The following is a 72,089-nucleotide window of genomic DNA, read 5'->3' on the forward strand; positions in this document are numbered from 1 at the left end:
TCTACTCTATATACTCTATATATTGAGTTGCAGGCAGTCACATGATTCGCTGTTCGAATGTAACCTTCCTTGATGGGCTAAATCAGGTATGTAGAGCTAATGGCATGACCTATGTCATTGTGTGGGATAATGTCAGGTTCCACCATGCTCAAATGGTGCAAGCATGGTTTCAGACCCATCCACAATTTACCACTCTGTAAGTACAGGGAAAGGAGTAGTTACCACCCCATACTCTCCTTTCCTAAAACCTGATTGAGGAATTCTTTTCCACATGGAGGTGGCAGGTATATGATAGGCGCCCTCACGAACAAGCCACTCTTCTCCAGGCCATGAATGACGCATGCAATGACATCACGGGAGACCAGTGTCAGGCCTGGATTCGCAATGCGCGAAGATTCTTCCCAAGATGTTTGGCTAATGAAATCATCCATTGAAATGTGGATGAGAACCTATGGCCAAATCAGTAATCAATCCTTTGTTTTGCTTTTTACAGTAAACCAAGTGAGGAACACTGCAGTTGATGTTTTACTGTAGTTATTTTCTTTTTTTGTAGCTAATTATTTTTGCTTTGATTCAAAGAAACCTATGAGTGATTTTATTGTATTTCATCAATAAATTTCAGATTTTGTTCAATGATTCCACTGTGTCTGCAGTATTCTCTTTACTAGTCCTTTAACATTGATGTATTTACGTGTAGTAGTATAATGAAACATGTATCACATATTTTGTACTACAATATTTAATGATTGAACGAACAACTACACAGTGAAACGATTGGTATCTTGTGTGTGGGTGATCTAAATGAATGTTCCTATGGTATTTCATGATAAATTAGTTATTTGAACCAATGATTCTACAAGTGCAAGGTTTCTTTAAAGATATGAATGCACAATGCAATGTTCTGAACATTGGACAGCCTGTGTTACAGGTGATGACCGTTTTGAGTTTTGTGTCTAGAGTTTTGAAAAATGACTACAAGGTTCTGAAATTAGTGCCAAAGGGATTGTAAAAAACGGTCTATCTTTTTTTAAATCACATTGTTCACATGATTTTTTCATGTTTTTGTTGTTGTTGTAAGGTTTGATATTCTGATGACAGTCCAGGTATCTTCCTGTAAGACAGTTGAAGTGTAATACATGTCTCTCTATGTGCTGTTGGAAATCCTGCTACTAATACCAGTATTTGGGATAACAGCACATTTTGTTCTTTCGTTTGTTGTGAGCATGTTTGAGGGTATGTGTTTGTGAGGCAGGAGGGATTCTCTGTGTGTGTATGTGTGTGTGTGTGTGCGCGTGTCTGGGTGTGTATGTATTTGTGTGTGTGTGTGTGTGTGTGTGTGTGTGTGTGTGTGTGTGTGTGTGTGTGTGTGTGTGTGTGTGTGTGTGTGTGTGTGTGTGTGTGTGTGTGTGTGTGTGTGTGTGTGTGTGTGTGTGTGTGTGTGTTTGGTTTCACTATCCTTGTGGGGACCTAAAGACAATTTGCCGGTCCCCACAAGGGAAAAGGCTATTTTTGGCTTAGGGGTTATGTTTAGGGCAGTGGGGGCTCTTCAGAGAAGGAAGGGGAGGACCCTTCTCCTCATTGAATTTCAGAAAAATTATTTCTCTCCACCTCTGGGTACATTGACTTCAAAACCAAATCTAGGAGGCTCGTGGGTCTCATCCGCTTCTATAGACCTATGCAGTAATTATGACAACTTGAATGGGAATTGTTTGGTCCCGCAAGGATAGTAAAACAAAAGTGTGTGTGTGTGTGATTGGTTTTACTATCCTTGCTGGGACCAAACAATTCTCATTCAAGTTGTCAAGGAAAATGTTGCTGTTTCCCACAAGAAAAAACGTCATTTTAGGCTTAGGCGTTAGGTTTAGGGTTGGGAAGACAATTAGGGTTAGGGTTAGGGTTAGAAGTAGTTAGGTTTGGGGTTAGGGTTAGGTTTAGGGTTAGGTTTGGGGTTAGGTTAAGGGTTATAGTCAGGCTTAGGGTTAGAGGTTAGGGAAAATAGGATTTTGAATGGGAATCAATTGTTTGGTCCCCACAAGGATAGTAAAACAAACGTGTGTGTGTGTGTGAGGCAGGAAGGATTGTGTGCATGAGTGTCTGTCAAGTCATCTCTGTTCTATCCCTGGCGTTGTTTTCCTTTTTCTTAACACATCCCTAGTCAGCCAGCTGTCCAGGTGGACATTTTGAGTGGTGCTACCTGCAGGCTTGTTGAATTTCCAGTCATTTCATTGGAGTCGGTCCACTCCATTGGTCGAGGATGCTCTGCAGGATGTGATGTACCGCAGAAAAAGTCAAATATGTCCAGAGATCTCTCCAGTAGATAACAGGTATAAAGCTGCCGTGTTTTGAGACAGTAGTTTTATTGGTCTGTGTGATTTTGAGACTGATTTGTAGCATATTGGGACTAGAGGTCAATTTGATGTAAAAAGTATTTTGAAGCTGCCATATCTTTTTATGGCAACTGTTTGTCTCAAGTACCTTGAGGGCATTATTCAAATGTAACATTTATCTTGCTGGGAGTGTGTTGTGATGTGTTTATGTGTTGTGTTTATCTGTGCATGTGTGTGTGTGTGTGTGTGTGTGTGTGTGTGTGTGTGTGTGTGTGTGTGTGTGCGTGCGTGCGTGCGTGCGTGCGTGCGTGCGTGCGTGCGTGCGTGCGTGCGTGCGTGTGTGTGTGTGATAAACAAAGACAGTGTGCCCTGCAATCGATGTGAGGTGATCTGAGACCATGGTCAGCTCTACCTCACTCACATAAAAATTCTGCCAGAATCACATACATCCCTCCTCCTCCATAACCCTGAGGTGCCTGCAGACCCCTGCAGAGTGGAGAGGGATTACCCTTCTCCGGTGGTGTTTCGTACCAGTCAGGGTTTGAGGTGCGTCAGTAAGACAGGTATTGATTGGCCAGTTCGATCTGTGATTTGGTTATGCTGAGTGGATCTGTACATCCCCAGAGACCTGTGTGATACACACAGATTGCATCCCAAATGCACCCTATTCCCTATATAATGCATCTACTTTTGACCAAGTATGTCAGCCTGGACTCAGGAGTAGACGTAATATAGTACAAATCCAGGACACTCAAATTAGGGGTATGTGTCATGTTTGGTATCGTATGTATTGTATAATTTGTGGATGTCCATCATCCATTTCGTATGATATATTAGGAATTACGATCTGTTGTGGCTAACGTTGGCTAGGTGGCAAACACTAACGTTAGCTAAGTGGCTAAAATTAGCTAGGCTAGGGGTTAAGGTTTGGGTTAGGGTTAGAAGCTAGGTTAAAGGGTTAAGGGGTTAAGGTAAGGGTTAGGGTTAGGGGAAGGGTTAGCTAACATGCTAAGTAGTTGCAAAGTAGCTAAAAGTGAATAAGTAGTGTGGTTGCAAATTTGCTAATTAGCTAAAATGCTAAAGTTAAGACTCGGACACCCAACCTTTGGGTTTCTAGACGTTAGCGTTATACAACTACTCCTCCACATCGATCAACCACACTAATTTCATTTTTGCCTTAAGTAACGTTCTGTCTCATGTACCAAACGTACCAGTCTCCCAGATTTTCATTGACTATGTTACGTTTAATCAGAGACCAGTAATGCACTACTAGTTTCTCTGTAAGAGTAGATTTGCATTGATCTGGTTTATGTGGGTTTTTTGTAATCATTTCTTGGCTGTTTCCATTAGGTTTTACATCTAGCCCTTATCAGAGCTGAAGTGTGGGAGGTTCAGCCAAGTTCAAGCTGCAATTTAGAGGAGCAATAGAAATAAATCTTTACAACCATTGAATCAATATGTTTTGACAATGACAGTTTACAATCTAAGGTAATACCAAGTAATTGAGTCACTTCAACTTGCTCAACAGCCGCACCATTCGTTACCAGATTCAGCTGAGGTCTAGAACTTAGGGAATGATTTGTACCAAATACAATGCTCTTAGATTTTGAGATGTTCAGGACCAGTTAATTACTGGCCACCCATTCGAAAACTGACTGAAAAATTAGGGATAACCTCCATCACTGCAGGGCAGACAGGCTCCCAGATTGCCATGGTGACTGGAGGGAAGCTGTCGTTTCGTTTGTTTCCGCTTGAGGAATGTTGCAGCTAGAATTGTTGTCGTGAAGGTTGACATAATTGGCCCTCTGTGTGCCTGCATGTGTGCGTGTGTGTGTGTGTGTGTGTGTGTGTGTGTGTGTGTGTGTGTGTGTGTGTGTGTGTGTGTGTGTGTGTGTGTGTGTGTGTGTGTGTGTGTGTGTGTGTGTGTGTGTGTGTGTGTGTGTGTGTGTGTGTGTGTGTGTGTGTGTGTGTGTGTGTGAGAGAGTGTGTGTGAGAGAGCAGAATGCTGTGGTAGCCATGCTGGTCAAGTGTGCTTTGAATTCTAAATAAACCACTGACAGTGTCACCAGCAAAGCACCCCAACACCATCACACCTCCTCCTCCATGCTTCACGGTGGGAACCACACATGCGGAGATCATCCGTTCACCTACAGTACTCTGCGTCTCACTAAAGACACGGCGGTTGGAACCGAACATCTCAAATTTGGACTCATCAGACCAAAGGACAGATTTCCACCGGTCTAATGTCCATTGCTCGTCTTTCTTGGCCCATGCAAGTCTCTTCTTCTTATTGGTGTCCTTTGGTAAGGGTTTCTTTGCAGCAATTTGACCATGAAGGACTGATTCACGCAGTCTCCCCTGAAAAATTGATGTTGAGATGTGTCTGTTACTTGAACTCTGTAACATTTATTTGGGCTGCAATCTGAAGCTGGTAACTCTAATGAACTTATCCTCTGCAGCAGAGGTAACTCTCGGTCTTCCTTTCCAGTTTCATCATAGCGCTTGATGATTTTTGAGACCGCATTTGAAGAAACGTTCAATGTTCTTGAAATTTTCCAGATTGACTGACCTTCATGTCTTTAAAGTAATGATGTACTGTCATTTCTCTTTGCTCATTTGAGCTGTTCTTGCCATAATATGGACTTGGTCTTTTACCAAATAGGGCTATCTTCTGTATACCACCCCTACCTGTTTGGCTCAAACACATGAAGGAAAGAAATTCCACAACTTAACTTTTAACAATGCACACCTGTTAATTGAAATGCATTCCAGGTGACTACCTCATGAAGCTGGTTGAGAGAATGCCAAGAGTGTGCAAAGCTGTCATCAAGGCAAATGGTGGCTAATTTGAAGAATATTGTTTAGCACTTTTTTGGTTACTACATGATTCCATATGTGTTATTTAATAGTTTTGATGTCTTCACTATCATTCTACAATGTAGAAAATAGTACAAATAAAGAAAAACCCTTGAATGAGTAGGTGTCCAAACTTTTGCCTGGTATTGTACATGGGACAATATTCTTACATTTAAAAGTTCCAAATTTCAATGGCTTAAAAACCTCAAACCAATTGTAAAAATGTTTATATAAAAAATATTGAAAGCATTTAATGAGAAAACTAAAAGGTGTGCAACATGCAAATATTGTCCCGTGTACGTTCTATAATTTATTGATGGTTCCTAAATAGAGATATCTAACATCGAACTAACCACAGTCGCATACTGGCTAAAGCTAATTCGCTAAATCTTGCTAGCTTGCTAGTTACAAATGAGAGAACGTCTCACTCTGACCATTTTGCTTGCCAATAGCAGAGCTGGTTAGACTGTTTACAAGTTATCTCAACCTGGTCTCAGAGAATTTAAAATTATTCTGTACGTAAATCCGGGACACTCTATTTAGTATGATATGTTACGTTTCGTATGGTATGTATTAATTTGTGAATATCCATCACCCATTTAGTATGATATGTTACGAATTAAAATTCATATTATATGTTACAAATTTGCAAAACGTAGAGGTTTTGTGGATGTGGTTGCTCGGCCAAGCACACATCCCTTTGTAGACAAACTAATGTGATGGCCGTTCAATCTCCCTCTCAACACGTCAATCTACGGGAGAAGTGGAATAACTCAAATCCCTCCCACCTGGTGACATTAAAGCACAATTTGTAAGTGTGTGTGTGTGTGTGTGTGTGTGTGTGTGTGTGTGTGTGTGTGTGTGTGTGTGTGTGTGTGTGTGTGTGTGTGTGTGTGTGTGTGTGTGTGTGTACGTGTGCGTGTGCGTGTGCGTGTGTGTGTGTGTGTACGTGTGCGTGTGTGGGTGTGTGTGTGTATTCAGTGTATCGATGTGTTCAGAAGTTGCCTAATTAACTATAATTCCAATGCAGCTATGTTTAAAAAATTGTTTTATTGTGATTAAAGTACATACAGTGCCTAGCGAAAGTCTACACATCCCTTCGACAGTCTTCTCATTTTGCTGCCTTAAAATGCTGTGCCAGGTTGGTAGGAATCTTATTCAAAATGATTCACAGCTGTAATGGCTGCCAATTGTGCTTCCACCAACTATTAACTCTGGGGTATGAAGATATACATCCTAATTTTATATTTCTTAGTGAATTGGAACATTTTCTATCATTTTTCTTTCACTGAAATTGTGGAGTAGGTTGTGTAGATCAGTAGGAAATGCAATCTCTTTTTAGATGACATTTTAAGGCAGCAATATGTGAAGACTGTGCAAGGGGTGTGTAGACTTTCACTAGGCACTGTATTCTCTCCATTATCAAAGCCAAGGACTGAAGCTGTGGGAGGAAAGCAGTGATATTGACAGTGAGCCAGACAAACAGACTCGGGGGCAGAACAGACAAGACAATCTAAAGGGAGACTGTTCTTTAATCTCACTGTGCTGTACTTCACCATGCCAAACATGCTTCCCAAATGGCACCCTATTCCCTATGGACCCTGGTCAAAAGTAGTGTACTGAATAGGGAATAGGGTGCCATTTTTGACGCGAACAAATGATTCATGCTCCGGGTGTTTTTACCCAGTGGAGGTGATATCTCTGGGACAGATCTTTACCTAAATAACCTCTGACACTCCTGAATAAGACATCAAAATAAGGAGCAGGAAATGATGGAGCACAGGAAAGGTCTTCAGTATCCTTATTACAGTTTTTTACAATCCCTTTGGCACTAATTTCAGAACCTTGTGGTCATTTTTCAAAACTCTAGACACAAAACTCAAAACGGTCATCACTTGTAACACAGGCTGTCCAATGTTCAAAACATTGCATTGTGCATTCATATCTTTAAAGAAACCTTGCACTTGCAGAATCAAATAACTCATTTATCATGAAATACCATAGGAACATTCATTTAGATCACCCACACACAAGATACCGATAGTTTCACTGTGTAGTTGTTCGTACAATCATTAAATATTGTAGTACAAAATATGTGATACATGTTTCATTATGCTACTACACGTAAATACATCACTGTAAAAGGACTAGTAGAGAGAATACTACAGACACAGTGGAATCATTGAACAAAATATGAAATGTATTGATGAAATACAATAAAATCACTCATAGGTTTCTTTGAATCATGCTTTCACCATTTGAGCATGGTAGAACCTGACATTATCCCACACAATGACATAGGTCATGCCATCAGCTCTACAAACCTGATTTAGCCCATCAAGGAAGGTTACATTCGAACAGCGAATCATGTGACTGCCTGCAACTCAATATATAGAGTATATAGAGTAGAGAGCTTTAGTTGTTGTTCGACCTAACATTAGAATGGGCAAGATACGTAATCTAAGCAACTTTGACCGTGGTATGATTGTTGATGCCACACATGGTGATTCTAGCATCTCAGAAACAGCTGCCTTCCTGGGATTGTTATGTACTACAGTCTCTAGAGTTTACAGAGAATGGTGCGATAAACAAAACACATTCAGTGAGCGGCAGTTCTGTGGGCAAAAACACCTTGTTAATGAGAGAGATCAGAGGAGAATGTCCAGACTCATTCAAGCTAACAGAAAGGCCACAAATGCTCAAATAACATTTGTTTAAAACAGTGGTGTGCAGAATGGCATCTCTTAACGTACAACACCGTGAATAATTCAGGCTGTTGTGGAGGCAAAAGGCGGTCCTACCCACTACTAGAAAGGTGTACCTAATAAAGTGGCCGGTGAGTGTACAGTAATGTTAAATCTGAAAACATGGTCTGGAAAAGTGGTACATGGGACCATAGAAACAGTGTCTGATAAAGAATGATGTTGAAATATTACATCCATAGATAATGTAGTCCAATTGGTTCATGTTCCACGGTAATTGGTGTCAATGGATCTCGTTATCTTGAAACTTTCATGATCTAAACATGGAATATTGTTCGTCAGTTTCCATAAAACTATGCATTAAGAATAATGCAACGGTTACTTATCATTTTGAGCAGTTGTATCAATTAATAGTTAGATCATTGTAATGAAATGAATAGACAGTCATCTCAGATGTAATGTGTGAATTGCATTTTGAAATGGTAACACTTTGATGTTAAGTTGTGTCATTTTGAACAGGTGATTTTAGTTCAATGAACAAATTATCTTAGCTTTATGTGTATTGTATCCAAGCAATTGGAAAAAGTGTTAGAGTTTTGAAAAATGTGCATTTTGATCATTGGTTGTGAGTTTTGTGTCTAGAGTTTTGAAAAATGACATCAAGGTTCTGAAATTAGTGCTAAAGTGATTGTAAAAAACTGTATTAGCATGTAGCGAGTTTTTTGAATCGGTCTTTTGAGGACTGATAAGAATGTGTAATGTGCATAGGTCCAGAGTATCTTCTAGCCTGATTTTTAAATCTCAAATACACTACAAGTGCAGGAAAGTTCTCCTGGAACAGGGTGATCAAATGAAGAGCCTACATCTGTATATGAGAGTAATGCGCTCTTGTGTGGTGCATCGATCCGTTCATACAGTATGTCATCTTTGTTAAGTGCGTAGGGTCTGTGACCATAATATTAGAGTGTATTGTAATCATCTTCTGAAGAGGTGTCGATTGAGCTCAGTCCCGGTCACTCGTCCCTTTCCTCTTATTGTAATGAGGCTATTCATTGTTGTAGTATGATTGGGTGACTTGTCCTCTGCTGAGCCAGTGGAAGAAGTGTAGTGGTTAAGAGTGTGAGCGAATAGATACTCTTTATGCTGCTAAATGAAAAGGTTGGATCGTGTGGATCAGGTCAGGCTTTAGCCTCAACTCTGAGTGGGCGAACGCAGTGAGGAATTCATTACCAGAGGCTAGAGATCCCTTCACGCAGGTCGCTTCAGGCATGCACCTCAAGTAGGGAAAATCGAATTCCCCTGGTCGAATCTCCTCCCTTTGTGGCGTTGGTGGAGAAATTAGTGCTTGGTGGGTGGGTGCCTCTAACTATCATACATCCGTTTGTCTGAACCCTCTACTCATAAGAGTGCTAAATTCCACTGAGGCCTGTGTTGGCTGCATGCCAAATAGCACCACATTCCCCTTCATAGTGCAACATTTTTAAACAGAGCCCTATGGGCCATTTGGGATGCAGACATGGACTAATCCTCCCGAAGCCTACGCTGCACTCTGTCCCTGAGCTCAGGTGACCCTCTCCACTCTTTCTTTTCTCTCTGTCCTCCTCCCTTGCTCTCTCCCTCTCCACTGTTTCCTCTCCATTCGTTCGGATGAGTAAAAGGTTGTGGCCATTTCAAAGCTTCTGTCCTTAAAGTCTGCCGTTGGACTTTATAATGAAGACTGTCACGGATCCCTCCGGAACTTTCATCACGCACACCTGTCCCCTATTCCCACTGATTAGTATTTGTATATGTGTGCCCTTTGGTTTCCATTGGGGGTTGATTATTGTTACAATGTCCATTGGTGCGTGTGAGTACCTGTGCTGTGTGTTTTGGGCTTTCATGCCCTTATGGATTGCGCAGATGATTACCGGGTCTCGTCCCGTGCGTTAATCATTGTGCGCGTGTGTATTTATTCGAGGTACTCCTCGCTCTTTTGTTTGGGTTTCAACCCTGTGTTTTTGTTACGTGTTTGTTTGGTCTTCGTCCCCGTGCCTTTACACGGCTCGCCATAATTTGGGTACAGTAGAAAACGCTATTACGCATTCCTACCGAATCATTTATACCAGCGTGACAAAGACTTCATTGTGAGAGAAGTCTTATGACTAATGTATATCCTACTCTATATAAAAATCATAATTATTTTCAGCTACAACGGGCTACAAGTCAATTGAAAGAGTGTGTGTGTGTCTGTATGTCTGTTTGTCTGTTTAGCCATGCTGCTTGTCTCTGCCCGTCTGAAGGGGGTGGACACTTCCTCCACTGTTTCACTCCCTATCCTCCCCATCCTCCACTCCCAAACACCAGCCAATCAGCACCAAGGACAAGCCTCTGTAGGGTGCCATTTGGACGAAGACTGTTTTCTCTCTGGTATCAGCAAAGTCCATTATCCACTGTGTCGGACTCACTCTGTTCAAAGGAGTTATGGAACTGTTATAGAAAGTGTTTCGTGCCAGCAGCTAAGACTAGGCCATGAACAACCTTTTGAATGTAAAAACAAAGGTGTTATGTAAACTAATGAGTAGCAGATTACTATAACAATTATGAATAATAACAAAAAATGTAGATTGCATTTTGACTGTATTTCTTAGCTAAGTAGATGTTCCCTTTGATGGAAACTAGAATATAGACAAAGGAAGTTGCAGGTACACCACATATTATCATCTTAAATATATTTTATTTGTTTAAAACTAAGAGAGGGGGTATGTAGTGCATTCAGATGGATTGATTGTATACATGCACAATTCTTCAGAGTGTGTATGTGTGTGTGATGATGGAAAGATTAACGTGTGTGTGTGTGTGTGTGTGTGTGTGTGTGTGTGTGTGTGTGTGTGTGTGTGTGTGTGTGTGTGTGTGTGTGTGTGTGTGTGTGTGTGTGTGTGTGTGTGTGTGTGTGTGTGTGTGTGTGTGTGTGTGTGTGTGTGTGTGTGTGTGTGTGTGTGTGTGTGTTTGACCAGTACGAACACTGTTGCTATAAAACACCCAAAAATCACAGTAATTCCAGTAAAGATTGTGTTTGAAAAAACAGAAATAGTGACACACCGTCCATCATAGTTTTTTTCCCCTTCCATATCATTGTCTTTCAGTATATTCCGTCACATTCCATTTTCCCTCTCTCCATAGTTTGATGTGTGGTCAAAGAGAAGTTAGACTCTGGGGATGTGTCCCAAATAACACCCTATCCCCTACATAGTGCATTACTTTTGACCAGAGCCCCCTATGGGCCCTGTTCTAAAGTAGTGCACTAAATAGGGAATAGGGTTCCATTTGGGATGCATGCAAAGTCTGGTCATGATGACCTCAGCGGTCAGCATTCATCCTGCGTAATTTTGCCGGCAGGTTGTCCTCTGGTCGGCCCCCTCCTGAGGGCAGAGGGGTGTGGATGCGGGCGGGGACGGGGGCTGGGGTGAGGGGCAGCTGCAGGTCTCCAGTGGACTGGGTCATGGGTTCAAAGCCCAGTTTCAAGGCCTTGAGCTGCAGCCGAGCTGCAGCCTCTGGGCCGGGGGAGGAGCTGAGACGCTGCAACTTGAGAGGCAGGTCTCCAGTACTGCAGGCCTTCTCAGAGTGCTGGGAGCCCAGCATCAGAACCTTCCTCTGTAGGTCCTCCTTCCCAGACGAGCTCATCCTCTGAAGCTTACTGGGCAGCCTGGACTGCCCCGCCCGCTCCTCCCGGTCCGTAGTGTTGATGCAGTCCACAGAGAAGACTCGGGCACGTCGGGCGTGCCCGTGGCTCTCGCCCAGCGTGGGGGTGGGGAGGGGCGAAGGCAGGGAGGACTTCTCGTCGTGATCCTTGACGCTGTAGGGTGGGGTGTTGACCTCGAAAGTGCTGTGGAACTGGGAGTAGTCCACCCTGAAGAATCCCTCCTCCAGAGACATGACGGGCAGGAAGCGGTGGCCCCACAACACCTCATCCTCCGTGTACGATGTCCGCGCCTGACACGTCATACCTGAGAGAGAGGGAGGAAGAGAGAGAATTAAAAAGTGAAACTCAGTCTCTAGCATTGACTAGGCAGCACAAACACAGGTGTTAAATAACCTTGTCATTTTTTATAAATATGATGAAAGTATTGTAGAGTTCAGTTAACATCAAACAATAAGGCATGAAAGAAAGGGGGAAATTATGCAGCAACCAACCCCCTCCTGCTTATCTCATCCTCTCCATCCATCCCCCTTCTCTTTCTTTCTCTTCTACTCTCAGCATGTGTGGAAACAATTCAGTCTTTGAATTGTTGTCTTACAGCATGAGAAAAAAGCAATTTCCCTGACACAGACCTGCTTTGGCACAGACCTCCCTCACTCTTGCCATAGAGGGGAGATTTAAATACTGATACGCCCGTAAATCTAGCTGGAAGACATTTGCCGTTCCTCTGATGGCTCATAAAAATGGCCACGGCACTGTTACTCATCGAACCGTTTCCACTAATAGGTATGGCTGAGGCTGACCCTGAGACAAACAGATATTGCACTCACTGTTTAACTCCCTCTGCCTCTGCAGAGTGTGGGGCCATTGGCTCAAATGAGCTTGATGGAGACAGCTGACTAAAGGGCATATTGGCTACAAGTCGTTCTAGGCTGAGAGTCATAGCTAGATACTTTTATTTTCTATATCTAGCTCTGTCTCAATGAAACCACATCCAACCTGATTCTACAGCTGTTCTTTTGTATCCATGGCAATCACTACATTTACATTTACATTTAAGTCATTTAGCAGACGCTCTTATCCAGAGCGACTTACAAATAGCCACTAGAGGCCAAAGGTGACTCATCCCTTTGATCAGTGTTGTAATGCATTTAGTCATAATTACCAGTTGTTTATTTCTGCTCAGGCTATTAAGGAATCTCCTAACACCACCTTTACCAGATCCATACCTTAATGCTGCAGGAGCCTTGGGTCCTCGCCTCACATCACTCCTATCAATAGTACTAATAGCCTTACTCATATAAATAAGTTGAATCTAGTCTACCATAAACAAAACATGATATTCCTAAATAAAGAGAAGTAACATTGTAGCAGAAATTGCAGCATCCATGCATCAATAAAAAGAAAACATGTAGCACCTGTAGCCAAGGAAAGGGTAGTCTGGTATTGCTGTTTGCATGATGTTCTATAGTCCTATATGAAAAGGTGGTTGATTACATTACATCCTGGTCCTATTCAAAAAGGTCTCTAAGAGTCAGTCAGATAATGACCGAAGCATCATCCTGAGCACAGCCTTCTCTGGGTGCCTCATTAATAAATGCATTGGCGACGTCGTCCCAACAGCGACAGTACATATATATCCCAACAAGAAGCCATGGATTAGATGCAACATACACACTGAGCTAAAGGCTAGAGCTTCCACTTTCAAGGAGCGAGACATTAAGTTAAACCGGACTCTTATAAGAAATCCCATTATGCCCTTCGACGAACCATCCAACAGGCAAATCATTGAAGCCTACTATATCAGCCACTATATCAGCTCTGACCCTCATCGGATGTGACAGGGCTTGCAAACTATCACAGATTACAAACGGAAACTCAGCCACGAGCTGCCCAGTGACACGAGCCGACCAGACGAGTTAAATGCCTCTATGCTCACTTCGAGGCCAGCAACACTGAACCATGCGTGAGAGAACCAGCTGTTCCGGAGTACTGTGTGATCAAACTCTCCTTAGCTGATGTGAGTAAGACCTTTAAAGAGGTTAACATTCACAAGGCCACAGGGCCAGATGGATTACCAGGATGCATACTCCGAGCATGCGTTGATTTTCAACCTCTCCCTCACCCAGTCTGTAATACCTACATGTTTCAAGCAGATAACCATAGTTCCTGTGCCCAAGAACGCTAAGGTAAACTTTATGAATGACTATCGCCCTGTAGCACTCAAATCAAATCAATTTTTATTGGTCACATACACATGGTTAGCAGATGTTATTGCGAGTGCAGCGAAATGCTTGTGCTACTAGTTCCAGTGCAGCAATATCTAACAGGTAATATCTAACAATTCCACAACAAATACCTAATACACACAAATATAAGTAAAGAATGGAATAAGAATCTGTGCCTCTTTTCTTGAACTCATGGGAAAATCAAAAGAAATCAGCCAAGACCTCAGAAAAAAATTGTAGACCTCCACAAGTCTGGTTCATCCTTGGGAGCAATTTCCAAATGCCTGAAGGTACCACGTTCATCTGTACAAACAATAATACGCAAGTATAAACACCATGGGACCACGCAGCCGTCATACCACTCAGGAAGGAGATGTGTTCTCCTAGAGATGAGCGTACTTTGGTGCGAAAAGTGCAAATCAATGCCAGAACAACAGCAAAGGACCTTGTGAAGATGCTGGAGGAAACAGGTACAAAAGTATCTGTATTCACAGTAAAACGAGTCCTATATCGACATAACCTGAAAGGAAGCTCAGCAAGGAAGAAGCCACTGCTCCAAAACCACCATAAAAAAGCCAGACTACGGTTTGCAACTGCACATGAGGAAAAATAATGTATTTTTTGGAGAAATGTCCTCTGGTCTGATGAAACAAAAATAGAACTGTTTGGGCATAATGACCATCGTTATGTTTGGAGGAAAAACGGGGAGGATTGCAAGCCGAAGAACACCATCCCAACCATGACGCACGGGGGTGGCAGCATCATGTTGTGGGGGTGCTTGCTGCAGGAGGGACTGGTGCACTTCACAAAATAGATGGCATCATGAGGGAGGAAAATGATATGGATATATTGAAGCAACATCTCAAGACATCAGTCAGGAAGTTAAAGCTTGGTCACAAATGGGTCTTACAAATGGACAATGACCCCAAGCATACTTCCAAAGTTGTGGCAAAATGGCTTAAGGACAACAAAGTCAAGGTATTGGAGTGGCCATCACAAAGCCCTGACCTCAATCCCATAGACAATTTGTGGGCATAACTGAAAAGGCGTGTGTGAGCAAGGAGGCCTACAAACCTGATTCAGTTACACCAGCTCTGTCAGGAGGAATGGGCCAAAATTCACCCAACTTATTGTGGGAAGCCTGTGGAAGGCTACCCGAAACGTTTGACACAAGTTAAACAATTTAAAGGCAATGCAGTATTTTTAAAAATACTGCAAAGTTTCCTAAGGACTAGAAGTGAGGCAGCCCTCTCTGTCTGCGCCATTTTAACACTCACATCTGTAGCCATGAAATGCTTTGAAAGGCTGGTCATGGCTCACGTTAACATCCTCATTCCAGACACCCTGGACCCACTCCAATTCGCATACCGTCCCAACAGATCCACAGATGACGCAATCTCTGTTGCACTCCACACTGCCATTTCCCACTTGGCCAAAAGGAACACCTATGTGAGAATGCTGTTCATTGACTACAGCTAAGCATTCAACACCATAGTGCCCTCGAAGCACATCACTATGCTAAGGTCCCTGGGACTGAACACCTCCCTCTGCAAATGGATCCTGGACTTCCTGATGGGCCGCCCCTAGGTGGTGAGGGTAGCAACAACATCTGCAACGCTGACCCACAACAAGGGGGCCCCACAGGGGAGCGTGCTTAGTCCCCTCCTGTACTCCCTGTTCTTCCACGACTGCGTGGCCACACACGACTCCAACACCATCATTAAGTTTGCAGACGACACAACGGTGATAGGCATGACCCCAATGACGAAGAGACAGCCTATAAGGAGGAATTCAGAGACCTGGCAGTGCGGTGCCAGGACAACAACCTCTCCCTCAACATCAGTAAGACAAAGGAGCTGATTGTGGACTACAGGAATTCACATCGACGGGGCTGTAGTGGAGTAGGTTGAGAGCTTCAAGTTCCTTTGTCCACATCACTAAAGGATCTATCATGGTCCAAACACATTCGTGAAGAGGGCACGACAATACCTCTTCCCCCTCAGGAGGCTGAAAAGATGGACCCTCAGATGGCATGGGCCCTTAGATCCTCAAAAGGTTATACAGCTGCACCATCAAGAGCATCTTGATTTGCTGCATCACTGCTTGGTATGGCAACTGCTTGGCATCCGACCGCAAGGCATTACAGAGGGTAGTGCATACGGCCCAGTATATCACTGGGGCCAAGCTCCCTGCCATCCACAACCTCTATACCAGGTGGTGTCAGAGGAAGGCCCAAAGAATTGTCAAAGACTCCAGCCACCCAAGTCATAGACTGTTCTCTCTGCTAACGCACGGCAAGCGGTACCAGTGCACCAAGTCTGAAACCAACAGGACCCTGAACAGAATTTAACCCCAAGTCATAAGACTTCTAAACAAGACTGATAAATAACTAATAAAATGGCTACCTGCAATGTCCCTTTTTTGCACTAACTCTTGCACTGAATCTATGCACATACACTGGACTCTACCCACACACTCACACACACACCCACACATACATACAGTGGGGCAAAAAAGTATTTAGTCAGCCACCAATTGTGCAAGTTCTCCCACTTAAAAAGATGAGAGAGGCCTGTGATTTTCATCATAGGTACACTTCAACTATGACAGACAAAATGAGAAAAGAAATCCCAGAAAATCACATTGTAGGATTTTTAATGAATTTATTTGCAAATTATGGTGGAAAATAAGTATTTGGTCACCTACAAACAAGCAAGATTTCTGGCTCTCACAGACCTGTAACTTCTTCTTTAAGAGGCTCCTCTGTTCTCCACTCGTTACCTGTATTAATGGCACCTGTTTGAACTTGTTATCAGTATAAAAGACACCTGTCCACAACCTCAAACAGTCACACTCCAAACTCCACTATGGCCCAGACCAAAGAGCTGTCAAAGGACACCAGAAACAAAATTGTAGACCTGCACCAGGCTGGGAAGACTGAATCTGCAATAGGTAAGCAGCTTGGTTTGAAGAAATCAACTTTGGGAGCAATTATTAGGAAATGGAAGACATACAAGACCACTGATAATCTCCCTCGATCTGGGGCTCCACGCAAGATCTCACCCCGTGGGGTCAAAATGATCACAAGAACGGTGAGCAAAAATCCCAGAACCACACGGGGGGACCTAGTGAATCACCTGCAGAGAGCTGGGACCAAAGTAACAAAGTCTACCATCAGTAACACACTACGCCGCCAGGGACTCAAATCCTGCAGTGCCAGACGTGTCCCCCTGCTTAAGCCAGTACATGTCCAGGCCCGTCTGAAGTTTGCTAGAGAGCATTTGGATGATCCAGAAGAAGATTGGGAGAATGTCATATGTTCAGATGAAACCAAAATATAACTTTTTGGTAAAAACTCAACTCGTCGTGTTTGGAGGACAAAGAATGCTGAGTTGCATCCAAAGAACACCATACCTACTGTGAAGCATGGGGGTGGAAACATCATGCTTTGGGGCTGTTTTTTTGCAAAGGGACCAGGACGACTGATCCGTGTAAAGGAAAGAATGAATGGGGCCATGTATCGTGAGATTTTGAGTGAAAACCTCCTTCCATCAGCAAGGGCATTGAAGATGAAACGTGGCTGGGTCTTTCAGCATGACAATGATCCCAAACACATCGCCCGGGCAACGAAGGAGTGGCTTCGTAAGAAGCATTTCAAGGTCCTGGAGTGGCCTAGCCAGTCTCCAGATCTCAACCCCATAGAAAATCTTTGGAGGGAGTTGAAAGTCCGTGTTGCCCAGCAACAGCCCCAAAACATCACTGCTCTAGAGGAGATCTGCATGGAGGAATGGGCCAAAATACCAGCAACAGTGTGTGAAAACCTTGTGAAGACTTACAGAAAACGTTTGACCTCTGTCATTGCCAACAAAGGGTATATAACAAAGTATTGAGATAAACTTTTGTTATTGACCAAATACTTATTTTCCACCATAATTTGCAAATAAATTCATTAAAAATCCTACAATGTGATTTTCTGGATTTTTTTCTCATTTTGTCTGTCATAGTTGAAGTGTACCTATGATGAAAATTACAGGCCTCTCTCATCTTTTTAAGTGGGAGAACTTGCACAATTGGTGGCTGACTAAATACTTTTTTGCCCCACTGTATGCACACTGATGCCATACACACACACACACACACACACACACACACACACACACACACACACACACACACACTGCTGTTACTGCCTATTACAGTGCCTTCGGAAAGTATTCAGACCCCTTGACTTTTTCCACATTTTGTTACATTACAGCCTTATACTAAAATGGATTAAATAAAAAAATATTGTTAGCAATACCTCATAATGACAAAGCAAAAACAGGTTTTTAGACATTTTTGCAAATGTATTAAAAATAATTATTTACATTAGTATTCAGACCCTTTGCTATGAGACTCAAAATCGCCCGTGAGTTGTTTCTACAACTTGATTGGAGTACACCTGTGGCAAATTCAATTGATTGGACATGATTTGGAAAGGCACACACCTGTCTCTATAAGGTCCCACAGTTGACAGTGCATGTCAGAGCAAAAACCAAGCCATGAGGTTGAAGGAATTGTTCGTAGAGCTCCGAGAGAGGATTGTGTCGAGGCACAGATCTGGGGAAGGTTACCAAAAAATGTCTGCAGCATTGAAGGTCCCCCAGAACACAGTGGCCACCATCATTCTTAAATGGAAGAAGTTTGGAACCACCAAGACTCTTCCTAGAGCTATCCTCCCAACCAAACTGAGCAATCAGGGGAGAAGGGTTTTGGTCAGGGAGGTGACCAAGAACCCGATGGTCACTATGACAGAGTCTAGAGTTCATCTGTGTAGATGGGGGAACCTTCCAGAAGGACAACCATCTCTGCAGCCCTCCACCAGAGTGACCAGACGGAAGCCACTCTTCAGTAAAAGGCACATAACAGCCAGCTTGGAGTTTGCCAAAAGGCACCTAAAGACTCTCAGACAATGAGAAACAAGATTCTCTGGTCTGATGAAACCAAGATTCAACTCTTTGCCTGAATTCCAAGCTTCACGTCTGGAGGAAACCTGGCACCATCCCTACTGTGAAGCATGGTGGTGGCAGCATCATGCTGTGGAGATGTTTTTCAGCGGCAGGGACTGGGAGACTTGTCAGGATCGAGGCAAAGATGAACGGAGCAAAGTACAGAGAGATCCGGGATGAAAACCTGCTCCAGAGCGCTCAGGACCTCAGACTGGGGGCAAAGGTTCACCTTCCAACAGGACAACAACACACAGCCAAGACAACGCAGGAGTGGCTTCGGGACTGAATGTCTCTGAATGTCCTTGAGTGTCCCAGCCAGAACCTGGACTTGAACCCGATCGAACATCTCTGGAGAGACCTAAAAATAGCTGTGCAGTGACGCTCCCCATCCAGCCTGACAGAGCTTGAGAATATCTGCAGAGAGGAATGGGAGAAACTCCCCAAATGCAAGTGTGCCAAGCTCGTAGCGTCATACTCAAGAAGACTCGAGGCTGTAATCGCTGCCAAATGTGCTTCAACAAAGTACTGAGTAAAGGGTCTGAATACTTATGTAAATGTGATATTAATACATTTCTAGAAATGTGTTTTTTGTTTTGGCATTATGGAGTATTGTGTGTAGATTGATGAGGGAAGAAAAACGATGTAATACATTTTAGAATAAGGCTGTAACCTAACAAAATGTGAAAAAAAGTCTAGGGGTCTGAATACTTTCCCAAGGCACGGTATGTGTACAGTACATAGCTACCGCAATTACCTCGTACCCATGCATATCGACTCGGTACTGGTACTCCCTGTATTTAGCCATGTTATTTTCCACTCCCTTTAATTGCCATGTTATTTCTACTCGTTTTTTTTTATTCGTTATCCACTGCGTATTATTTTGATCTTTAACTCTGCATTGTTGGAAAAGGACCCATAAGTAAGCATTTCACTGTAAGTCTACATCTGTTATCTACGAAGCATGTGACAAATACAATTGTATTCGATTTTTGGATTTGATTTGACAAGCCAGGTTTTTATTTGACCTCATCTCTTGTAAAATAGCCACTTATGAGACCTGTATTGCTCTGTTCATTTTGAAAATGAACCTTTATTTAACTAGGCAAGTCAGTTAAGAACAAATTCTTATTTATAATGAAGGCCTACCAGGGAACAGTGGGTTAACTGCCTTGTTCAGGGGAAGAACGACATATTTTTACCAGGTCAGCTCAGTGATTCAATCCAGCAACCTTTCGGTTACTGGCCCAACGCTCTAACCACTAGGCTACCTGCTGCCCCAAACAGAGCTGGCTGACTGCAGAAAGAGAAACTGATCCTTTCTCTGACATTTGACTGACACAGTAATATCACTACCAAGGGGTTATCACAACCTAAGCCTAAGCTTATACCCAAACCCTTGACTATTCTCAAACCAAAGCTGAAATGAATTAAAGTTATTTTATATTTCTGCATATAGAATCATTTGCTATAATTTGCCTATTGATGGTGGATACATGACTGGGAAGGTATACAGGTGCAGCAGGAAGTGATGTGGCTTCAGGGCCCGGCGTTCCTGCCAGTTCGCCCCATCATCCAGGTGTCCTGAGTTACACTGACAGTCTGTTATGTTTTGTGGGTCTTGAATGAAAATCAAAGCAGCTGAGCAAGTGAGCAACCAGCTGGCGGACAGAGAGCGACGTGTCCCTGGAGAGAGATTTATGTAAAGCCTCCACTGGCACTAATCAAATGGACCATTTCCATAATAGAATGCCTCTTCTTCTCCGAGCGACTTTTCAATCCTATCACTGGCTCTCTTCATCTAACACACACACACACACACCTGTCAGAAAGCTGTGACAATTAGGCCTACACAACACACATCTCTAGGAGAACAGGAGCTGATGCACAATCATAGTGTGGTAGTGGAGAGACCCCATAACCATCCAATCAGACACCAGAAAGTTGCAAACGCTATCAGTTGGTGACAGAAGGTTTCTCAAATGGCAGGACAATGCTCTGTCTGTCTCTCAGTGGATGATATGGATGTCTTTCTCTGGGGAGTAAGGGATGTCACATTGTGCACGGGACCACACAGGTGACTCCAAGGCCACCTCATTCATACAGAGCAGACCCCCTCATCTACCACCTGCTCTGCTCCTCAGCTCAGAGAAACACAGTCCTGCTGAGAGAGAGAGAGAGAGAGAGAGAGAGAGAGAGAGAGAGAGAGAGAGAGAGAGAGAGAGAGAGAGAGAGAGAGAGAGAGAGAGAGAGAGAGAGAGAGAGAGAGAGAGAGAGAGAGAGAGAGAGAGAGAGAGAGAGAGAGAGAGAGCGCTAAAAGGGGCTAAATGTTTGGCTGCAGCCTGCCTTAATGACATTATCAACAGAGCACAGACCATGCTGCCTGCTCATCCCTCCCTCCTCCTCTAAGCCTAGTCATTCTTCTGCCCAGGACAATGAGAAGAGAGGAGGGGAGAAGAACAGAGGAGAGATGAAAGGAAAAAGAGAAGGCAGCAGAGAAATAAATAAATGACGCCAGAGAAGACAAAGACTTTGTTATTTAGGTATGACAATTAGGATGAGGAATCGTATTGTTCGATGTCGAAGACAGAAAAACACTTTTGTTGCCGTAGGCGACCTAGCACACCTGCAGCCTGCCTGTAGATCAGTACAGCTGTTGTGTTCAACGTCTCTTACTGTTTCAGAATTATCCCAGAATTAACCCTGCATTCTGCCCAGTGAGAAATATAGTAAAACTTCAGCTGAACCCCCAGCTTATTTATCTAAGTGACATTCGCATCTATGACCCTATCTATTATACATGGGGTAGGGATAAAAACCATCCCGCAGTAATAAAATGTCCTTCATAATTCAATCAGGAAGCGTACAGCTGTGAGAGAGAGCCTGGTGCTGTCCTCAATACCCAAAGTCCACCTCTCCACTGCTCGCTCTGTTTACCACTGAACGCTTCCTAATATCTGCTACATTCTCACAGGGTTTTGGAGATTAAGAGAGATGTGTTAGTCTGACTCTCTCTCCAGAATCTGGATGGAAATATTACATGGGGATATGTGGCAGGTTGACATGAAGAAGTAAGACTGATACGCATATAAGAATACAGTTGAATTTGAGTTCAGATAATAGAGGAGAGAGGAATAACATAATTGCAAGCTAAAGGGTGGAAATAGAGAACGAGCAACCCACTGAATGGAAAGAGATAACAGTTGGGGTGGAGAAGAAAAGGATCGGGAAAGGACTCAGAGTGGAAGGATAATCAAATAAAGGCCCAGTGCAGTCAAAATTCATTTTTTCCTGTGTTTTATATAATATTGTACAACAGCTGATGAAACTACCACTGTAAATACGTAACATTTTTTACCAATGTTATGACCTTTTAATCAGCAGGTTTGAATGGGCGGGAGTTTTGGCTTTCCATCGTGAAACTTGCTTGAGAAATAGGTTTTTGGCCCATTTTTTTACAGTAAGATACTTAATTGTTACCCAGAAATGATTTGATATTGACATAAAAATGGCTACATTGGGCCTTTGAAAAGGAGGAGCCTCTTTAGGAAGAAGAGAGTAAGGGGTTAAAAGGAGGATAAAGGGTAGTGAAAGAATAATCAATTAAAAATGAGGAGAGAAGGGTAGGAAGAAGAGAGTAAAGGGTTAACAGGAGGAGAGAGGGTAGTGGTCCTTCACCTGTGGTCTCCACAATGCCCTCCAGGATGACAACAATCTCAAACTGCTCGTTCATGAGGGATCGCTGGGACAGGTCAAAGAAAGGGCTCTTAGGATTGATCTCATGGCAGATGGTGAGAGGTGATACTAGGAAGAGCTGGTCCGCACCCGTCCCAAAACCCACATCCAGCTCACACTGGTCCAGGGGTAGGAACTCTCCCTCCGGGGTCTGACGAGACTGGGAGAGAGGGTGGGAGAGAGAGGAAGGGGGAGTGGAGAAAGGAGAAATAGGAGGGAGAGAGAGAGCGAAAGAGAGAGAGAGAGAGAGGTTTTGTTAGACTTTAAACTGTAGACTTGCATTTTTCCACTCTACCATGGCTATTAAGATGATTGTAGATAACAGTGTGACTGGAGCAGAGTAGCCTGTAGCCTATCAATCCTCTCTACACCACCACATGCTGTTTGTCTTGTTGTTCATTTCCTATTTTCTTCCCTTCAGGAGGTGGGTGAGTGGACAGCACATAAACCAAAACAAAGTAGGCAGCCAAAAGTAATATAGGAACATTTCAGGAAATGGGGGTGCATACATTGATATATGATAGAACATTTATGTTTTAGGTGCCATGGCCTCCAGCACAACATACCTCTTTTCTCTTATCACCCAGCACACCATCCCAACCCCCTCCCCTTATCTCCAACCCAGGGAAGCACCACACATCTGTGCAAGGAAATAGCCACTAAACTCTGCTAGTTTCCCCGCTCTCCAAGGTGAGACACACACACATACACACACTCTGTCTCTCTCTCTTGCCCCGTACCACGTGGGAGCACCAGAGGGCATTCCTTCCTCTAAATATTCAAGGCTGAAAGTTGAGAGAGGCAAAGGTCGAGTCATGCGTCCTCCGAAACATGACCCACCAAACTCCGATTCTTAACACCTACCCACTTAACCCGCAAGCCAACTGCACCAATGTGTGGGAGGAAACACCGTTCAACTGACAACTTAAGTCAGCCTGCAGGCGCCAGGCCCGTCACAAGAAGTCGCTAGAGTGCGATGAGCCAAGTCAAGCCCCCCACGCCCAAACCCTCCCCTAACACAGACGACGCTGGGCCAATTGTGCACCGCCCTATGGAACTCCCATTCACGGCCGGTTGTGGGATAGAACCCTGGTCAGTAGCAAGCCTGGCCCTTCACATTAATTTGCAGTGGGCATGGCGAGGGTTAGATGAGGAGGTGGTGAGAAAACCCTGTTTAGACAGACCCAGCCTGCGGTGTGCTAACTGGTGCAGAAGCATTTCATTGCCCAGATGAAGACAGGGCCCAGCGCTGGGCTCTCAGCTGTCTGAGCTAAGCTGAGCTGGGCTCCTCTCTTTAACTCCCTCTGTCTCTTTCATTCTCTCTCACTCTTTCTGAAGCCTTCTCTAATAGTTCTCTCTCTCTGTGTCTCCCTCCGCCTCCCCTCTCTTTTTTCCTTATACCCCTCTCTGTATCTCTCTCTATCTGTAAGTCTGTGCACAATGCAGCTGCTGGGATTTTCCATGAGGAAAATAAGAGGGTTAATGAACATGAATGGGCCAATCAGCAAAAACCATAACAAAGCCAGCTCCCCACCACTGTTTCTGTAAAAAGCTGAGGGATTGGGCTGGATTCACTCTCAAATTCATAGACAGAGCTATTGATGCAGGGACTGACCATCCATGATATAAAAATTATAGTTTTAACCAAGGGGGCTATACAGTGTCTGTTTACATTTATTTGGTTTACAAACATTGGAGTAAAACAAGCTTATATTTTAAGTTCTGATGGGGTACGGCAGTTAAACTAAGCTAATCAGTTATATTCTTCAAGACTCAAGGGGAATAAATAATTAATTTATGTCCAAAAATGGATGTAGCAACTGCTGATTGCCCATTTAAGACATGCTGTTTGTCAGAAATGTAGGTTTTGTGTTTCAAATCGAAGGACAAATGAGCGTGGAGAGTCGCAGAATTGTTTCTATTCCCACTGTTTCGGAGTGTTATTATTCACATTGATGGTCACAATCTTAATTTTCTTTTGTTTTTCAGTTTTTTTTTTACATTCTTTCTCTCTCTGTACAGTACGTCTCCAAAACTGAGGGAAAGATTGTTACTGCAGTTTTCTCATCTCTGTTTCTTATCTCAACCTTCCTGATAATTGGGATGATGTGTCAGCCTCACCACCTACACACACCTCACCTCTAACTCTTCTCTACCACACACACGCACGCACGCACGCACGCACGCACGCACGCACGCACGCACGCACACACACACACACACACACACACACACACACACACACACCCTGCACACTGCACCACCACACAGTCCCACTCCTCCACTCAACACACTGCTGTTGCTGTTTTAGGATCCTCTTATCCTGCCTCCTACCTGCTATATAAAACTCAAGAGCATTTCCAGTACTTCCAGACCAAACCATAGAACCTGTAGTGGGCAGTAATATTTGACATGTGTATGTACAGTATATTATATATACCTCACTTCTAGTCCTTGGGCCCATGACATCATGAGCATCTTACATGGGAGCATTGACATTGTGCTTTTGACGTGCCAATGTCCCTAAGTACAAATTGGCCTTCTTGGCAGAGTTGCAAAGAAAAAGCCATATCTTAGACTGGCCAATAAAAAGAAAAGATTAAGATGGGCAAACGAACACAGACACTGGACAGAGGAACTCTGCCTGACTCTTCCGACTAGCTTGGAAAGACAGTACTGTGCAGTATCGAAGAGCCCTCACTGCTGCTCGATCATCCTATTTTTCCAACTTAATTGAGGAAAATAAGAACAATCCGAAATTTATTTTTGATACTGTCGCAAAGCTAACTAAAAAGCAGCATTCCCCAAGAGAGGATGGCTTTCACTTCAGCAGTAATGAATTCATGAACTTCTTTGAGGAAAAGATCATGATCCTTAGATAGCAAATTACGTACTCCTCTTTAAATCTGCGTATTCCTCCAAAGCTCAGTTGTCCTGAGTCTGCACAACTCTGCCAGGACCTAGGATCAAGGGAGACACTCAAGTGTTTTAGTACTATATCTCTTGACACAATGATGAAAATAATCATGGCCTCTAAACCTTCAAGCTGCATACTGGACCCTATTCCAACTAAACTACTGAAAGAGCTGCTTCCTGTGCTTGGCCCTCCTATGTTGAACATAATAAATGACTCTCTATCCACTGGATGTGTACCAAACTCACTAAAAGTGGCAGTAATAAAGCCTCTCTTGAAAAAGCCAAACCTTGACCCAGAAAATATAAAAAACTATCGGCCTATATCGAATCTTCCATTCCTCTCTAAAATTTTTGAAAAAGCTGTTGCGCAGCAACTCACTGCCTTCCTGAAGACAAACAATGTATACGAAATGCTTCAGTTGGTTTTAGACCCCATCATAGCACTGAGACTGCACTTGTGAAGGTGGTAAATTACCTTTTAATGGCATCAGACCTTAGTGCTGCTTTTGATACCATCGATCACCACATTCTTTTGGAGAGATTGGAAACTCAAATTGGTCTACACGGACAAGTTATGGCCTGGTTTAGATCTTATCTGTCGGAAAGATATCAATTTGTCTCTGTGAATGGTTTGTCCTCTGACAAATCAACTGTAAATTTCGGTGTTCCTCACAATTCCGTTTTAGGACCACTATTGTTTTCACTATATATTTTACCTCTTGGGGATGTAATTCGAAAACATAATGTTAACTTTCACTGCTATGCGGATGACACACAGTTGTACATTACATTTCATTTCAAAATTGCCCTCCGTAGAAGCCTGTGTTTCAGACATAAGGAAGTGGATGGCTGCAAACTTTCTACTTTTAAACTCGGACAAAACAGAGATGCTTGTTCTAGGTCTCAAGAAACAAAGAGATCTTCTGTTGAATCTGACAATTAATCTTGATGGTTGTACAGTCGTCTCAAATTAAACTGTGAAGGACCTCGGAGATTACTCTGGACCCTGATCTCTCTTTTGACGAACATATCAAGACTGTTTCAAGGACAGCTTTTTTCCATCTACGTAACATTGCAAAAATCAGAAACTTTCTGTCCAAAAATGATGCAGAAAAATTAATCCATGCTTTTGTTACTTCTAGGTTAGACTACTGCAATGCTCTACTTTCCGGCTACCCGGATAAAGCACTAAATAAACTTCAGTTAGTGCTAAATACGGCTGCTAGAATCCTGACTAGAACCAAAACATTTTATCATATTACTCCAGTGCTAGCCTCCCTACACTGGCTTCCTGTTAAGGCAAGGTCTGATTTCAAGGTTTTACTGCTAACCTACAAAGCATTACATGGGCTTGCTCCTACCTATCTTTCCGATTTGGTCCTGCCGTACATACCTACACCTACGCTACGGTCACAAGACGCAAGCCTCCTAATTGTCCCTAGAATTTCTAAGCAAACAGCTGGAGGCAGGGCTTTCTCCTATAGAGCTCCATTTTTATGGAATGGTCTGCCTACCCATGTGAGAGACGCAGACTCGGTCTTAACCTTTAAGTCTTTACTGAAGACTCATCTCTTCAGTAGGTCATATGATTGAGTGTAGTCTGGCCAAGGAGTGTGAAGGTGAACGGAAAGGCTCTGGAGCAACGAACCGCCCTTGCTGTCTCTGCCTGGCCGGTTCCCCTCTCTCCACTGGGATTCTCTGCCTCTAACCCTATTACAGGGGCTGAGTCACTGGTTTACTGGTGCTCTTCCATGCCGTCCCTAGGAGGGGTGCGGCACTTGAGTGGGTTGAGTCGCTGATGTGGTCTTCCTGTCTGGGTTGGCGCCCCCCCCCCCCCCCCACCGTGGCGGAGTGCCGTGGCGGAGATCTTTGTGGGCTATACTCGGCCTTGTCTCAGGATGGTAAGTTGGTGGTTGAAGATATCCCTCTAGTGGTGTGGGGGCTGTGCTTTGGCAAAGTGGGTGGGGTTATATCCTGCCTGTTTGGCCCTGTCCGAGGGTATCATCGGATGGGGCCACAGTGTCTCCTGACCCCTCCTGTCTCAGCCTCCAGTATTTATGCTGCAGTAGTTTATGTGTCGGGGGGCTAGGGTCAGTCTGTTATATCTGGAGTATTTCTCCTGTCTTATCCGGTGTGGATTTAAGTATGCTCTCTCTAATTCTCTCTTTCTCTCTTTCTTTCTTTCTTTCTTTCTCTCTCTCTGAGGACCTGAGCCCTAGGACCATGCCTCAGGACTACCTGGCATGATGACACCTTGCTGTCCCCAGTCCACCTGGCCGTGCTGCTGCTCCAGTTTCAACTGTTCTGCCTGCGGCTATGGAACCCTGACATGTTCACCGGACGTGCTACCTGTCCCAGACCTGCTGTTTTCAACTCTCTAGAGACAGCTGGGGTGGTAGAGATACTCTCAATGATTAGCTATGAAAAGCCAACTGACATTTACTCCTGAGGTGCTGACTTGTTGCACCCTCGACAACTACTGTGATTATTATTATTTGACCATGCTGGTCATTTATGAACATTTGAACATCTTGGCAATGTTCTGTTATAATCTCCACCCGGCACAGCCAGAAGAGGCCTGGCCACCCCTCATAGCCTGGTTCCTCTCTAGGTTTCTTCCTAGGTTTTGGCCTTTCTAGGGAGTTTTTCCTAGCCACCGTGCTTCTACACCTGCATTGCTTGCTGTTTGGGGTTTTAGGCTGGGTTTCTGTAGAGCACTTTGATATATCAGCTGATGTAAGAAGGGCTATATAAATAAATAAATAGATTTTGATTTGAAGGCCAGCATCCCGGAGTCGCCTCTTCACTGTTGACGTTGAGACTGGTGTTTTGTGGGTACTATTTAGTGAAGCTGCCAGTTAAGGACTTGTGAGGTGTCTGTTTCTCACTCCTCTTTCTATTATGGTTAGGGCCAGTTTGCGCTGTTCTGTTCTGTACCTCCATGGCTGGTTGGTTGGGTCGAGAACAGCTCCATTCTCCAGGGAAGGGGCAGACCCCTTCAGGGATGGAACCTTGCCTAGCACCGGCCAGTCAGCTGTGGAGAGCTGACACGGCAGCGAAACTTCCACCAGACGAGAGCGGCGTCCAGCTACTGGGGTAGAAGAAAAATAAAAAGTAGGTGGGCGTGGGTTCCCCAGTAGCTTATGTAGGTTTGCTACTTGCTTGCTAAGAGTAGCTTCTTCGCTCCTGTAGTCCTCCGCAAGCAAGCAGTTGCTACATTGAAAGTCAGCGCCGTCCACATTGTCCCGGGAACAAAGCAAAGTAAACACAGCTCCTGCAATGCTGGAAACGTTCAATAGCGGCCTCCATTTGAGACCGCCAAGCCAGCTAGACTAACCTAAACAAAACAATGACACCGCCCCATGTGTGATACAGTATATTTTCTACATTGTATAATAATAGTGAATATATCAAAATTATGAAGTAGCACATATGGAATCATGTAGTAACCAAAAAAGTTAGAAACAAACAATGATATACTGTATCACACACGGGGCAGTGTCATAGTTTGGTTTAGACTAATTATAGGCCCAACTTATTCTGGCTTTACCTTGTGTTTATAGAGAGAGAGAGCAGTGTGGGTGATGACATAGGTCCGTTCAGCAGAGCAGTTGGATCAGATACATTATCTGCTGCAGTAATACAATCATCTGTTACTGCCATTAACAGGCCCACAAGGAGATAACCAGCTGTTTCACTGTGATTAGTCACTTGGGAATAGATTCCCAGTTATCTAACGGACAGATAGACAATGAATGGGTGTGCTGCTGTATTCAAATGAAATGAGAATGGGTAAGGGGTTAAGACACTCAACAGATCTTTTCAGAATACATTTTTTACCACCTATAGTACCAGTCCAAAGCTTGGACACACCTACTCATTCAAGGGTTATTCTTACTTTTTACTATTACTAATTGTGAAGATATCGAAACTATGAAATAACACATATGGAATCATGTAGTAACCAAAAAGGTATTAAACAAATCCAAATATATTTTAGATTATTCAAGGCAGCCACCCTTTGCCTTGACAACAGCTTTGCACACTCTACGCATTCTCTCAACCAGATTCATGAGGTAGTCACCTGGAATGCATTTCAATTAACAAGTGTGCCTTGTTAAAAGTTCATTTGTGGATTTTCTTAATGCGTTTGAGACAATCAGTTGTGTTGTGACAAGGTAGGGGTGGTATGCAGAAGATAGCCCTATTTGGTAAAAGACCAAGTCCAAGAACAGCTCAAATAAGCAAAGAGAAACAACAGTCCATCATTACTTTAAGACATGAAGGTCAGTCAATCCAAAAAATGTCAAGAACTTTGAAAGTTTTTCCAAGTGCAGTTACAAAAACCATCAAGCGCTATGATGAAACTGGCTCTCATGAGGACCGCCACAGGAAAGGAAGACCCGGAGTTACATCTGCTGCAGAGAATAAGTTCATAAGAGTTACCAGCCTCAGAAACAACAGCAAAAATAAATATTTCACAGAGTTCAAGTAACAGACACATCTCAACATCTAATGTTCAGAGGAGACTGCTGGAGGAGGTGTGATGGTGTGGGGGTGCTGTGCAGGTGACACTGTCTGTGATTTATTTAGAATTCAAGCCACACTTAACCAGCATGGCTACCACAGCATTCTGCAGCGATATGCCATCCCATCTGGTTTGCACTTAGTGGGACAATCATTTGTTTTTCAACAGGACAATGACCCAACACACCTCCAGGCTGTGTAAGGGCTATTTGACAAGAAGTAGAGTGATGGAGTGCTGCATCAGATGACCTGGCATCCACAATCACCCGACCTGAACCCAATTGAGAGGGTTTGGAATGAGTTGGACCGCAGAGTGAAGGAAAATCAGCCAGCAAGTGCTCAGCATATGTGGGAACTCCTTCAAGACTGTTGGAAAAGCATTCCAGGTGAAGCTGGAGAGAATGCCAAGAGTGTGCAAAGCTGTCATCAAGGCAAAGGGTGCCTACTTTGAAGAATATATTTTGATTTGTTTTACACTTTTTTGGTTACTAAATGATGCCATATGTGTTATTTCATAGTTTTGATGTCTTCACTAATATTCTACAATGAAGAAAATAGTAAAAATAAAGAAAAACCCTTGAATGAGAAGGTGTGTCCAAACTTTTGACTGGTACTGTAGATCATAAGGTTAACTTAGAAGACAAAGCATGAACAAAGAGATGTCCATTAGGCCAGAGGCCTAGAATCCTTCCTCCATGGAATGGGATACAGGATAAGAGAGAGAACAAAGGCATTTGATTCCGTTTTTAACATCTGATGTAATCTTCTCAACCCAAAACCAACCCCCATTGGCCAATGAAACGATATCAAGTTAACCATGTAATCTGACCACCAAGGCCCAAACTCCACAGGGTGTCACAGCATCTAAGAGCTTGTGTGGGGGATGAGACCAATGTAAGTAAGACAGAATTCATGAGAAGACAAAATAAATTGCATAAGAGTAATTCAGAGTTCACCCTGTACAGATTCAAGAATCCACATAGATCATACATCCATATAGATAGCATCAGAGTTATCCTCAGTGAAGAAGTTTTAGATAGATACCAGACAGTATTATTCTATCACATTCAATAGTCAGTCCTCTGGTTACTGTAAAAGAGAGATACATTTTGGCCCCTCGGAGGAGGATGGGCTGACTAGTCCTTGGGCATTGCCTTTTGTTTTTGGACCATTTTCCATGCAGTGCCGGGTGACAGAGAACACATAAATTAAGGTCGAGCCTACAAATCCACATCCTTCCCACAAACAGATCTCCTTCTCAAAGGGCTAATCTCTAGGGCCCTGAGTTTTTCCTAGTCAGTTCACAACGCCAGGAAAAACTCATTTCCCTCAAGGTTAAATGTGTTCCAATGATTTCCAGTCTTTGGCCCAATCAGGGGAGATGCAATTCTAAGTGTGGGCTGTGAAAAGCTGTGAAAGCTACAGAGGGCTTAAGGTTGGACTTGCAGACATTGATCCTCAGAGCCTGACATGTCTGATGTGTTAATGCTCTGAAGAGTATATATTTATGTGGGTGCGCACACACACACACACACACACACACACACACACACACACACACACACACACACACACACACACACACACACACACACACACACACACACACACACACACACACACACACACACACACACACACACACACACACACACACACACACACACGCGTGCAGACACACCACTACATCATCCCAACCAAGGCAGTGGAACGGTTAACACTACCACCTGGCCTCTCATCCCGCATTGTTATCCGAGGCAATAAAGGAAGCCACGTGTGAAGTGTGTGTCTGAGGTGTGTGGCGGAGTGTGTTTTATTTCTTACATCACTGCCAGAGACCATGTGACCCGTGAGTGATATAGAAGTGGAATGTGGAACGCGGAACGCAGATGGACACGGTGTGTCGGTGGAGATACCCTGGAGACAAAAATAAAGCAAGAGCATTTGACTGTAAACCATTATGTTACTCAACAGCTGGAGGTTATAGTACAGGGTACTCACAGAGCCACATTAGACTAGGCTCTTGTTACCGGTTCTCCAATGTGAATCCCTCTCAGGTTTTTAGTGAACTAGTGGGTGGGCTCTGGCAGCACTGTTACATTAAGCCCTATTTTGGCCATGGCAGTTGTGACCGGAGTGCTGTCACAGTCTATGAGCATTACACTGCACATTAGAACACGGTTCAAGACAAGAGACAGAGAGAGCTAACTAGCCTCCAGTTTAGCATTACAGAACAGCCTATTTGAATTTCAGAGTGGATTATACTATTTCCAAGAAATCTCCGTTTTCCCTGCGTCTCCTCCTCGTGTGAAGCGTTTCCAAACAACCTCTTTCATTTCCTCAGCAGCCAGTGAACCAGGGACCACTCCAGTACCTAATCACCACATGCACCGTCGCCTGCCTGCCGCTCGGCCTGCCCGATTAATGAGGGCTTTGGAGAGGCCCAGGCATGGAGTGTGGAGATGACTCGGATGACCAGGCCTATTTAGGCCCAATCAATTTCCTCTAGCGCCTGTACTCAGCCATGAGTCACTCACTGCGGAGATAAGACTCAGAAGATATGGCTCCAAAGAAGTAAATTCACTGGGTGGACAAAAAAGGACTGAAAGGCGTTTTGAAATTTGTATAAATGGGTGGTTGTTTAGAGTAGTTACTGGAAACACACACACACACACACACACACACACACACACACACACACACACACACACACACACACACACACACACACACACACACACACACACACACACACATACACACACGTTTGTTTTACTATCCTTTTGGGGACCAAACAATTGATTCCCATTCAAAATCCTATTTTCCCTAACCTGTACGCTTACTCTTAACCTCACCCTAACTCCTAACCCTAATGCTAAACCTAACCTCTAACCCTAATTGTAACCGTAACCCAAACCAGACAGCAAGTAAAAAGTGGTAGTGCCCAGAACCAATTTGGGCTAAACCACACACACAAGAACAATGGCCAACACATGTACAGTATTCACTGGGCTGTAAACACCTGACAGTAGACATGAACAATATCCCCTCTAAACACAGAGAGAGAGGAGTTTATCATAACACAAACCCCACCATGCCGCTCATTGAGATTCAGTGTGTAGTAAGACAGTGGTGATATTTCCTGGCATCCCAGAGGATGTTTACTGATGCATCATTCCCTGTTTGGCACCTCAGAGGACTAGACCACAGGCCAATGTCATGGGAAGGTCAGTATCAGACCAGGCTTGACAGAGCAATTTACAGGAGCAATTAGGGTTAAGTGCCTTGCTAAAGGGCACATCAACAGATTTTTTAATCTAATCTGCTCTGGGTTTCAAACCAGCGACCTCTTGGTTACTGATCCAACGCCCTTAATCGCTAAGCTACCTTTACACACAGGATTGAGAAGCCTCCTCTCCCCTAGTAGCTGCCTGCCTGTCTAGTCTATACCACATCTCCCACCTTGACACAGTTTGTTACAACAGCAACATTATCCTGCAGCAACAAGGAAGGTGGATGACAATGTGGATTATAATGCATGGACATTCTAGGGGTTGATCATTTCTTTGTAAGGAAAAATGTATTCTGAAATATCAAAGTGGAAATTACAAAGGCCTTTTTAAACCTCAAATACACTACAAATTAAGATCCTACATCTGTATACCTCTCACCAATTCTCTCTCTCTCTCTCTCTGTCTCTCTCTCTCTCTCTCTCTCGCTCTGTCTCTCTATCTCTGTCTCTCTCTCTCTCTCTTTTTATCTCTCTCGCTCTCTGTCTCTCTCTCTTTCTCTCTCTCTCTCTCTCTCTCTCTCTCTCTCTGTCTCTCTCTCTCTCCCTCTCTCTCTCTCTCTCTCTCTCTCTGTCTCTCTCTCCCTCTCTCTCTCTCTCTCTCTCTCTCTCTCTCTCTCTCTCTCTCTCTCTCTCTCTCTCTATGTCTCTCTCTCCCTCTCTCTCTCTCTCTCTCTCTGTATTTTATATTACAGCCTTTTCTCTTCTCTTTCTCCATTCAGCTGTGCCTCTCTCATATTTTGGTGTGAGAGCGAGGAGCGTTCCAGCAGGATGCACTCGGAGGCTTACAGAGTCTGCCTGGCCCTGCCAGCACCAGCTCTGGGTTTGGATAGCTCTGATTGGTCTGTTTCTGTGCCCTGTGAGATGGAGCATCGCCCTTCTGCTCTCTGCTCTCCTCTAGTAATCAGCCACACCACTTCAGCAGCGCTGCATTACGCGAGGCTACACTACGCTAGTCAACACAACACTTTCCCCCAAACAACAAACAAGTAGCCTAGCTACCAGCGATCAGGCCGGCATTCGACAAGGACTGGACTGTCGCTTGGCTCAGCTAGCTCACAGAGCCAGTCAAATCATTCAGCAAAAGTCTTATAAAATAAATCTTTGCATAGGCCTATATTCACGGTTACTGCCTGCAGAATTGGCCCCGCTGCTTTTTGGATGTGGGTTCTGTGGTTGGCTGTGCGATTGGTGGGTTTGATTGAAGTGAGCGGTCCTGGCTGGAATGAGATGTGGACTGTGACTGACAGACGTGGGCACAAGGACCAGATGCCTTAACTACACCATGTTGTAAACCCAAACAGTAGTCCTGCCAAAACTGCCTGCCCATCTTCTCCTCTGTCTTTTATGAGCATCTAAATGAGCAGCTGTCACTGCCACACACACACACCTATGTACACACATTCTGCACAGTCCTACAGTATGTATGTATGTATGTATGTATGTATGTATGTATGTATGTATGTATGTATGTATGTATGTATGTATGTATGTATGTATGTATGTATGTATGTATGTATGTACAGTATGTATGTATGTATGTATGAATGATGGGACTTAACTGAAGAATGAATACAGGAGTTCATCAGGACTTTGCTTTTCTCCAACCGATGTGTGCTCTATTTGTCTGATTGTTGTCAAGTGGTTCTAGCACCTTATGCAATATGCCAGGTCATGTTACGGTGTATATTTATGAACATATGGCAAGTCAATACCTAAATGGAAGGTGGAAAGGACTATGTAAAAACCTGTACAGATTTGTGAGTGGGGGAACAGGTGGAAGAGGGGCACGATCAACAGCACCACCATCATCCCTCTACTAGTACTGCACTGACAAAATATACACATTTATTTACTAACAAAATAGCATGATTCCTGGGAAGAAATGTTTCATTTTTCATGACTATAATTCATGTTAACCTTTACAACTGTTTTAATGTGATTCATTTCTGAGTCATTTGTTTTTAGATATGTTTTCCCAAAACTAGGAGGCTTATTTGTACATTTTTGTGCCGGCTAAAGGGTCTTTGAAGTGAAAGTAGCACAGGGCTGTGCTGTGAAGCCTGACAGCAGAGTAACAATAGGAAAGAGCCCAGAGCACTATGTCGGTTGTATGGATGGTACCTCAAAGAGAGAAAGAGAGAGCAGGAGAGGAGGAAGGGGATGATGTTTATTCTTTCATTTTTTTCCCCTTTGTAGTCAGAGAGAAAAGGTGAGCGTGGGTTTCTTACTCGTGCTCAAAGTGCCTGCCTGCGCTTCACATATTTCATGGCGCAATCTCGGTGTTTGCCTCTCATAGCCTCACCGCTGAGCACACGCTGGTTGAATCAAAGTTGTTTCCACGTCATTCCATTGTGCACAGACGTTGAATGGATGTTGAATGGACGTCTGTGCCCAGTGGGTACTTTCTTTCTCTCCCGTCCTCCTTTTTCCTCTCAAAATACACCCACCCTAGGAGAGCTTTATATTGTGACAGCGCCTGGGTCTGTGCTTGAGCCCTATTCAATTATTACACAGGCTAAATCAATCAACAAACTAGCCCTCCAGTAAATGACCAGCCATTTGGAGAACCGTGCACCCTGTCACAGGTGTGGTGCACCCCTCCAGCTGCTGTAAATGGTCTGCCTGGGAGGCTGAGCGAGAGGATGGGGTGCATCCCAGAGAAACACCCTTCTTGGGGCTATCTATTGTGTCTGTTCTGACTGTGTGCGTAGGAGGCTGTTCTCTTTGGGGACTGCCTGGCTGTGACTGTAGAGTGGTGGGGTTCTCCCTGAATCTCTCTCTCTCCCAGCCACACTGGATGTATGTATTATTAAGTTGACCCGCGGTATGTTCAATGTGCTGATGTGTTCGCAGTGGGGGAACACATACCTAAACAAGCTCAAAGTGTGTGTGTGTGTGTGTGTGTGTGTGTGTGTGTGTGTGTGTGTGTGTGTGTGTGTGTGTGTGTGTGTGTGTGTGTGTGTGTGTGTGTGTGTGTGTGTGTATTCCCAGAAACCAATGTTATTGCCTCTCTTTGGTTTCATATCGATGTGTCTCTACAAAGTCCTATTCAAACATCACATTGTAAAACAGACCGTACAACATGAGAGTGAAGACGAAAGATGTATCCACATGCACTATACATATGATTTATTCCTTTACTCCAGGGTCTTAAGTCCAGGGCCACTTCTGACCTGACATCATGCTTGATCGGGGTGAGCAGCATGTATGGCTGATGATGATTTGTTTCTGTGTGTTTCATGGCTGGAGTTTTAACTGTCAAACGCCAGCCTGGGAGCCCAGATCTCTGTCAGAGCAGCTCACTGATACACAACCGTGTCCCGCAGTTAAACCACCTGCTCTTCTAAATGTCACTGGCTGAATGGTGACTGATGTCGGACATGCTGTAGCTGCGCCACTGAAGACCTCTCTCTCTCTTTCTCTCTCTCTCTCAACCCCTCTCTGTCTCTCTCTCTCTCCTTTCAGACCCTGCCTTGGACACGTCTGTCACTCAGCCGAAATACAATCTCACTACTAAGGATCATGGTATACAATCTTAAGCCTTTTTTTGTTTAACAAGGCACAAACTGTCGACTAAGAGCTGCTTATAATTAAGCTTAGAAAAATAAGATGAATCAATATCTCTGATATGCAACTGCTATCATAGTGCAGGGAGACTCCTATAGGTTTACTCTATTCAACGTGATTACGTGTGTTACATTTTCTTGTGCTGTTTGTTTGCCACTTTCAGGTTGAATTGATTGTTTGTCACAGCATTTTAGGACCCCAAATGCAGACGGGGTGATGGAGAAGCACATACTGTATAGGCTATGTGAAATAATGAATGCGAATATAATACATGATAATTAGTTACGCACATTAAATATGACATTAGCACACACCATCTTGGCATTTTATGCCTGGGAGTTTAATTTTCACCTACCGCTAAAGGCTTTTAGTAGAGAATTATCACCGTGGGTCATTTTATGAACAGTTGCCTAAATACCCCGGTGGTGCTTGTTTACCTTTATGAGTTTGCATCTGATCTGCGCGGACACCATATGGCTGTTTCGCAGGTTGCCCACGCGGAACATGAGGCACAGTTTCCCGTCGCGCTGCGAGATCACTGAGTCCTGGCTAAACATAAGCGTCTCTGCGCGCTTCTTGGGCTGGGACATTTTAATGAACATGCAGCCGATCAGAAAGGCGTCCACGATGGAACCCAGCAGCGACTGGAACAAGAAGAGAATGATGCCCTCTGGACATTTCTCCGTTATGTAGCGGTAGCCGTAGCCGATGGTGGCCTCGGTCTCTATGAAGAATAGGAACGCGGAGGGGAAGTTGTAAACGTTGGCAACGCAGGGGGTGTAGGACGAGTCGTGGCCATGGTTTATGTCCCCTCTGATGTAGGCGATGATCCACCACATAGAAGCCATGACCAGCCATGCTACTGTATAGGTCAGAACAAAGATAAGTAAGTTCCATCGCCACTTGAGGTCCACCAAGGTGGTGAAGAGGTCGGAGATGTATCGGCTGGTCTCCCCGCCGAGGTTCCCGTGCTGCACGTTGCAACGACCGTTCTTCTCCACGAACCGCTGGCGTTTCTTTTTGACAGGTGCAGTAAAAGCGGCGGTGTCTCGGTTTGTATTCACTACCTGATAGTCCTCCCCAAATTTCCTCCGTAGCGCGGCCATAACTTTATCAGAGTGTGAAAAAAAATCACTTGCAGTTTTGATCCATTACTTTGTTGTCTTTGTTTCACAAAGACTTGTTATCTGTAGTGCGTAAAGGTCTCCATGGCCAATAACGCGCTGCGCATGGATCTGGGTATCCTCCTCTAAACAGTGCACTCACTCTTTACAAAAGCTTTTAACCTACTCTCACAGGCTTTAGTTGAACATTTTCACACACAAAAAGATATGATGGGTTGGTGTGCCATAAGGAGGTGATGGTTATTCACTTGCTGATCCCTCCGCTTTCGATTAAAGTGAGAGTGCGCTCGGGGTAGACTGTCTCCTGAACAGACATGCCCACACTGAGAGCTAGCGAGAGACAGTGTGTGTGTGTGTGTGTGTGTGTGTGTGTGTGTGTGCAAGAGAGAGAGGGGGGGGGGGTATTCATATAATTTATCAGCAGATCTTTTATAAATATTCAAATTAAATATATATGTCATTCAAAAACAGTATTCCTTGAGGAGAGGTAGGCCTGCGGAGAGGATCATTACCAAAAAACAACCACTTGATTAGGCTACGGTAGCCTAATGAAACGCGGGATGGTTGGACCCCATGCAGCCCTCCCCGCCTACCTGCTCTCAAGTCAGGCAATGCCACCTTGCGGACAGAAAACGCACGTACAGTCGTATGAGCGTAACGCAGGGGCCAGTGATTTATTTAGTGGGCCTATGCTTTTCTTTGAGGCCGTCTATTACAACAGTCAAGTAAAAACGGTGTTTATTAATTTACTCCAATTTGCTTTGTAGCGACTTTCATGTGCACTCTATTTCTACACAGCTCCTAATTCAACCCCCTTGCTAATGTAATGGCTCTTCTTTAGTTTCCTGTGGAGAGGCTGTTATTGATTCAAACATACTACAGGCCCTTTTCAGACATGTCCCAGAGGACATCTTCAAAACAGTGGGTAGATTCGACCTTGGCACTTGCTGCTAATCAGCCCAGCACAAAGGAATGTGTTGTAACTGCAGAAGATGGCTGAATCCTGTGCATAGTTCTGCTATAATGTTCATTCCTGTTAGTCCGATTCTGCATTGATTGAACTTCATAACCATCTATATGTCTCCGAGACCTACCTGTCTGTCTGTCTGTCTGTCTGTCTGTCTGTCTGTCTGTCTGTCTGTCTGTCTGTCTGTCTGTCTGTCTGTCTGTCTGTCTGTCTGTCTGTCTGTCTGTCTGTCTGTCTGTCTGTCTGTCTGTCTGTCTGTCTGTCTGTCTGTCTGTCTGTCTGTCTGTCTGTCTGTCTATCTATCTATCTATCTATCTATCTATCTATCTATCTATCTATCTATCTATCTATCTATCTATCTATCTATCTATCTATCTATTCATTCATTCCACATGGTCACTGATGTCCAGGTCATTTTTATCTACACTGAGTATACAAAACATCCAGAACATAGACTGACCAGGTGAATCCAGGTGAAAGCTATGACCACTCCAATCCACTTCAATTACTGTAGATGAAGGGGAGGAGACAGGTTCAAGGAGGATTTTTAAACCTTGAGACAATCGAGACATGTATTGTGTATGTGTGCCATTCAGAGGGTGAATGGGAAAGACAAAAGATCGACAGTAAGTGCCTTTGAATTGGGTATGATAATAGGTGCCAGGCACACCAGTTTGTGTGAACTGCAACGCTACTGGGTTTTTCACACTCAACAATTTCCCCTGTGAATCAAAGATGGTCCACCACCCAAAGGACATCCAGCCAATTTAACACAACTGTGGGAAGCTTTGAAGTCAACATGAGACGGCATCCATGTGGAACGCTTGAGACACCCTGTAGAGTCCATGCCTCGACAAATTAAGGCTGTTCTGAGGGGCAAAGGGGGGTGTTCTTAACGTTTTGTACAATCAGTTTATATCAAAACAATGATATACTGTATCACACACGGGGCAGTGTCATAGTTTGGTTTAGACTAATTATAGGCCCAACTTATTCTGGCTTTACCTTGTGTTTATAGAGAGTGAGAGCAGTGTGGCTGATGACATTGGTCCGTTCAGCAGAGCAGTTGGATCAGATACATTATCTGTTGCAGTAATACAATCATCTGTTACTGCCATTAACAGGCCCACAAGGAGATAACCAGCTGTTTCACTGTGATTAGTCACTTATGGATAGATTCCCAGTTATCTAACGGACAGATAGACAATGAATGGGTGTGCTGTTGTGTTCAAATGAAATGAGAATGGGTTCCCAGAGGTTAGACACTCAACAGATCTTATCGGGAATACTTTTTTTTTAACCACCTATAGTACCAGTCAACGTTTGGACACACATACTCATTCAAGGGTTATTCTTTTGTTTTACAATTTTTATTGAGAATAATAGTGAAGACAGCAAAACTATGAAATAACACATATGGAATCATGTAGTAACCAAAAAAGTATTAAACAATCAAAATATATGTTTGAGTCTTCAAAGTAGCCATCCTTTGCCTTGATGACAGCTTTGCACACTCTTGGCATTTTCTCAACCAGCTTCACCTGGAATGCTTTTCCAACAGTCTTGAAGGAGTTCCCGCATATGCTGAGCACTTGTTGGCTGCTTTTCCTTCACTCTGCGGTCCAAATCATCCCAAATCATCTCAATTGGGTTGAGGTCGGGTGATTGTGGAGGCCAGGTCATCTGATGCAGCACTCCATCACCCGTCTTCTTAGTCAAATAGCCCTTACACAGCCTGGAGGTCTGTTTTTGGTCATTGTCCTGTTGAAAAACAAATGATTGTCCCACTAATATCCAGATGTGATGGCGTATCGTTGCACAATGGTGTGGTAGACATGCTGGTTAAGTGTGCCTTGAATTCTAAATAAATCACTGACAGTGTCACCAGCAAAGCACCCCCACACCATCACACCTCCCCCTTCATGCTTCATGGTGGGAACCACACATGCAGAGATAATCCATTCACCTACTCTGCATCTCACAAAGACACGCCAGATGGAACTAAAAATCTCGAATTTGGAATACAGCAGACCAAAGGACAGATTTACACCGGTCTAATGTCCATTGCTCGTGTTTCTTGGCCCAAGCAAGTCTCTTCTTATTATTGGTGTCCTTTAGTAGTGGTTTCTTTGCAGCAATTTGACCATGAAGGCCTGATTCACCCAGTCTCCTCTGAACAGTTGATGTTGAGATGTGTCTTTTACTTGAACTCTGTAAAGCATATATTTGAGCTGCAATTTCTGAGGCTGGTAACTAATGAACTTATCCTCTGCAGCAGTAACTCTGGGTCTGGTGGCGAGAGAGCCAGTTTCATCATAGTGGCTCTCATGAGAGCCAGTTTCATCATAGTGCTTGATGGTTTTTGTAACTGCACTTGAAGAAACTTAAGGTCTTGATGTAACGGCTGTGAAATGGCTAGTTAGTTAGCGGTGCTACGCGCTAATAGCATTTCAATCGGTGACGTCACTCGCTTTGAGACCCTGAAGAAGTAGTGGTTCCCCTTGCTCTGCAAGGGCCGCGGCTTTTGTGGAGCGATGGGTAACGACGCTTCGTGGGTGTCAGTTGTTGATGCGTGCAGAGGTCTAAAGTTATACTGTTACATTGACATTTTCAGGATTGACTGATGGACTGTCATTTCTCTTAGCTTACTTGAGCTGTTCTTTCCATATTATGGACTTGGTCTTTTACCAAATATGACTATCTTCTGTATACAAACCTGCCTTGTCACAACATAACTGAGTCGCCACAGGAGTCGCTGGTGCGCGATGAGAGAAGGATATCCCTACCGGCCAAACCCTCCCTAACCCGGACGACGCTGGGCCAATTGTGCATCGCCCCATTGACCTCCCGGTCGCGGCCGGCTGCGACAGAGCCTGGGCTCGAACCCAGAGTCTCTGTTGGCATAGCTAGCGCTGCGATGCAGTGCCCTAGACCACTGCGCCACCCGGGAGGCCCCACAAATTAACTTTTAACAAGGCACACCTGTTTATTGAAATGCATTCCAGGTGACTACCTCGTGAAGCTGGTTGAGAGAATGCCAAGAGTGTGCAAATCTGTCATCAAGGCAAAGGGTGGCTACTTTGAAGATTTTCAAATATAAAACCCTTGCTTGGTTACTACATGATTCCATATGTGCTATTTCATAGTTTCGATGTCTTCACTAAGAGAATAGTACAAATAAAGAAAAACCCTTGAATGAGTCGTTGTGTCCAAACGTTTGGCTGGTACTGTATGTTGAAATAAGAGTATTGAGTCATTGCCAAATATACTGTATCAGCAACTGAATGTATCAGCAACTGCCAGTTTAAAATGAACGAGTTGGACCTTATTATATTCAATGTTTATTGCTTTCCTCTGGAAAAGAATATCGCAAGACTGACTGAAGTAATTTTCCCTCTGGCTTTAAATTATAGTGAGGGAGATATCAAATAAAGAAATTATATGGATTCTTTGCAGGTTTTCGTTGATAGGCCTGTTGAAAAGTGTATTAAAAGCATCCATCAGAAATTATACGGCAGATTAATATAATGCGAAGTATTGCTTCCAGCGGCTCCCACAGTGTGTGTGTGTGTGTGTGTGTGTGTGTGTGTGTGTGTGTGTGTGTGTGTGTGTGTGTGTGTGTGTGTGTGTGTGTGTGTGTGTGTGTGTGTGTGTGTGTGTGTGTGTGTGTGTGTGTGTGTGTGTGTGTGTCATGAATATTGAACTGAACTGAACCAGTCTTTATAGCCCCCTAGAGTGACGTCATTTTGAATATTGTATAGCTACCTGTGTGTTTATGCTAGAGACCATCTTGTAGTGTATACAGGGCAATCCCCTCTTTCCGCTGTCAGCCGAGATATAAAGTTTGCGCCCATTCCATAACATGGGGCTTGTGAAAGAAAGCAGCTTTTTTTTTTTACATGAAAGGATCCGGATAAGAAAGTCATCACAAAATCAGCTGTAGAACCCAAACCGTTTGAGCTACAAAGTCATATTTCAAAGAGGTCTTCTCACAAAACAGACTGTCCAGACCAAACTGTTGGAGCTATGTCACCAAAATCGAAAGGAGACTCTCACAAACACGAAGGTGTCAGTTGTTTTGCTCTACTACACACACAAGCTTCAGGGGAGTCATCTGAATTTAACCCAGTACTGGGCTGTAGAAATTACAAAAAGTGCATAGGGGGTCAAGTGTGCCAAAAATAATGTGACAAAACATAAAATATTTTCTTATCTTTCAGATATAAGGACAGACACTTCAAAACCTTGTTGCTTATTATTTCTTTTTTTTACTTTCTATTTTAGCCTTCTGTGAATGTGTTATTCAATGTGTTTATATGGGGTACAGCAGTAAAGGCAAAATTCAATGTTTCATCAAATCATTTTTTAAATCTATATTTGTTTATACCTACAGGGGTCCTAAAATTCCAAATCAAATGCCTGAATGATCAATTTTATGACCCTCTTAAAACAATTCCATATGTTAGCTAAGTAGATAATGCGATCTAAGGGCTTAGAGTAGACCTACAGGGGCACTTTGCCAACTGAGTTTTTTACTATAGCTAATCTTAACCACTGCTCCTTTTTACTGAGAACTACTAGGACATAAAGCCCAAACACAAGCCCACCATGAGCCAGAGAAGCCAGGGTCAATGTGCAGACATAGCGAGACAGGGGGGGGGGGATATCCTTCGTGTACAATGTAAAACACCAAATAAGGCATAAATTAGGCCGATACCCGCTAATTATCGATATCCAGAAAAGAGACGTTAAATTCTACAACCACCTAAAAAGAAGCAATTCCCAAACCTTCCATAACCAAGCCATCACCTACAGAGAGATGAACCTGGAGAAGAGTCCCTTAATCCCCTAAGCAAGCTGGTCCTGGGGCTCTGTTCACAAACACAAACAGACCCCACAGAGCCCCAGGACAGCAGCACAATTAGACCCAAGCAAATCATGAGAAAACAAAAAGATAATTACTTGACACATTGGAAAGAATTTACAAAAAAACAGATCAGACTAGAATGCTATTTAGCCCTAAACAGAGAGTACACCGTGGCAGAATACCTGCCCACTGTGACTGACCCAAAATTAAGGAACTCTTTGACTATGTACAGACTCAGTGAGCATAGCCTTGCTATTGAGAAAGGCCGCCGAAGGCAGACCTGGCTCTCAAGGGAAGACAGGCTATGTGCACACTTCCCACAAAATTAGGTGGAAATTAGGTGACTTCCTAACCTCCTGCCAAATGTATGACCATATTAGAGACACATATATCACTCAGATTACACAGACCCCTGATTCAAGTATTTTTTTGCCAGATCCTAATTGGTATGTCGAATTTTATGTTCCTTTTGATGGCATAAATTGAAATTGAATTGAGAGAGAGTTGTAGAAACATTAGCCAGAAGTAGTCAGCCAGAGAGCAGGAGACAGTCCACCGGGCTACCAGCCAAGATCTTCTGTCTGGAGGGAGAGAGGCTAGAATCAACACAATCTAATTAGACCCAATCAAGTAGAACAAAATGCACAAACACAGAGATGGAATTAGTGGAAGCATTTGGGATATTTGAAATGGTGTATATGCGTCCCAGTAACATAGTCTCATCAGGGATTTAGTGGTAAAAATGTTAGGTGGGTGATACTTCAATGCATTTTTCTGCGAAGGGTAAACTGTTGAGCAAAAAAAAAGTGGGTAAACTGCATTTACATGTGGTTATCCTCCACTAGACCACTGCTCTTAATCCCAATATAATATTATATTGTAGAAGCAGAACTATCGCAGTACCACAGCAATGTAGACACACAACTAAGATGGTTAATGATGAAATGCTTGAACAGATTTTTTTTTAATCGTCATGGCAATCATACTTTCTGAAATATCAAGACTAAAGAAAAGCCTTTCAAAATGTCTTAACAGCCATGTTGAGATTTCCTATCCTGTTGTTTGACTGGCAGGGGTTTTCCTCAATGAGGAGCTTAGTTTTGCAAATCAAGGCCAGCCACTCAGCCTGGCCTGTCAATCATCCCTCTCTCCTTGGCTTCCAATAATAGACAAAGAATGTAATGTGATATTCAGCCATTCTATTTTGTGCAGATCGTCTCTCGTGTTGGGTGGATCTGGGGGGGAGGAGAGACAAAGGAACAGAGGAAGGGAGACAGAGGAAAGACATAGTAATGTAATGCACTGAATTATAGATGAGTAAAGAGAATTGATAGCCATCTATGAGCAGTTTGTCACGTGACCCCGCAAGTTGCCTTAAATACCAGATGAGGTAATGATGTCTGAGTCCCAAAGTGGCACCCTATTCCATATTTAGTGCACTAGTGCTCTGGTCAGAAGTCATGTACTATTAAGGGAATAGGGTGTCATTTGGAACTTAGATGATGTGAGATCTGTTTTCCTGCTGTCTCAGTCGGACCTGTAGTGGGGTAATACTTATCATATGATATTATATATATACCTCACAAGCGACCTGTGATAAAACTATGCCATTTGTATGTTAACAAAGTCTATTAAACGGAATATCTGACTCCATAAAGATGATTTAGCAATGTGCAAGAGACTATTGATGAGTTACAGTAATAGAAAGGTCAAGAAAGATCTGAGAATGGAATTCTAAGGGAAAATAGATTTAATATCATTGTAAAATGAACGTTACATTATACAATGCATACAGCTTCAGTTACAAATCATTAACAACCATTACAAGGCATTATTCTAGGAACGATCAGAGAGGGGGAGAGAGAGAGAAGTCATAGCTTGAAAGGCCATGCCCCCAAGAGGCCTTGGGGAGGAAAGAGAGAAGTGTATCTCACCAGCGACAGGTCAGGAACAAAGAAAAAGAGACAACGAATCCAAGACCCCTTTATAACATCTGAGTTGTTTGGATTCACAATCTGAGTTGTTGACCAATAGTATTACTGTAAAGTTAACCTCCAATCAGCTATGAGACCTAGAGAATGTAAAGACAACTGAACCTCTGCTTCATAGACGTGTGACAGAATGGGGGATGTCAAGAGCAGCACAAAGAGGGCTGAATTCCTAAGACAACACAAAGGAAATCCTTGCATACAGTGTAAATAGTCACTTGGGGGAGCTAGGCCACCCTACAGACATGTTCATCCTTGATCGTCAAGGACAGCTTTGCAGGTACAGACTAGCTCTCTCCTCAGTCTTCTCTGCACAGAGAGAGGATCGGTTTACCTGGGGGTGCAGTGGTGGTGAAGCCTCTGACGCCTTTCTGTCGCATCCGCAACCTTAACTTAACCGCTGGGCTGGAAGGAGACAGTGATGGAAAGCTGATCTTTATCTACACTCAAACTGACAATACAATGAAAAAATATTTGCAACTGCACTATTAGAAAAGATGGTGCTATCTAGAACTTGAAAGGGTTATTCGCCTGTCCCCACAAGAGAACCCTTTGAAGAACCCTTTTTGGTTCCAGGTATAACCCTCAGTAGTGGAAAAAGTACCCAATTGTCATACTTGAGTAAAAGTAAAGATACCGCAATAGAAAATGACTCAAGTAAAAGGTACCCAGCAAAATCTACTTGAGTAAAATTCTAAAAGTATTTGGTTTAAAATATACTTAAGTATCAAAAGTAAAAGTATAAATAATTAGAAATTCCTTATATTACAGTTTTTTTCAATTGCTAACATGCATTGGTCAAAGCTGAAGTCACATTGTCAAAACTCTTCACACAGTCAGCGAATCAGAAGTGTATGTGGACCAAACTGTGAATCATTGTTCATTGCTTTCACACAAAATGCATTAAATGACCACATTCTCCGAAATCCATGAACACTTTTCTCATTCATACTCCACCACCTGCAAAACTATATATTTTCAGCACGTTTTCAAATGCTACACACTGTTTCCAAAACTGTTAAAAAAACAAATTCAAAACAGAATGATGGCAAATGTCGTGCATTTCTGCAGTAACCAGATTGAAACATATAGAAAATCTCAGCAGAATATTTAATCACTCCAAACACAGCTGATTGTCACGCCCTGACCTTAGTTATCTATGTTTTCTTTATTATTTTGGTTAGGTCAGGGTATGACGAGGGTGGATATGCTTGTTTTGTATTGTCTAGGGTTTTTGTATGTCTAGGGGTGTTTGTAAGTCTAGGCATATGTAGGTCTATGGTGGCCTGAATTGGTTCACAATCAGAGGCAGCTGTTTATTGTTGTCTCTGATTGGGGATCATATTTAGGTTGCCATTTTCCCTTGGGTATTTGTGGGTTCTTATTCTATGTTTAGTTGCCTGTCTGCACAAGCCATATTAGCTTTAAATAAAGACGAATGTACGCTTATCACGCTGCGCCTTGGTCTCCTCCTTACGACGGCCGTGACACTGATTGCAATTTCAGTTTAAAGCCTACCCAAGTATCCATCTTTCAGTCTCATTATCAAACAGACAAAAGAGAATGGCTTCGGAATGATTTAGTTTGGAAACATGGATGAAGGAAGACAGGTTGGTGGGGAAAGAAGAGTGGCAGGGAGCGGGAGAATGCATGGAGGACAAAGGAGAGGAAGACCAAGAGCGGTGGTCTTTGATGAGATAAGGGCCACAATTATTGACCATGTTGTAAACAATGGTCTCTCTTTGAGAGAGGCCGGTTTAAGGGTGCAACCAAATCTGCAGCGTTCAATAGTTGCATCAATAGTACGAAGGTTCCAGCAAAACAACAGGTGAGATGTGCATCCTTCAATGATAATTGAACTACATAAAACAGTACAATACAGTATGTTCACATTTTTACATGTACTGCCATTTTGAAATATATCGATTGTTTTGTGTTTTTCAGTGGGATCCAAAGGTTGCCTCCCACAGGAGGGAGAGGCAGAATATTATCAGATGTGCAGGAAATTGCCATTGTTGACATGGTAATTGGCAACAATGCAATAAAACCACTGGAAATTCGGGACAGAGTGCTGGCAGACAATATCACTTTTAGGAATGTGAATACGGTCAGCACATCGACAATTGCCAGAGTCCTAGAGAAACATAAAATAAGGATGAAGCAGTTGTACCCTTTGAGAGAAACAGTGAACGTGTGAAAGAACTCCGGTATCAATATGTCCAGGTAAGATGTCTGTTCAATAACCAAACAGGGTACATACACAGCTATGCATAATGTAAAGTACTGCAAAACTGTGGATTTACTCTATTTTAGAGTAATAAAGATGGAAGCCAGGCAAACTGCACATACATTCATCTTTGTGGATTAAGCTGGAACCTGGCAAAAACACGCTGCAGGGGAAGAAATGTAATTGGACAGAGAGCAACCGTGGATGTCCCAGGCCACAGAGGAGCTAACATCACAATGTGTGCAGCACTGTCCAATGATGGTTTGCTGTTACACAAACTACTCACTGGCTCTTACAATACAGAGAGGCTCATTTCTTTTCCGGATGACCTGTATAATCGACTTGTGCCAGCGGAGAAGAGAAGGGCGGAAACTTCCCTACCTTCGTTGTTGTGTGGGATAATGTGGCATTCCACCACTCTGCTGCAGTCACAGACTGGTTTGCTGCACATCCCAGGATGTCAGCACTATTCCTGCCTCCATACTCCCCCTTCCTAAACCCCATAGAGGAGTTTTTCTCTGCGTGGAGGTGAAAGGTTTATGACCACCCTTCACATGACCAGATGTCCTTACTGGATGCTATGAATGTGCGGTGTAGATACACTTCTCCTGAAGACTGCCAGGGTTGGATTAGACATTCCAGAAGATACTTTCCAAGATGCATTGCCAGAGAAGACATAAGATGTGATGTTGATGAGAACTTGTGGCCAAATGCAGGAGAGGGGAGAACTAGAACCCTCACAGTACTGTACAGTATGAATGATTATACTATACATGTTGTTTTTTTTGTAATTATTATTGTAGCCCTGAATTTCAGGATTTTTATTTTGGTTTCAACTTTTTATTTTTCGCAAGTAAATTAGTAGATGCAAAGATATAGAAAAAAATAAAGGCTATTAAAGCAAAGTGCTGCATTACTGATTCATTATTGTTACATATACTTTAGTACAGTCAATAAAGTGAAAAGGTGCTATTCTTTGTCACGTCTGCTTCCAACTCACACTCTCATACATGTAGATACCCTGAATGCAGATCACTTTCCATCTCACACATAGATCTCCTGAACGCAGCTCACTCTCCAGATCCCAATCACCCGAATTCTGATCACCTGTTCACACACCTGTATGTCATTATCACACACTATTTAGTTCAGTTCTTTGCGATATTGTTTGTTTTTGACGCACTTCTCTTCGGAGCGCTGGTTTTCCCGTCATGTACTCATCCCGTGTTGGATAGTTTTTGCCTATTCCCTGCCTGTACCATAGCCTATCAGATTTCCTGTTATTCACCTATTGCCTGATCTCCCGGATGACATTACTAGCCTTTTCCCTGCCTATACTGTTGCCTTTTGGACCTCTGTGTATGACCTGCTGCCTGCCCCTGGACCCAGCTACCTGTCTCCTCCTGTGGTCCTTTACATTAAACACCTGCTGCGCCCTGCGCTTGAAACCAGCTCTCTGTCTCTCTCGTGTTCATTACATTATTCTTTAATGAAATACTGATTTATGTGAAAAATCATTCAAACTATAAAGAGAAAAGTTAAGTTATGTAATGCTCCCTGATAGTGCTTTTTAGGTCAGTGTGTTATGAGTGACAATGTATGCTTTCTAAGTGAGAATTGTTGCCAGTGTTATGGTCGAATGAGCTTATTTTGAGACATGTATGAAGTGTTATGGTGGTGTGAGTGAGTTTTGGAGGTGAGATTAACTGTTTGGCCAAGATGCATGTTGGTAATGCAGACTGTGAAGAGTTTTGAAAAAGTGGCTTCAGTATTGACTGATGCTTGTTAGCAGTTGAAAAAAAACTAAGCAAAACAGATGGCAACATTTTCTTGTTTTTTAAATTTAAGGATAGCCAGAGGCACACTCCAACATTCAGACATAATTTACAAACAAAATATGTGTGTTAAGTGAGTCCGCCAGATCAGAGGCAGTAGGAATGACCAGGGATGTTCTGTTGAGTGCGTGAATTGGACCATATTCCTGTCCTGCTAAGCATTCAAATTGTAACAAGTACTTTTGGGTGTCAAGGAAAATGTATGGAGTAAAAAGTACAATATAAATATATAAAACAAGTAAAGTACATTTACCTCAAACTACATAAGTAGTAGTTTAAAGTATTTTTACTTAAGTACTTTACACCACTGATAACCCTTTTGGGTTCCATAGAACCAATTCCACAGAGGGTTCTACCTGGAGCCAAAAAGGGTTCCCATATTGGGACATCCGAAGGACCCTTTTGGAACCCTTTTTTCCAAGAGTGTGTGTGAGGGTGTTGGTCCCAGAGTGTGTCTCACAGTATGTGGTAGAAGCGTATGGTAGTACTGTTAAAGAGATGTCTTGCTCTGCATACGGATGATAAAAATCAACCAAACACCCACATTGATCACCTCAGTCTCCTGTATATCTTCAAGCAGTGGCCCTGATGAACGTTCTGTTTAATGGAGGGGAATGTTTCATGTATGCCCATAAATGTACATTCTCACCATCTAATCTCTGATCATCCCATAGATCGCTGCACAACAGCCATATGCACTCCAGCCTAGCATTGTGCCACACCGCTGAATTTGATTATTAGAGAAGTCTTAATGCATATTTAAATGCTTTGAGATGACAAGTGATTTGAAATATACAGCTGCTGTCAGCAATATGGGTTGTTATCGGGAATATATTAAGACGGGGGGAGGGCAGTGTGGCACACATCAAAAGGCAACCCATTGACCCTCTGCATTAACTCATACGTCTCTATTTCAATGATGCTCTCCACTGAATTAATTGGGTTGTTAACACAGGCAATTAGGAGTGCAGCTGAGACCAGAGGAAAAGGGGGATAGAGTCTGATGAGTGGTGGTTAGATATATACACATTAATTCACACAGCCAGTAGATCTATGGGGCTCTTATTCATAAACACATTCAGAGATGCCACATCACTTCAGAGAATGTCTCTAATGATTGTTCCTCCCTTGGCTAGTTTGAAATGTGTTGTTAGTAGGCTATTCTTGTCCCTTCTCTCTTTTATTTTATTTTCTTATTTTCAGGGCCACTACTTGTTCTTATTAAGGGTCACTCTGTTCACAGGAGACCAGACCACTGTGACTAATTAGTCAAAGCTATTTCAGGAATGTATTTATTTTGTGCTAAATATGCCACAATATCCATGCAGCGTAGTATCATTGAATAGCAGAGCTCTATCAATGTACACTTTTAAGAGATGGTGATGTGTCCTATTTCTTCAGTAATTGGGACCCAGGGGGACAGTCACAGTTTTGGAACGTGTACGCAATGAGGGAGGCGAAATATCCTCAAGGCTGGAACATAGTTTTAAGAAACCATTATTCACACTGTCAATTGTTTATTTTATTTGTTTACCTAGGTTTCAGTAAATAACTCATTAGATATTGTGGATGTATAGTCTACCCTAAATGTAGAATGTTTTATTCAAATTTTAATCTGATCATTAATCTGGTTTAGGTAGTTAAAAGGCATTAGGCCTATCAATTATGCTAACACACATAAAATGAATGAAATCCAAATTACACTTATATTTCTGTCGAATTTGGCGTACGTAGGCAACAGTGTTGTTCAAAATGATAATGCATATGTCCCCGCACTGCGTGTTTGTTCCCGGCCCAGTGCTCCCCTGTCCCAGATCAAAGCGTCCGTCTGTGACTCTTCGCAGGACCCGTCCGCTATACCCATAATTCCCCGCGCTGAGACAAAATGAAGGAATACAGCCTCTGCGGGAGAACAATGTTTGGGCTCTAAAGATTTAAACGGACGACCAAAGGTGAAATATACCAGCCGAAAGAGCTATTGGTGGTCATGCACTGGTAAGATAAAAGGAAATATATATTTTGGGCGAGTTTAAATATGTGAAACTCCGGCAAGTGTGTGGGACAGACAACAAAGCGCAACGCTAGATAGCATACCGTTGCTGGAGCCGAGCATCAATTGTTCGCTTGAGTTGCATGGGCCATTTGTTATGGGTACGTCGCACATTATGCTCAGTTATGGTTTCTTTCAGTCCTCACCCAATGCCTATTAGAGGTTGAACTTGTTTATATCAACCGTATCAACTGCTTAAAATATTTAGCCAGGTATTATGTATTTCATAACCGAAAAATTAAAATGAAGCGCTCGAAATATGTTGACGAATAACAACACGTCGTGTTGTGTGAAATCGCTTGCGCGTGCATACACCTTCTCGCAAGTTTGTCAATCAAAATGATTTTAGAATGAATTCCATAACTTACAATCGATGTAGGACTACGTCAGGCGAGAACGTCAGATCCTCACATGTTTGGTGTAATGTTAAATTCAGTGTATGGTCTAATTTATTTTACCGAGTATAACTGTTATACAGATGGCCATATTGGCTAATAATTGCATGATCCTGCATCACAAAGGGCCTGGCAGGCTGGTTAGCCAAATGGCTAATTGTTTGGTGGCTAGCCAGACGTTAGCAGTAGTTAGCTATCGGTATTTCTAACTCCAGTGAATGACACTAGATGAATAAATCACAGCTGGGCGCTGAGAACCGATTTGTCGCGTACTTCATTATTTTTGAACACTCAATAAATTAAAATTTTCAACTAACGCTTACTACATTACATACCATTTTGCTGTAGCATGTTACATATGCATCTGTTAGCTAGCTGTTAGCTTTATTTGGTATCAGCGTGCTAGCAAGTTGCATCCAATGCAATTGCAAAAGAGCTAGGCTAGCTAGCTATGCTGGTGGAGACAATGAAGTTCAGAGACACGATTAAGTTATTCGTGATAAATCTGAAACTATTTAAATGAACTGTGTTTTGTGAATGAAAACACACCATTGAAAAGCCATTCAACTGAATACAATACATTGGCTAGGTAATGGTAGTCTGGACAATGTTACAATTATGAAATTGCTGCTTGAAATATTTGTTTATAGCTATTTCACCCGGAGTTAGGCTATATCAATGCATCTGATGTTTTCCTCAAGGTGATGCACTGGTTTTGGATGCTGTTCCTCTCATTCCAAAAACTCCATTTTGATTTGGCTTTTGGAATCCTCTCATTCCTCGTGGCATTGTAAAATAGCACAGCAGCAGAGACATGACTAACCTCAGTCATCTCAAATTTCATGGTATGAAGGTAGCTAGCTAGCTTAGAAAAGTGTTAATTTTGAACAGAGAGTTGTATCTTTTGAGATAAGCCTAATCTTCCTGTAGCTATTCACGGGTATATTACAGAGCTAACGTTTTGCATTATACCCATGGTATCAGTTTTATTTTTGCTTCATGTTAGAGTATTTCGGTGGCTAGTACTGGCTACTCTTGCTTGGTTCGTTAACTTTAAAGCCCATGTTTGATGGGTGTCCTATGATGATGACGACCTGTAGTCACAGAATAAAATGCAGAAAATGACCTTCCCACTACCTGTAGAACCTGTAGAACCTAACTGGGCTCTCACCTCTTTTTAGTTAATTAGCCTAGTCCTCAAATAGGATGACAGATTAACCCGCAGCTTCAGGTTCATTCCACTCTCATAGGATGTCAGGGTTGAACATATTATAGGCTATACCTTTTACCCGGGTTAATTTAGCTGCATCTGAGATTGACTGACGGCTTTCTAAAAGTAGCCTTCTACTTGACCATGTTTTTAGGATACCATAATTCACAAAAGTCAGAATCCAGACCGTGGCTGTTTTGTTGTTGACCCACACACCCTCATTATTAATCCGGCTAAGCACTTGATGGGGAGATCAGAGCCGGGCATGAAACTGATTCCTCAGGGATCAAGAACAATGCTGCTCTTCCAGTCACTGTGTCTGGACTAGAGGTCGACCGATTATGATTTTTCAACGCCGATACCGATTTATTGGAGGACCAAAATAAGCCGATACCGATTAATCGGCCAATTTATTTATATATGTGTGTGTATTAATGAAAATTACAACAACTCTTAATGAACACTTTTATTTTAACTTAATATAATGCATCAATAAAATCAATTTAGTCTCAAATAAATCATGAAACATGTTCAATTTGGTTTAAATAATGCAAAAACAAAGTGTTGGAGAAGGTAAAAGTGCAATATTTGCCATGTAAAAAAAAAAAAAAAAAAATGCTGCTGTTGAAGGTCCTTGCTCAGAACATGAGAACATATGAAAGCTGGTGGTTCCTTTTAACATGAGTCTTCAATATTCCTAGGTAAGACGTTTTTAGGCTGTGGTTATTATAGGAATTTATAGGACTATTTCTCTACCATTTGTATTTCATATACCTTTGACTATTGGATGTTCTTATAGGCATGATAGTATTGCCAGCCTAATCTCGGGAGTTGATAGGCTTGAAGTCATAAACAGCGCAATGCTTGAAGCAAAGCGAAGAGCTGCTGGCAAATGCAGGAAAGTGCTGTTTGAATGAATTCTTATGAGCCTGCTGCTGCCTACCACCGCTCAGTCAGACTGCTCTATCAAATATCAAATCATAGACTTAATTATAATATAATAACACACAGAAATACGAGCCTTAGGTCAGACTGCTCTATCAAATATCAAATCATAGACTTAATTATAATATAATAACACACAGAAATACGAGCCTTGGGTCATTAATATGGTCAAATCCGGAAACTATCATTTCAAAAACAAAACGTTTATTCTTTCAGTGAAATACGGAACCATTCCGTATTTTATCTAACGGGTGGCATTCCTAAGTCTAAATATTGCTGTTACATTGTACAACCTTCAATGTTATGTCATGATTATGTACAATTCTGGCAAATTAAATAGTCTTTTTAGGAAGAAATGGTCTTCACACCGTTTGCAATGAGCCAGGCAGCCCAAACTGCTGCATATACCCTGAATCTGCTTGCAAGAGATGTGACACAATTTCCCTAGTTAAAATAAATTAATGTTAGCAGGTAATATTAACTAAATATGCAGGTTTAAAAATATATACTTGTGTATTGATTTTATGAAAAGCATGGATGTTTATCGTTAGGTACACATTGGTGCAACGACAGTGCTACTTTTGCGAATGCGCTTGTTAAATTGTCACCCGTTTGGCGACGTAGGTTGTGATTCAATGATAAATTAACAGGCACCGCATCAATTATATGCAAACGCAGGAGAAGCTAGATAAACTTGTAATATCATCAACCATGTGTAGTTAACTAGTGATTGTAAAGATTGATTGTTTTTTACAAGATAAGTTTAATGCTAGCTAGCAACTTGCCTTGGATCCTTGCTGCACTCGCGTAACAGGTAGTCAGCTTGCCACGCAGTCTCCTCGTGGAGTGCAATGTAATCGGCCATAATCGGTGTCCAAAAATGCCCGATTACCGATTATGAAAACTTTAATTCGGCCCTAATTAATAGGCCATTCCGATTTAATCGGTCGACCTCTAGTCTAGACAGTTAATTTATTTCATGTAAGTTGGTGTCAGCAGCACATGTAAACAAAAATAAACCATCATAGATCACTGATGGAAAATCTACCCAGTCAATGTTTCCATTCCACTCATCCAGGAGTGTTGCGCTTTGGCTTCACCCTGTTCTCCTCTCAGCATACGTTGCATAAACACAGTTATCTGGGGAGATACACATTTTTAGAGCAGAAGACACATTTCCGTTCGCGGTAACATAGGACAATACAGTTGGATTGCATTGTACTTCAGCTCCTGCTCTTTCTTCCCCAGGATGGTTCCGGTTGGCTCCCTGTAGTTGAATCTGCCCATCACCACCAAGTTCATCATGAGCATCATTCAAGACAAACTAGGTAATGACTTCCTGCGCTCCAATGGGAGCATGGACTCCAACTTCTCCCCTGGCATGATCATGTTCAGTCACCTGCCCCCTGTGACCAGCTTCACCCGGCTGGCTGCCCAGTCTGTTATGCAGGACCTGCCAGGCCCCCACGAGATGATCCTGAAGAAGGAGCGGGACTCTCCAGACTGCAGCATGGGTGCCCTGGGGGGGTATGGAGGGGTGGGGGACTATGTCCATGCCATGGACATCAAGCAGGAGAAGATGACAGAACATGACTACCGTCTGCCGCTGTACCCTGGAGGCCCGGGGAAGAGCACAGAGCTCCCGGAGGTGTCCATGGGCAACCACCAGAACTTGCTGGTGTATGACCTTAGCCAAGGCAACGTAAGGCCTTCTGACGCATTGATACTTCTGAGCTGGTTTCCCATACACACATTAAGCCTAGTCGTTGACTAAAAAGCATTCTCAATAGAGATTCTCCATTGAAAGAGCTTTTTAGTCCAGAACTTAATCTGTGTCTGGGAATCCAGACTAATGTTGTTCTTTAGACCAGAGAATTCAAGGCAAGGCACCACACCATAATAGGGATTTTTGAAAATCTTAATTGTATCACAATCAACTTTTACCAGTCATTTGTGTCTACATTCAACTTTTTGGTATTACACATTTTCATACACATTTTATTTAAATATGCAAATTGGGCAATATATCATTAAATATGCACATGCTTGCATATCAAGCAAATCCATTTTTCTGGACACTGGATGAAGTCGGCCTCAATATTTTGGTTTCATTTTAAGACACTCCAGGACCGGACTTGTCCAGAGCAGATTGTGGGTAAATACTTTTTTTTCATCTTCCTATCTGTAAAATACTAAAGACATAGATGTACGTAAAAAGCATTTTTGGCCAATTTTTCCTAAAAAGATCTTACCTAGATTAAAAGATGGACAAGATATCGACAATTTCCTCTGGGCAAGTCTGGTGACTATCTAATCATAACCATACAGCTTTTGGTGAAAGCAGATGCTTCTGAAGCTGAGGAAAAATAGTTGGTGTGTGGGAAGAGTCTGACTTTTGGTCAATTGCAGTTAAAGAAAAGTCCAGTGAAATTAGGCTGTCAAATGCTTATTTAGACCCAATCACCATCTCTTCAATGTAAGTTACTATATAGTCCAGTTTGTAACATTCTCTACGAAATGGGCTTTTAAATTGTGTAATTCAATCTAGTGAGCTTTGAAATGAGCGGTTCAAATTAATAAAAATGTTGATGACTAGTATGAGAAACTAAAAGTATACATTTTCATCTAGCTTGACATTTTTATATAGATTTTTGGAAAATACTAATGTTAACTTCTCTAGGGTATGTGGGACGGTAGCGTCCCACCTCGTCAACAGCCAGTGAAACTGCAGGGTGCCAAATTCAAAACAACAGAAATCCCATAATTTAAATTCCTCAAACATACAAGTATTTTACACCATTTTAAAGATACACTTGTTGTAAATCCAGCCAACGTGTCCAATTTCAAAAAGGTTTTACGGCGAAAGCACACCAAACGATTATGTTAGGTATGAGCCAAGTCACAGAAAAAGACAGCCATTTTTCCAGCCAAAGAGAGGAGTAACAAAAAGCAGAAATGGAGATAAAATTCATCACTAACCTTTGATCTTCATCAGATGACACTCATAGGACTTCATGTTACACAATATATGTATGTTTTGTTCGGTACAGTTCATATTTATATCGAAAAATCTGAGTTTAGGCGGGATGCTACTGTCTCACTTGGCAAAAAGTCTGAGAAAATGCAGAGCACCAAATTCAAATTAATTACTATAAAAATTACTATAAAAATTTAACTTTCATTAAATCACACATGAAAGATACCAAATCAAAGCTACACTGGTTGTGAATCCAGCCAACATGTCAGAATTCAAATAGGCTTTTCGGCGAAAGCAAACGATGCTATTATCTGATGATAGCACCATTGTAAACAAAGAGAGATAAGCATATTTCAACCCTGCAGGCGCGACACAGAACGCAGAAATAAAAATATAATTCATGCCTTACCTTTGACGATCTTCTGTTGTTGGCACTCCAATATGTCCCATAAACATCACAAATGGTCCTTTTGTTCAATTAATTCCGTTGATATATATCCAAAATGTCCATTTATTTGTTGCGTTTGATCCAGAAAAACACCGGTTCCAACTTGCTCAAACGTGACAACAAAATATCTCAAAGGTTTCCTGTAAACTTTGCCAAAAAATTTCAAACTACATTTGTAATACAACTTTAGGTATTTTTTAACGTTAATAATCTATAAAATTGAAGACGGGGTGATCTGTGTTCAATACAGGTTTAAAACCAACTGTAGTTAGCTTTCTGGTCTCGCGCTTCTAACAAACAGGACACGTCGAGTGACTCTCGTTCAAGATGGCCATACTTCTTCATTACACAAAGGAATAACCTCAACCAAATTCTCAAGACTGTTGACATCCAGTGGAAGCGGTAGGAACTGCAAGCAGGTCCCTTAGAAATCTGGTTTCCCAATGAAGACTCATTGAAAAGAGTTACCTAAAAATAAAAATAAATCTGAATGGTTTGTCCTCGGGGTTTCGCCTGCTAAATAAGTTATGTTATACTCACAGACATGATTCAAACAGTTTTAGAAACTTCAGAGTTTTCTATCCAAATCTACTAAAAATATGCATATCTTATCTTCTGGGGATGAGTAGCTGGCAGTTTAATTTGGGCATGCTTTTCGTCCAAAATTCCGAATGCTGCCCCCTACCCTAGAGAAGGTAATCGACTAAAATATCAACAAATATCAAAATTGATAGGTAAATGCCTTAACCTACACCAAATCTCCCTCTTTTGTTATGTTAAAAAATAAGTATGATATAAGGAGGAACGTGGGTGAACAAAGGAAAATGTTCTCTATTGAAATTCACCGCAGCATTACAATTAGTAAAATAAAATTTACTTCGGAGGCTTGGTTGATCAGATGTCGACCTGCATTTCGGGGAGCGGGCTTGTAAAATAGCCAATCTCACCAAAGACTGATGGATAAGGGGAATGGGGGGGGGGGGGGGGGAGCAGAGGGAGGATTTAGTAATGGTGACCTAAAGCTAAGACATCAAATGCGAAATATGTCCCTCCCAAAATGATTTGGATTGGGCCTCTGTGTGAATGGAAACGTCTTGGCAAGGACACGGTCGTCTTGTTTGAGCTTGCATTCACACATTGTCTTCTACACACACACACACGCTCTCTCTGCCTAACAATAGCCAGGCTCCAGAGTTTATTAGGCAGCACTTGCATGCTCATTGAAAAGCTAGACGTATAATTTCTTGCTCACTAAATATGGTTTAAAAGTTTATCCAAGGACATTTTAGAGAATATATTACATTACCTTTGACATTATTTGTGTATTTTTATTTAACTGTTATTATATTACTGAGGAGAATGGAAGACAAACATTTTTCTCCCCTCAAAAAGGCAGTTCCCTACTAAAGTTATGAGTAGTTTCATTTGGAGTGCAGTCAGAGCACCCCAAATGGTGCTATTCATTTCAGGATAATGGCATGCTTGTGAGCTTACAGCCATTTTGAGCCCACTGGGCCTGCGCTCTTTTGGTTGAGGAAATGAGACGGGTTTGTTTTGGCTAGCCTTACCCCTGATCTAATACAATGATTGGTTGATATTTGAGAGCGCCGTCGTCTTTCTCACATGTACCAATCCACACTCAGGCTGTGTTTGAATTTAACCCTATTCCCTATATAGCGCAGTACTTTTGACCAGGGCCTATAGGCCTCTGGTCAAAAGTAGTGCACTATATATGAAATAGGATGCCATTTCAGACAGCCATGCTCTTAGTATCCATATGGTGTTGGGAAATGTCATTTGAAATGGCAGTGTGCGTGGGGGGGGATCAATGTCCCAATGAAACCGTGTCCCTCCCCTTTCCCAAACCACAGACCCTTTTGTTTGAAGATTGTGCTTCATAGTGAGTGAACAACATGCTGAATATTAATGAGTCTGTATTTAGACTTGAGCCGCTAGTTAATAAGCATAGGCCTTTTCTATGGGATACTAAGTGTGTCAAATGACACCCTATTCGCTTATATAGGCCATTTTGGTACGCATCCTAAATGAAGAGCAGCTCTCCATTTTGAATGACGGCTTAACTGTCTGGAGAGATGCGCAGAGGGAGCCATAAATATGTGGTTTACTACTCTACCTCCTGGCACCTCCCCAAGGCAGCCCTCTGCAATGGCTCAAATGAGCTTTCACTAAATGCTGCATGAGTTTGTGTTTTTAGTTTTGTGTCCACATGCAATATGTAGGCTATGTGAATGTGTGACTGAACTAGGCCCTTCCCATTCTCTCAAGTGCTTATTTTAAAATTTTCCGTCTTCTTTCTCACTCTGCGCCTCCCTTTTGTCATCCTCCCAGCTGCCGAGTCGGTTAGGAAAGGAGTCCTCAGGAAAGAGAGGTCGAAGGTCAAATGGTGAGGAGGGCAAGCCCCGGAGGAAACGTGGAGAGCCTAAGGTATCTTGATTTAGATATGATTAATTCACTGAAATTTGGTCTTCATTTTTCAATAGTTGAGGATCCATTACATCTGAGTATTTTTTTCCAGAACTTAGTTTCTATCTTCAGTGAAACGATCATACATTGAATGAGTTAAATTGAATTTGGTGCTTGAATTGACCTCCTTTTGTCCAACAGCAATCAATGATGCTGGATTCAGATGGAGGCAGCCTGTGGCCCAACGGGAAGCTCCACATCTGTGAGCACTGCGGCGCATCCTTCAGGAGCTCCTACCACCTGCGCAGACATGTCCTCATCCACACAGGTACCCAGGCCTCTACTGACTGATCAACTATGCTCATTTTGAATATTTTTTAATATATATTTTAAATGAAAATGATCTCTTGAGGAACAACAGTATTTGTGTTAAATTGAATAGATAGACTATGTTTGTTATGGGAGGTCCTCATTCACACAGGTGCCTAGGCCACTGATCAAAATGTCTGTTCATTTCTAGCATTCTGTGTGGTTTCGGTTAGTTTTTCACTAGATTATAAAAGCTAAAAGATCTCCAGAAATGTTAGGAATAGATCTTGTGTGTTAGGAAAACTCGGTTGTTCACAAAGTCACTGTAGGAAACTTTGAAATGAAACCAGTGCCGTATTAGTTTTGAATGGAGTAGGCAAACACAGGATTTAACTGTGGCTGTGGTGTTGCCTTAGGTGAGAGGCCGTTCAGGTGCAGCCAGTGTAACATGAGTTTCATCCAGAAATACCTACTACAGCGGCACGAGAAGATCCACAGCGGTGAGTGGAATGTCAAATCCCACACACACGTCAAGCACACTAATGACATGTGAGAGACAAACAATCAATTACCTTTGTGCAGCAAAGTAGTTAGTTTTGCTCATTGTGTCATCCAACTATGTTTTGTAGATGGTTATTTTTCTTTAGATTTTCTGTGATGTTTCCCCTGACAGGAGAGAAGCCTTTTTGCTGTGACCAGTGTAACATGCGCTTCATTCAGAAATACCACATGGAGAGACACAAGAGGACCCACAGTGGAGAAAAGCCATACAGATGTGAGACCTGCCAACAGGTAGTGACCTCCACATGGATAATCTACTGAAATAGGATGACGTGTGTTAGGAGGGGGGTGGTTATGATGAATGTCTGCTTTTAACCTGTGGAAGCAGCAGCGCATTTGAATGGTCAAGACAAATGTCCCCTCAGGGACAATACATCTTAATATGCCCACTTCCATTATGGCATGACCTGACAAGTTATATTTATCGGAATGAAAATGTCTTCGTGTCTATCCCATTCTGCTGTTTACAATCTGTACCCTACTTGTGGTCTCTCTGCCCTGCAGTTTTTTTCCAGGACAGACCGATTACTCAAGCACAAGCGAACCTGTGGAGAAGCCATAAAGAAGGATCTGGAGCCCGGGATGTTGGACCTGGGCTGTGAGGACATTGGGCAGGGCAGCTACGGAATCACTCAGGGAAATACTGGCGCCTCGGGCCGGAAGAGGGGCAAGTCCAAAAACTCTGGTGAGTTAGGGGAGCGCAAGAGGAAGAAAGCGGCAGGGCCGACAGAAGCAGGAGGGCTGGGCGGAGCACACATCCACGGGGCGCCGTCGGGAGGCTACAGTCTCCATGACTACAGCGTGGAGAATCACACTGTGTCCTCGTCCACTCCGCCAGGGCCCAGTATGCACCACGAGCATCACGGCCGAGCCCCTAAGATGGCCTTCAAGAAGGCCAACCGCAAGGCCCTGGACCAGGGGGGCTTGGGGCAGGCCAAGCAGGGCACTATGGAGCAGGGTGGGGCTGTGGGGATGGTCGGGATGGGCCTCATGCAGGGCTCTGAGGCCAAATCGGGTCCCACCAGCAGTAACTACGATGACGCCATGCAGTTCCTCAAGAAGAGGCGCTACCTTAACGCGGCCAACAGTGCAGCATCAGGGGCCGGGGTGGCAGGGGGCAGCACCAACGATTATGAGGTCAGCGTTGGTCACCTGTCGTCCCAGCAGTCGGTTATCCAGGGGGTGGTCTCAGGCGTGATGGACGGCGACTCGCCCCTCAGTCTGCTAGACTCCTCCCCCACGGGCGTGGACAAGCACGACAGGTCGGGGATCCCTGACGAGGTGCTGCAGAGCCTGCTGGACCACTACACCCAGAAACCAGACGGCTCGCACCACGACGTGCACTTTGACCTCAGTGACCAGCACGTGGCGCTGCACCCTGTCTCAGCAGACGGCTCTGACCTGAGCCACGATGCAGACTCCCCCAGCCCGTCTGGAGACAAGACGGTCATTATGCACGAGTACTCCCGCTTCCTGCTGCAGGCCCTGGAGCGCACCAGCCACAACACAGGCTTCCCCCTGGGCCCCGGGCCTCCAGCTACAGGGCCCTTCACCAGCTCCCACCAACGCAACCCGCTCTTTTCAGACAAGCACATGTACACTACGTCCCCTCTGGAGTGTGGCTTCGGCCAGCCTGTGGCCTCTCCCACCCTGCCCTCCTCCGTGCCAAAGTCCCACTTTGCGATGCTGTCGGGCTCCTCTCCGCAGCACGGCTTCCACCTAAACAGCCTGGAGCCTGCCACCCACCAGCAGCTTACCCCTTCTCAGGAGCTCACTGACCAGATGGAGAAGCAACACTCCTCCTCTTCCCCCTCCTCCTATCAGATCAGCCCGTCTGACCTGGGCAGCCAGAAGGACTCGCAGAACCTGGCTTCTCTGGATCCCTCCAAGGGCTCCTACACGATCGAGAACTTTGCCCAGGCCTTTGGATCCCAGTTCAAGTCGGCCAGCCGCAGCGCCTTGTCGTATGGCGCTGACTCTAACGGGGAGGTGGACCACAGGATAAGGACGCCAGTCTCCGAATTCTCAGGGTATACTAGTTTGTTAGCCGACGTCAATGAGGCAGTAAGTACAGGTTCCAAAACCCCAACAAGCCAAAGCTACAGATAAGGGCCTGGGAGGGGACAGCATTCTGTTGGAGGTTCATGTTTTGTCCAGTATTTTTCTTTTTTTTGTGCTCCTATTTTATTATTTTTATTAAGTGAAGTTTTAATTATTATTATTACCCTGCCGCTATGTTTATGTGCCCCACCCCTCTCCCCAGGACTGGTCTTCAAGGCCTATTCAAATGCAATTTTTTAAGATATATTTTTAAAGTAAATATCTATGTATTTAGTCCGTTTTCTTCATCTTTTTGGTGTCATTTTTGGTCTGCTCGTTAATCGTTAGAATGAAAAAGTACCTTTTTTTTTAAGCAAACAACAGAGTAGCAATGAACTTTTCTCCCATGAGCTTAAGGGTTTTAGCAATCAACTTTACAATTGTAGCTAGCATAATAATGGGAAAAACAATGATGGGGGCAGGGAATAGCCCAGAACTGAAATAGCAAAAAATAAGAAATAATGATATTGTCTGTTACAAGGATAAAAGTATTACTCAGGAAAAAGTGTAAACGGAGGAAATTGTGTAGTGCAGTGAGCACTCATTTTAGAGGTGTACATTTGCAACTACAAAGAGGATGCTTTGTTTGGTTATTTCTTGTTTTATACCTTGGTTGATGAGTGCAACAAATAATGGAGGCTGCTGCCAGCTCACTTACACTGAGAACACTTTCCACTTAGCTATATAGAGATTATGGTACTTTCTTGTCAATGTGAAACTCGTGTTTTCTTTCAATAAGGGCCATATATATTTATAACAATATATATTCATGTATAATAACAGCTATAATCATTCTGGGGAACTGCCAGGTGAGGTAGAGGAAGTGAGAGGGGTCTGGGTTTGGGGTTAAATTGTTTTCCTCAGTTTTAGGAGAACATAGTGACGCTATTCTTTGGCCAATAGAGGTTGCTGTTGGACAGCTGTGGAATTGCCTTCCTCATCTTTCGCCCCTCTTCTTCCTCTTCAATTCTTTACTTTCCTTAAAAGAATCCGATTAGCACTTTGAGCCATTTATTTCATTGAATAAACTAAACTACCCCATAAGATCATGGAAGACATTTGAAACGAACTGACTTGCTTTCTAAAGATTTGTATTGATCGGGTTGGGGTTACCACCGTATGCAGATGTGGGTTTGAAAGCATCTTGAGCAATGGGTTGTTAGGGGGGGTGGGGGCTTTGGTTGGGATGGCATGGGCTCGTTTGGGAGGGTATGTGAGGGGAGGGGGTGGTTTGGGCCTGGGGAGTTTTTTTATTAGCATTATCTCCTGGATGTTATCACGTGTAGGTCATGGGGAGGGAGGGATTGTTTTATGGAAATGTATTAAGTTAAATTGGGAATAAACGTGTAAAGTAATTCACCACTCTGTTTAGCATCTTTGCTTTACTATTTCAATTTGAAGTTAAGTGTATTAGTGGCTGAATATTTCTTCCCCTGTTACTGAGAGAGCCTGGAAACATGTGAGGAAATGATCATGTGACTAAATCTAACCCATATACCTATAACAAACCCAAAGCATTAGACATTTCTGGTGTGCTGGCACTACCACAACGGTATTTTATGAGGAATGGGGTGCCTAGTCCTGCAAAATGTTGTCTACAAATAAATTGTGTGCGTCCCAAATGGCACCCTATAAAGTGCACAACTTTTGACCAGGGCCCATGGAAGATTTTTTTAATTTTTATTTTACCGTTATTTTACCAGGTAAGTTGACTGAGAACACGTTCTCATTTGCAGCAACGACCTGGGGAATAGTTACAGGGGAGAGGAGGGGGATGAATGAGCCAATTGTAAACTGTGGGGTGTGGGGTGCCATTGTGGACGTACACGTTGTCTAAATGAAATGTACATTTCTCTGCCTGTGTCTAATGCTTCCTTTGATTATGTGATTTCTTGCAGTCCTTCAATGAATCTAATTTATTTGATGTACTTTTTGTAAATCAAACAATTGCATTTTCTTCCATAGCCACGACTGGCCTTTTGAGCTAGAAATGCTATCACCCTTTTTTCTTTCTTTTATTTATCGTTTTTTTTCCTGTTGCCCCTTTTTTGTCTTACAGAATCATGAAACATGGCTGAATGACTGCAATGTTGCAATATCATAGGGAACAATGACCGACCACTACAACCATGCTCTGTTTTTATTGGATAGGAGGCTGAGGGGTGAACAATAAAGACATTGACCTTTTATATACCTCGTTATCACTGTAAACACACAAGCAAGGACAAAAGGTTGGCTGTATGGAGCAGAGATGCTGTCTGTTGTATGTGGCTATTTTTAAACCTTGTCCGATAAATGTCAGTAACACCTGTTAAGCAGGGTATGTTATTGCTTTAGGGTTCTGTAAATGCCTAATCATGCCAACCAGTGCAGTCTGCAGTTCAACTCTGTCTCCAAGGTAACATTTGTTACTTCCTATATTGTATGTCTATTGTTTACAAACACTACATCGAAATCTTGCCCCCGATATTATTCAAAACATTTTTTTTTGTCTGCACACCAAATTTGTAGCTGACGTTATCCTCACTCTTATTTTGTTCCAGATTCTTGTAATGCTTTGCAGGGCTGTACCTGTCCAATGAATTAATAATTGATTAGGGAAAAACAATAAATGCTGTTATTGAGATATTTTGTTGACTTTGGTATGACACTTAGACAAGTGGTTTGTTCTAATGGTGTTTTACACTTAATAGGTGAATACACGTTGTCCACGAGGTGTTGACTTAAGGGAATAGTTCTTTATTATTAGGGCCTACTGTCCTTAGTCCCAGTCAAGGGACAGAAAGAAACCTATGTGGTGTTGGTTAGAGATGCATTTTGTGTGGTAGTGGTGCGCGGGTCAGCTGTTTGTTCACCTGCCCGCGATTGCTAATAACCCATCTGCAACTGCAGACTGATAAAGGGAAAATCTGATGCCCTAACCCGCAAATATAGAAAATTGAATTGTAGGCTAGTCAGACGGTGGAACAATGTTTTTGATAGGGGGCGCAGGATTTTTGTTGTTGCATAGTGTAGATGTTTCTGCTTATTTCTGACAATTTGGTAGACTATTTAAAAAGTCTTGGGACTATAAGGTTCTATCTGCATTTTCGTTAAGAGCTGGCAGCCTTGTTCTGTTCAATGGTCTCTACCAATATTGTACTCGATACCCCAATTCATGTTAAGTTCAAAAGAATACAAGAAAATTGCTGATGCCATTCAAACCGATGAGGCTTTGGAACTTTAAAGCCAATTCTCAGAATCCATCTTTTTGAAGATGGCTTGGGAAATACAAGGTTCTATTGATTTCTTAGTCACCTGTCTATAATTAGATACATGCAGCTTCTCATTATACACTGAGTGTACAAAACACTAAGGACACTTTCCTAATATTGAGTTGAACAGCCTCAATTCTTTGGGAAGTGGACTCACAATGTGGTGGAAGCTGGCTCATGTCTCCAATGCTTCCCACAGTTGTGTCAAGTTGGCTGGATGTATTTTGGGTGGTGGACCATTTTTTATACACACAGGAAACTGTTGAGCGTGAACCCAGCAGCTTTGCAGTTCTCGACACAAACCGGTGCGCCTGGTACCTAATACCATACCCCGTTCAAAGGCACTTATCTTTTGTCTCGCCTTTAACCTGTCTCCTCCCCTTCATCTGCACTGGTTTGAAGTGGATTTAACAAGTGACATCAATAAGGGATCATAGCGTTCACCTTCAGTGGAAAGGGCTTAATGTTTTACATTGTTTTAAGTTGCCCATGAAAACTAAATAAACCCTTGCTCACCAGAATTTCAGAAATCGATAGAATGCTTCAACCTAGTTGACATTGGTAATGTCATCTTTGCTTCTTTCATGAAGCAAAGACATTTAGGCACTGGGGAGAAAATGCTCCCCCAAATGACATCAGTTTGACCAGTTGTACGGAAATAGAAAGCTGTGAAAAATGACCCGACATATCTGATATTTCAATTTGGCTTGGATGCATATTTTAAGTGGTTGAAATATCAGCTTTTATGATACTGATCAAGATAGGGGTAGAGGCACTAATTGCGCATTTGCATTCTCAAGATGCAAGGCACACAGAGGCCAAATTGAGCTCCGTACCGCATCACTGTGCGCCTCCCAAATGTTGTAACAATGCGGAGGGCTTTGTATAGCTCCGCATTGACATGATGTGGGGGGCGGGAGGTCCTGTATAAACACAAACTCCCCTTCAAAGGCGCTGCAGAAGTCAGGACATTCATACTTCTTGCCCGTCACAGAGCAGCGCAGAGCTGTTGTGAAGGAAGTTTATATAGGACCTCCTGCCCCCACCTACCGTCAACCGATCATGTCAATGCGTAGCTATACAGAGCCCTCTGCTTTGTTTCAAAATTTAGGAGGCGCACAGCAATGCGGTGCATGACTCAATTTGGTCTCTGCGTGCCTCCATACAGTCTCCGTCCGCATTTTCGGATCGAGCATAAATTGGCTCTTAATGCTCTGACTTCTGCATAGGCTGCATCACAGTACATTTACATTTACATTTAAGTCATTTAGCAGACGCTCTTATCCAGAGCGACTTACAAATTGGACAGTAAATACCGTACTGCCACTGCAGATGTCAGGTTGACCATGCAGAGCCTTTTTTACAGCCCTAATGCCAGATAGCCTAAAAATAATACAATAAAACCCAAAATGTAGCCTATAGATATAATTAGGCTATACATTTATGGTTTTATTTGATTTTATTGAACCCGCCCTTCATCCACACAATGTTTCATGACCCTAAACGGGCGGGTTATGAGTCAAAATAACAATCATGTTGGTGTGCCTACTTTCAAAAGCGCTGCACTCTTGTCGAGGATGCCTACTTTCAAAAGCGCTGCACTCTCCCATGGTTAAGCACTGGTGAGTTGACACCTTGTCAGTTCCTCTTCAGACACTGTTTGAGGAATTAAAGTGCTTCCCCAGGTTAGTCAGACAACATTGCCATGTATTCCATTTCTCTGCATTTACCTGTAGGAGTATGTGTTGATTTATTAGATTTTTTTTACTCTTTTTTTCGTGGTATCCAATTGGTAGTGACAGTCTTGTCTCATCGCTGCAACTCCCGTACGGACTCGGGAGAGGCGAAGGTCGAGAGTCGTGCGTCCTCTGAAACACAACCCAGCCAAGCCAAGTCGCACTGCTTCTTGACACAATGCCCACTTAACCCGGAAGCCAGCCGCACCAATGTGTCAGAGAAAACACCGTACACCTGGCGACCGTGTCAGCATGCACTGTGCCCGGCCCGCCACAGTAGTCACTATTGCGTGATGGTACAAGGACATCCCTGCCGGCCAAACCCTCCCCTAACCCGGACGATGCTGGGTCAATTGTGCGCCGCCCCATGGGTCTCCCGGTTGCGGCCGGCTGCGACAGAGCCTGGACTCGAACCCAGAACCTCTAGTGGCACAGCTAGCAAACCACTGCAATACGCGGGAGGCCCATATGTGTTTGATAATTGACCTTTGATTAGCCTACATATTTAGAGTATGTTTCTATGAATTTTTATGACCTGAGTGAATTACCTACTTCTGGCTATTGAATTCTTAATCAAAACCAGTGTTTAGCAGTGATGTAGTCAATTTCATATCTGTGTTGATGTTGCCATGCTGTATTGGCCTATGTGTTTGTCTTTTGTTACACCCTCATGAAAGAATATGTAGTCAACTTTGATAAAAGCTTTCTACTTTATATCTCCTTGAAGGAGTGCCTTGTTCATTTACCAGTGGTTTGACATTGACTCATGTTACCGTATGTCTGGGTTAGTTGTATCAGGTGTGAGCGTGTTTGGATGAATCGTGTATAACAAATCAGACATGATACGTGGCTTAGTCAGTGGGCTCTGTCATCCCATCATACTCCCACATTGGTCAACAATCTGATACGTGGAAGCAGTCGCATTGCACATTTCCTGTCATAAATTAGACGTACAGGAAGAAACTCATAATGCCAATAGGGGTGCAGCAACAAGGAAATGTACAGTTTACATACCTGTTTGTATTAAAGCTCAAATCAATGGGGTTGACTCCCAGTTTGTGCTGAGCGGAATGACAAGGTGTTCTTGGCTGGTCATCAAGGAGGCCAAGCACTTACTTAACCTTGGCCTCTGAACACTGTTTTGATGAAAGCCTAGAGTGGCCTGCCAGTTTTTTCTCTCTCTTTTAGACTTTATCAGCTTGTTTCTCTCTTCTAATCAAAGCACTGGATAACTCAACAGAGTTTGATCTGGGTTGTGTAGGAGAAAGGCTACATATATAGGGGATATTGAGTAGTAAACAATAATGAGAGAGGAAGTTGAACTCCATTCAAAGTGACCAAGGCCAGAGCTGAGCTTGTCCAGTCTGGAGCTGCAGGCTCTTCTTCCTCAACCAGGACTGGGCCTGGTGTTGGTTTGGGGATGGTACTGTACGGTAGATTCAGGGACATTTTGCCCAAATGTAGATTGAGACCTTTGACCTTTTCGTCCTGAAACTGACTGAGAGATCTCCCAGATACATGATGGTCAGAACTGCTGAATCTTGGATCTTTTCAATGAGACATTCACCTATAGATGTAGGTGGGTGTGTTCTCTATTCTGGTTGCCAGATCTCGTTGCGCTTTAGACAACTCCTGAAGAGTTGAAACATTTAAACATTTAGACAACTCAGTATGAGACATTTAAAAAAAACTATTGACCACTCCTTGGGAAAACAATGACATAGTGGTACATTTTATTGACCCCATTTCTGAGTAATGACTTCCTTGATAATTAGTCATGACTTACAATCGTTTTACTAACTTTATAGTTGCTTGGCTACACAAATCATTTGAGATTGGGTCATTTTGAGATCTGTGCTTTCATTGTACATTCTGTTCTTCAACTCAACATAGCCAATTTATTTTAAAACGGGCAAGCATATTTGAAAATCCAATGAAAATTGCCATTGTTCTGGAAGGTTTGTGCAATCAGTTTGAGACTTCATATATAGATATATTCTATATTAGAGGCCTCTCTTGTTCATGGAACGGGACTCATCCAAACAGGATTCCGGGGTAGTTGTAACATAGTAAATGTAAATCCGGGAGACTGAAATTAGTATGATATGTTACATTTGGTATGGACAAGGGTGAAAGTAGCATTATATTATTCCCAGTACAAGGACCTCCTATGTCTGCACACCATTTTTTTATGGGCCTAATCAATGAATACATTTAGCAGACACTCTTATTCAGAGCAACTTAGAGTAGTGAGTGCATACGTGTTCATATTTGTCCCCCGTGGGAATCAAACCCACAACCCTGGCATTGCAAGTGCCGTGCTCTACCACCTGAGCCACACAGGAACCCATGTGAAGCCCTATTCATTTAATAGGATCTCCATGGGCCTAATAGTAAAGATGTGTCATTGAACTTTTAAAATGTATTAGTCTACCTTTTAATGTGGTATAAACACAACCAGTCATGATGTTTTCATGTAGGCTACCTGCGCACGTTACTCAGGGAGGGCAGAAAGACAGGCGGTGCAGGATTCCTTTTTTTAAACACACATTTACATCTTTTTTTGCTTATCATTTTCGACAATTGGTAGACTATTTGTAAGTCAATTTGTCTATAATTAGATGCATGCAGCTTCTCTTGTCATTTGATGCTCGATAAAGCCTTGCTCACAAGAATGTCATAAATTCATAGAAGGATCAATGCATCATCAACAATCTATACTGAACAAAAATATGAACGTGACATGTAAAGTGTTGGTCCCACGTGTCATGAGCTGAAATAAAAAGATCCCAGAAATGTTCCACATGCACAAAAAGATTATTTCTCTCAAATGTTGTACACACATTTGTTTACATCCCTGTTAGTGAGCATTTCTCCTTTGCCAAGATAATCCATCCACCTGACAGGTGTGGCATATCAAGAAGCTGATTAAACAGCATGATCATTAATTACACAGGTGCACTTTGCGCTGGGGACAATAAAAGGCCACTCTAAAATGTGCAGTTTTGTCACACAACACAATACCACTGATGTCTCATGTTTTGAGGGAGCGTGCAATTAGAATGCTGACTGCAGGAATGCCCACCAGAGCTATTGCCAGAGAATTTAATGTGAATTTCTCTAGCATAAGCCGCCTCCAATGCAATTTTAGAGAATTTGGCAGTATCAACGCCAGCCCAGGACCTCGACATCCGGCTTCTTCACCTGCGGGATCGTCTGAGAGGGATGCTGAGGAGTATTGCTGTCTGTAATAAAGCCCTTGTGTGGAGAAAAACTAATTCTGATTGGCTGGGCCTGGCTCCCCAGTGGGTGGCCATGGCTCCCAAGTGGGTGGGCCTATGTCCTCCCAGGCCCAGCCATGGCTGCACCCTTGCCCAGTCATGTGAAATCCATAGATTAGGGCCTAATGAATTTATTTCAATTGACTGATTTCCTTATATGAACTATAACTCAGTAAAATCTATGAAACTGTTGCATGTTGCATTTATATATATATTTTCAGTGTAGTTGACATCAGTAAAGTTTTATCCTTCATTTCTGCTTCTCTCACATAGTGAGGACGTTCAGGGACCAGGGAGATTTCCAAATGGCCAATCAGTTTGACCCGTTTTAAGGAAATGAAAAGCTGTAAAAATGATCCGACATGTTTCTAATAGTATTTCAGTTAATCTTGGATGCATATTCTATGTGGTTGAAAATTAAATACTGTCAGCTTTTATGTTGCTGAAAGAAAGTTTAGGCTACACAACAGGTACCTAAGAGCGCATTTGCATTCTCTCAAGATGCTGAAACAAAGAAATCATATTTTCCAGAGATCTATTCTGGAGACAAAATTAAGATTTGGTACAATCATTTTACTGT

General features: G+C 42.9%; 2 protein-coding genes across 2 annotated transcripts; one reads left to right on the forward strand and one right to left on the reverse strand.

The window, feature by feature from the left end:
• Positions 1–7,360: 7,360 nt before the first annotated feature.
• Positions 7,361–38,283, reverse strand: LOC139579220 (G protein-activated inward rectifier potassium channel 1-like). The gene is made up of 3 exons (XM_071407685.1): positions 37,249–38,283; positions 22,453–22,669; positions 7,361–11,868 (listed from the first exon to the last, which is right to left on the reverse strand). Exons 1-3 carry the CDS (start codon positions 37,915–37,917, stop codon positions 11,222–11,224), a joined length of 1,533 nt encoding a protein of 510 aa, XP_071263786.1. The 5' UTR covers positions 37,918–38,283; the 3' UTR covers positions 7,361–11,221.
• A 13,334-nt stretch (positions 38,284–51,617) lies between these two features.
• LOC139579226 (zinc finger protein 281-like) lies at positions 51,618–65,864 on the forward strand. The gene is made up of 7 exons (XM_071407700.1): positions 51,618–51,814; positions 55,668–56,121; positions 60,194–60,289; positions 60,470–60,596; positions 60,994–61,077; positions 61,251–61,369; positions 61,643–65,864. Exons 2-7 carry the CDS (start codon positions 55,723–55,725, stop codon positions 63,245–63,247), a joined length of 2,430 nt encoding a protein of 809 aa, XP_071263801.1. The 5' UTR covers positions 51,618–51,814; positions 55,668–55,722; the 3' UTR covers positions 63,248–65,864.
• The last annotated feature ends 6,225 nt before the right edge of the window (positions 65,865–72,089 follow it).

Source organism: Salvelinus alpinus, chromosome 1, assembly GCF_045679555.1.
Source record: "Salvelinus alpinus chromosome 1, SLU_Salpinus.1, whole genome shotgun sequence".
In the NCBI taxonomy this organism is placed as follows: domain Eukaryota; kingdom Metazoa; phylum Chordata; class Actinopteri; order Salmoniformes; family Salmonidae; genus Salvelinus; species Salvelinus alpinus.

Coding starts and splice junctions, on each gene's coding strand:
- LOC139579220 (XM_071407685.1), bottom strand. CDS start 37,917: ATGGCCGCGCTACGGAGGAAATTTGGGGAGGACTATCAGGTAGTGAAT. Junction 22,670..37,248: donor TCAGATGCAAACTCATAAAG/GTAAACAAGCAC, acceptor CCTCTCTCCCAG/TCTCGTCAGACCCCGGAGGG. Junction 11,869..22,452: donor GGGCATTGTGGAGACCACAG/GTGAAGGACCAC, acceptor CCTCTCTCTCAG/GTATGACGTGTCAGGCGCGG.
- LOC139579226 (XM_071407700.1), top strand. CDS start 55,723: ATGAGCATCATTCAAGACAAACTAGGTAATGACTTCCTGCGCTCCAAT. Junction 60,290..60,469: donor GGAAACGTGGAGAGCCTAAG/GTATCTTGATTT, acceptor TTTGTCCAACAG/CAATCAATGATGCTGGATTC. Junction 61,370..61,642: donor GATGTGAGACCTGCCAACAG/GTAGTGACCTCC, acceptor TCTGCCCTGCAG/TTTTTTTCCAGGACAGACCG.